The 72,089-nt window shown below is 42.0% G+C and overlaps 1 pseudogene; it reads left to right on the top strand.

The window, feature by feature from the left end:
• The first annotated feature begins 18,875 nt into the window (after positions 1–18,875).
• On the top strand, positions 18,876–70,111 carry LOC120998314 (annotated as a pseudogene).
• The last annotated feature ends 1,978 nt before the right edge of the window (positions 70,112–72,089 follow it).

Raw genomic sequence — 72,089 nt, 5'->3', positions numbered from 1 at the left:
CAGAGGACAGTATACTGTATATATACTACAGAGGACAGTATACTGTATATACACTACAGAGGACAGTATACTGTATATATACACTACAGAGGACAGTATACTGTATATATACTACAGAGGACAGTATACTGTATATACACTACAGGGGACAGTATACTGTATATACACTACAGAGGACAGTATACTGTATATATACTACAGAGGACAGTATACTGTATATACACTACAGAGGACAGTATACTGTATATATACTATAGAGGACAGTATACTGTATATATACTACAGAGGACAGTATACTGTATATATACACACTATAGAGGACAGTATACTGTCTATATACTACAGAGGACAGTACACTGTATATATACTACAGAGGACAGTATACTGTATATATACACACTATAGAGGACAGTATACTGTATATATACACTACAGAGGACAGTATACTGTATACACTACAGAGGACAGTATACTGTATATACACTACAGAGGACAGTATACTGTATATACACTACAGAGGACAGTATACTGTATATATACTACAGAGGACAGTATACTGTATATATACACACTATAGAGGACAGTATACTGTCTATATACTACAGAGGACAGTATACTGTCTATATACTACAGAGGACAGTACACTGTATATATACTACAGAGAACAGTATACTGTATATATACACACTATAGAGGACAGTATACTGTATATATACACTACAGAGGACAGTATACTGTATACACTACAGAGGACAGTATACTGTATATACACTACAGAGGACAGTATACTGTATATACACTACAGAGGACAGTATACTGTATATATACTACAGAGGACAGTATACTGTATATACACTACAGAGGACAGTATACTGTATATATACTACAGAGGACAGTATACTGTATATACACTACAGAGGACAGTATACTGTATATATATACTACAGAGGACAGTATACTGTATATATACACTACAGAGGACAGTATACTGTATATATACACTACAGAGGACAGTATACTGTATATATACACTACAGAGGACAGTATACTGTACATATACTACAGAGGACAGTATACTGTATATATACACTACAGAGGACAGTATACTGTATATACACTACAGAGGACAGTATACTGTATATATACACACTACAGAGGACAGTATACTGTATATATACTACAGAGGACAGTATACTGTATATATACTACAGAGGACAGTATACTGTATATATACTACAGAGGACAGTATACTGTATATATACACTACAGAGGACAGTATACTGTATATATACACTACAGAGGACAGTATACTGTGTGTATATATATATACACTACAGAGGACAGCATACTGTATATATACTACAGAGGACAGTATACTGTATATATACACACTATAGAGGACAGTATACTGTATATATACTACAGAGGACAGTATACTGTATATACACTACAGAGGACAGTATACTGTATATATACTACAGAGGACAGTATACTGTATATATACTACAGAGGACAGTATACTGTATATACACTACAGAGGACAGTATACTGTATATATACACTACAGAGGACAGTATACTGTATATATACACTACAGAGGACAGTATACTGTATATATACTACAGAGGACAGTATACTGTATATATACTACAGAGGACAGTATACTGTATATATACACTACAGAGGACAGTATACTGTATATATACACTACAGAGGACAGTATACTGTATATATACACTACAGAGGACAGTATACTGTGTGTATATATATATACACTACAGAGGACAGCATACTGTATATATACTACAGAGGACAGTATACTGTATATATACACACTATAGAGGACAGTATACTGTATATATACTACAGAGGACAGTATACTGTATATACACTACAGAGGACAGTATACTGTATATATACTACAGAGGACAGTATACTGTATATATACTACAGAGGACAGTATACTGTATATACACTACAGAGGACAGTATACTGTATATATACACACTATAGAGGACAGTATACTGTATATATACTACAGAGGACAGTATACTGTATATATACACACTATAGAGGACAGTATACTGTCTATATACTACAGAGGACAGTACACTGTATATATACTACAGAGGACAGTATACTGTATATATACACACTATAGAGGACAGTATACTGTATATATACACTACAGAGGACAGTATACTGTATACACTACAGAGGACAGTATACTGTATATACACTACAGAGGACAGTATACTGTATATACACTACAGAGGACAGTATACTGTATATATACTACAGAGGACAGTATACTGTATATATACACACTATAGAGGACAGTATACTGTCTATATACTACAGAGGACAGTACACTGTATATATACTACAGAGGACAGTATACTGTATATATACACACTATAGAGGACAGTATACTGTATATATACACTACAGAGGACAGTATACTGTATACACTACAGAGGACAGTATACTGTATATACACTACAGAGGACAGTATACTGTATATACACTACAGAGGACAGTATACTGTATATATACTACAGAGGACAGTATACTGTATATACACTACAGAGGACAGTATACTGTATATATACTACAGAGGACAGTATACTGTATATACACTACAGAGGACAGTATACTGTATATATATACTACAGAGGACAGTATACTGTATATACACTACAGAGGACAGTATACTGTATATATACACTACAGAGGACAGTATACTGTATATATACACTACAGAGGACAGTATACTGTACATATACTACAGAGGACAGTATACTGTATATATACACTACAGAGGACAGTATACTGTATATACACTACAGAGAACAGTATACTGTATATATACACTACAGAGGACAGTATACTGTATATATACACTACAGAGGACAGTATACTGTATATATACACTACAGAGGACAGTATACTGTATATATACACTACAGAGGACAGTATACTGTGTATATATATATACACTACAGAGGACAGCATACTGTATATATACTACAGAGGACAGTATACTGTATATATACACACTATAGAGGACAGTATACTGTATATATACTACAGAGGACAGTATACTGTATATACACTACAGAGGACAGTATACTGTATATATACTACAGAGGACAGTATACTGTATATACACTACAGAGGACAGTACACTGTATATACACTACAGAGGACAGTATACTGTATATATACTACAGAGGACAGTATACTGTATATATACACTACAGAGGACAGTATACTGTATATACACTACAGAGGACAGTATACTGTATATATACACTACAGAGGACAGTATACTGTATATATACACTACAGAGGACAGTATACTGTATATATACACACTACAGAGGACAGTATACTGTGTATATACTACAGAGGACAGTATACTGTATATACACTACAGAGGGCAGTATACTGTATATACACTACAGAGGACAGTATACTGTATATACACTACAGAGGACAGTATACTGTATATACACTACAGAGGACAGTATACTGTATATATACACTACAGAGGGCAGTATACTGTATATATACACTACAGAGGGCAGTATACTGTATATATACACTACAGAGGACAGTATACTGTATATACACTACAGAGGACAGTATACTGTATATACACTACAGAGGACAGTATACTGTATATACACTACAGAGGACAGTATACTGTATATATACACTACAGAGGACAGTATACTGTATATATACTACAGAGGACAGTATACTGTATATATACTACAGAGGACAGTATACAGTATATATACACTACAGAGGACAGTATACTGTATATATATACTACAGAGGACAGTATACTGTATATACACTACAGAGGACAGTATACTGTATATATACTACAGAGGACAGTATACTGTATATATACACTACAGAGGACAGTATACTGTATATACACTACAGAGGACAGTATACTGTATATATACACTACAGAGGACAGTATACTGTACATATACTACAGAGGACAGTATACTGTATATATACACTACAGAGGACAGTATACTGTATATACACTACAGAGAACAGTATACTGTATATATACACTACAGAGGACAGTATACTGTATATATACACTACAGAGGACAGTATACTGTATATATACACTACAGAGGACAGTATACTGTATATATACACTACAGAGGACAGTATACTGCATATACACTACAGAGGACAGTATACTGTATATATATATATACTACAGAGGACAGTATACGGTATATATACACTACAGAGGACAGTATACTGTATATATACTACAGAGGACAGTATACTGTATATACACTACAGAGGACAGTATACTGTATATATACTACAGAGGACAGTATACTGTATATATACACACTATAGAGGATAGTATACTGTCTATATACTACAGAGGACAGTACACTGTATATATACTACAGAGGACAGTATACTGTATATATACACACTATAGAGGACAGTATACTGTATATATACACTACAGAGGACAGTATACTGTATATACACTACAGAGGACAGTATACTGTATATACACTACAGAGGACAGTATACTGTATATATACTACAGAGGACAGTATACTGTATATACACTACAGAGGACAGTATACTGTATATATACACTACAGAGGACAGTATACTGTATATATACTACAGAGGATAGTATACTGTATATATACACTACAGAGGACAGTATACTGTATATATACTACAGAGGACAGTATACTGTATATATACTACAGAGGACAGTATACTGTATACACTACAGAGGACAATGTACTGTATATATACACTACAGAGGACAGTATACTGTATATATACACTACAGAGGACAGTATACTGTATATACACTACAGAGGACAGTATACTGTATATATACACTACAGAGGACAGTATACTGTATATACACTACAGAGGACAGTATACTGTATATACACTACAGAGGACAGTATACTGTATATACACTACAGAGGACAGTATACTGTATATATATATATATATACACACTACAGAGGACAGTATACTGTATATATACACTACAGAGGACAGTATACTGTATATATACTACAGAGGACAGTATACTGTATATATACACTACAGAGTACAGTATACTGTGTATATATATACTACAGAGGACAGTATACTGTATATATATACTACAGAGGACAGTATACTGTATATACACTACAGAGGACAGTATACTGTATATATACACACTACAGAGGACAGTATACTGTATATATACACTACAGAGGACAGTATACTGCATATACACACTACAGAGGACAGTATACTGTATATATACTACAGAGGACAGTATACTGTATATATACATACTACAGAGGACAGTATACTGTATATATACACTACAGAGGACAGTATACTGTATATATACTACAGAGGACAGTATACTGTATATATACACTACAGAGGACAGTATACTGTATATATACACTACAGAGGACAGTATACTGTATATATATACTACAGAGGACAGTATACTGTATATACAGTGGGGGAAATAATTATTTGACCCCTCACTGATTTTGTAAGTTTGTCCAATGACAAAGAAATGAAAAGTCTCAGAACAGTATCATTTCAATGGTAGGTTTATTGTAACAGTGGCAGATAGCACATCAAAAGGAAAATCGAAAAAAAAACTTTAAATAAAAGATAGCAACTGATTTGCATTTCATTGAGTGAAATAAGTATTTGAACCCCTACCAACCATTAAGAGTTCTGGCTCCCACAGAGTGGTTAGACACTTCTACTCAATTAGTCACCCTCATTAAGGACACCTGTCTTAACTAGTCACCTGTATAAAAGACACCTGTCCACAGAATCAATCAATCAAGCAGACTCCAAACTCTCCAACATGGGAAAGACCAAAGAGCTGTCCAAGGATGTCAGAGACAAAATTGTAGACCTGCACAAGGCTGGAATGGGCTACAAAACCATTAGCAAGAAGCTGGGAGAGAAGGTGACAACTGTTGGTGCGATTGTTCGAAAATGGAAGGAGCACAAAATGACCATCAATCGACCTCGCTCTGGGGCTCCACGCAAGATCTCACCTCGTGGGGTGTCAATGGTTCTGAGAAAGGTGAAAAAGCATCCTAGAACTACACGGGAGGAGTTAGTTAATGACCTCAAATTAGCAGGGACCACAGTCACCAAGAAAACCATTGGAAACACATTACACCGCAATGGATTAAAATCCTGCAGGGCTCGCAAGGTCCCCCTGCTCAGGAAGGCACATGTGCAGGCCCGTCTGAAGTTTGCCAATGAACACCTGAATGATTCAGAGAGTGACTGGGAGAAGGTGCTGTGGTCTGATGAGACCAAAATAGAGCTCTTTGGCATTAACTCAACTCGCTGTGTTTGGAGGAAGAAAAATGCTGCCTATGACCCCCAAAACACCGTCCCCACCGTCAAGCATGGGGGTGGAAACATTTTGCTTTGGGGGTGTTTTTCTGCTAAGGGCACAGGACAACTTATTCGCATAAACGGGAAAATGGACGGAGCCATGTATCGTGAAATCCTGAGCGACAACCTCCTTCCCTCTGCCAGGAAACTGAAAATGGGTCGTGGATGGGTGTTCCAGCACGACAATGACCCAAAACATACAGCAAAGGCAACAAAGGAGTGGCTCAAGAAGAAGCACATTAAGGTCATGGAGTGGCCTAGTCAGTCTCCGGACCTTAATCCAATCGAAAACCTATGGAGGGAGCTCAAGCTCAGAGTTGCACAGAGACAGCCTCGAAACCTTAGGGATTTAGAGATGATCTGCAAAGAGGAGTGGACCAACATTCCTCCTAAAATGTGCGCAAACTTGGTCATCAATTACAAGAAACGTTTGACCTCTGTGCTTGCAAACAAGGGTTTTTCCACCAAGTATTAAGTCTTTTTTTGTTAGAGGGTTCAAATACTTATTTCACTCAATGAAATGCAAATCAGTTGCTATCTTTTATTTAAAGTTATTTTTTCGATTTTCCTTTTGATGTGCTATCTGCCACTGTTACAATAAACCTACCATTGAAATGATACTGTTCTGAGACTTTTCATTTCTTTGTCATTGGACAAACTTACAAAATCAGTGAGGGGTCAAATAATTATTTCCCCCACTGTATACACTACAGAGGACAGTATACTGTATATATACACTACAGAGGACAGTATACTGTCTATACACTACACAGGACAGTATACTGTATATATATATACTACAGAGGACAGTATACTGTATATATACACACTATAGAGGACAGTATACTGTCTATACACTACAGAGGACAGTATACTGTATATATACTACAGAGGACAGTATACTGTATATATACACACTATAGAGGACAATATACTGTCTATACACTATAGAGGACAGTATACTGTATATATACACACTATAGAGGACAGTATGCTGTCTATACACTACAGAGGACAGTATACTGTATATATATATACTACAGAGGACAGTATACTGTATATATACACACTATAGAGGACAGTATACTGTCTATATACTACAGAGGACAGTACACTGTATATACACTACAGAGGACAGTATACTGTATATATATACACTACAGAGGACAGTATACTGTCTATACACTACAGAGGACAGTATACTGTCTATACACTACAGAGGACAGTATACTGTATATATATATATATACTACAGAGGACAGTATACTGTATATATACACACTATAGAGGACAGTATACTGTCTATATACTACAGAGGACAGTACACTGTATATATACTACAGAGGACAGTATACTGTATATATACACACTATAGAGGACAGTATACTGTATATATACACTACAGAGGACAGTATACTGTATATACTACAGAGGACAGTATACTGTATATACACTACAGAGGACAGTATACTGTATATACACTACAGAGGACAGTATACTGTATATACACTACAGAGGACAGTATACTGTATATATATACTACAGAGGACAGTATACTGTATATACACTACAGAGGACAGTATACTGTATATATACACACTACAGAGGACAGTATACTGTATATATACACTACAGAGGACAGTATACTGTATATATACACTACAGAGGACAGTATACTGTATATATACACTACAGAGGACTGTATATATACACTACAGAGGACAGTATACTGTATATATACACTACAGAGGACAGTATACTGTATATATACACTACAGAGGACAGTATACTGTATATATACACACTATAGAGGACAGTATACTGTCTATACACTACACAGGACAGTATACTGTATATATATACTACAGAGGACAGTATACTGTATATATACACACTATAGAGGACAGTATACTGTCTATACACTACAGAGGACAGTACACTGTATATATACTACAGAGGACAGTATACTGTATATATACTACAGAGGACAGTATACTGTATATATACACACTACAGAGGACAGTATACTGTATATATACTACAGAGGACAGTATACTGTATATATACACTACAGAGGACAGTATACTGTATATATACACTACAGAGGACAGTATACTGTATATACACTACAGAGGACAGTATACTGTATATATACACTACAGAGGACAGTATACTGTATATATACTACAGAGGACAGTATACTGTGTATATATACTACAGAGGACAGTATACTGTATATATACTACAGAGGACAATATACTGTATATATACTACAGAGGACAGTATACTGTATATATACACACTACAGAGGACAGTATACTGTATATATACACACTACAGAGGACAGTATACTGTATATACACTACAGAGGACAGTATACTGTATATATATACTACAGAGGACAGTATACTGTATATATACACTACAGAGGACAGTATACTGTATATATACACTACAGAGGACAGTACACTGTATATATATACTACAGAGGACAGTATACTGTATATACACACTACAGAGGACAGTATACTGTATATATACACTACAGAGGACAGTATACTGTATATATACACTACAGAGGACAGTATACTGTATATATATACTACAGAGGACAATATACTGTATATATACACTACAGAGGACAGTATACTGTATATATATATATATATACTACAGAGGACAGTATACTGTATATATATACACTACAGAGGACAGTATACTGTATATATACACTACAGAGGACAGTATACTGTATATATACACACTATAGAGGACAGTATGCTGTCTATACACTACAGAGGACAGTATACTGTGTATATACACTACAGAGGACAGTATACTGTGTATATACACTACAGAGGACAGTATACTGTATATATACACACTATAGAGGACAGTATGCTGTCTATACACTACAGAGGACAGTATACTGTATATATACACACTATAGAGGACAGTATACTGTCTATACACTACAGAGGACAGTATACTGTGTATATACACTACAGAGGACAGTATACTGTGTATATACACTACAGAGGACAGTATACTGTATATATACACACTATAGAGGACAGTATGCTGTCTATACACTACAGAGGACAGTATACTGTATATATATATATACTACAGAGGACAGTATACTGTATATATATACACTACAGAGGACAGTATACTGTATATATACACTACAGAGGACAGTATACTGTATATATACACACTATAGAGGACAGTATGCTGTCTATACACTACAGAGGACAGTATACTGTGTATATACACTACAGAGGACAGTATACTGTGTATATACACTACAGAGGACAGTATACTGTATATATACACACTATAGAGGACAGTATGCTGTCTATACACTACAGAGGACAGTATACTGTATATATACACACTATAGAGGACAGTATACTGTCTATACACTACAGAGGACAGTATACTGTGTATATACACTACAGAGGACAGTATACTGTGTATATACACTACAGAGGACAGTATACTGTATATATACACACTATAGAGGACAGTATGCTGTCTATACACTACAGAGGACAGTATACTGTATATATATACACTATAGAGGACAGTATACTGTATATATACACACTATAGAGGACAGTATACTGTCTATATACTACAGAGGACAGTACACTGTATATACACTACAGAGGACAGTATACTGTATATATATATACACTACAGAGGACAGTATACTATATATATATATATATACACTCCAGAGGACAGTATACTGTATATACACTCCAGAGGACAGTATACTGTATATATACACTCCAGAGGACAGTATACTGTATATATACACTACAGAGGACAGTATACTGTATATATACACTACAGAGGACAGTATACTGTATATATACACTACAGAGGACAGTATACTGTATATACACTACAGAGGACAGTATACTGTATATATACACTACAGAGGACAGTATACTGTATATATACACTACAGAGGACAGTATACTGTATATATACACTACAGAGGACAGTATACTGTATATATACACTACAGAGGACAGTATACTGTATATATACACTACAGAGGACAGTATACTGTATATATATACTACAGAGGACAGTATACTGTATATATATACACTACAGAGGACAGTATACTGTATATACACTACAGAGGACAGTATACTGTATATACACTACAGAGGACAGTATACTGTATATACACTACAGAGGACAGTACACTGTATATATACACTACAGAGGACAGTATACTGTATATACACTACAGAGGACAGTATACTGTATATACACTACAGAGGACAGTATACTGTATATACACTACAGAGGACAGTATACTGTATATATACACTACAGAGGACAGTATACTGTATATACACTACAGAGGACAGTATACTGTATATATATACTACAGAGGACAGTATACTGTATATATATACTACAGAGGACAGTATACTGTATATATATACTACAGAGGACAGTATACTGTATATATACACACTATAGAGGACAGTATACTGTCTATACACTACAGAGGACAGTATACTGTCTATACACTACAGAGGACAGTATACTGTATATATACACTACAGAGGACAGTATACTGTATATATATATATATATATATATACACTACAGAGGACAGTATACTGTCTATACACTACAGAGGACAGTATACTGTATATATACTACATAGGACAGTATACTGTATATACACTACAGAGGACAGTATACTGTCTATACACTACAGAGGACAGTATACTGTATATATATATACTACAGAGGACAGTATACTGTATATATTCACACTATAGAGGACAGTATACTGTCTATATACTACAGAGGACAGTACACTGTATATATACTACAGAGGACAGTACACTGTATATATACTACAGAGGACAGTATACTGTATATATACACACTATAGAGGACAGTATACTGTCTATACACTACAGAGGACAGTATACTGTATATATATATACTACAGAGGACAGTATACTGTATATACACTACAGAGGACAGTATACTGTATATATACACACTACAGAGGACAGTATACTGTATATATACACACTACAGAGGACAGTATACTGTATATATACACTACAGAGGACAGTATACTGTATATATACACTACAGAGGACAGTATACTGTATATATACACTACAGAGGACAGTATACTGTGTATATACTACAGAGGACAGTATACTGTATATATACACACTATAGAGGACAGTATATTGTCTATACACTACAGAGGACAGTATACTGTATATATATACACTACAGAGGACAGTATACTGTATATATACACTACAGAGGACAGTATACTGTATATATACACTACAGAGGACAGTACACTGTATATATACTACAGAGGACAGTATACTGTATATATACACACTATAGAGGACAGTATACTGTCTATACACTACAGAGGACAGTATACTGTATATATATATACACTACAGAGGACAGTATACTGTATATACACTACAGAGGACAGTATACTGTATATATACACTACAGAGGATAGTATACTGTATATATACACTACAGAGGACAGTATACTGTATATACACTACAGGGGACAGTATACTGTATATATACACTACAGAGGACAGTATACTGTATATATACACTACAGAGGACAGTATACTGTATATATACACTACAGAGGACAGTATACTGTATATACACTATAGAGGACAGTATACTGTCTATACACTACAGAGGACAGTATACTGTATATATATACTACAGAGGACAGTATACTGTATATATACACACTATAGAGGACAGTATACTGTCTATACACTACAGAGGACAGTACACTGTATATATACTACAGAGGACAGTATACTGTATATATACACACTATAGAGGACAGTATACTGTCTATACACTACAGAGGACAGTACACTGTATATACACTACAGAGGACAGTATACTGTATATATACTACAGAGGACAGTATACTGTATATATACTACAGAGGACAGTATACTGTATATATACTACAGAGGACAGTATACTGTATATATACACTACAGAGGACAGTATACTGTATATATACACTACAGAGGACAGTATACTGTATATATATACAGAGGACAGTATACTGTATATACACTACAGAGGACAGTATACTGTATATACACTACAGAGGACAGTATACTGTATATACACTACAGAGGACAGTATACTGTATATACACTACAGAGGACAGTATACTGTGTATATATACTACAGAGGACAGTATACTGTGTATATATACTACAGAGGACAGTATACTGTGTATATATACTACAGAGGACAGTATACTGTATATATACTACAGAGCACAGTATACTGTATATATACACTAGAGGACAGTATACTGTGTATATATATATATATATTCTACAGAGGACAGTACACTGTATATATACTACAGAGGACAGTACACTGTATATATACTACAGAGGACAGTATACTGTATATATACACTACAGAGGACAGTATACTGTATATATACACTACAGAGGACAGTATACTGTATATATACACTACAGAGGACAGTATACTGTATATATACACTACAGAGGACAGTATACTGTATATATACACTAGAGGACAGTATACTGTGTATATATACTACAGATGACAGTATACTGTATATACACTACAGAGGACAGTATACTGTATATACACTACAGAGGACAGTATACTGTATATATACTACAGAGGACAGTATACTGTATATACACTACAGAGGACAGTATACTGTATATACACTACAGAGGACAGTATACTGTATATATACACTACAGAGGACAGTATACTGTATATATACCACAGAGGACAGTATACTGTATATACACTACAGAGGACAGTATACTGTATATATACTACAGAGGACAGTATACTGTATATACACTACAGAGGACAGTATACTGTATATACACTACAGAGGACAGTATACTGTATATATACTACAGAGGACAGTATACTGTATATATACTACAGAGGACAGTATACTGTATACACACTACAGAGGGCAGTATACTGTATATACACTACAGAGGACAGTATACTGTATATATACACTACAGAGGACAGTATACTGTATATATACCACAGAGGACAGTATACTGTATATACACTACAGAGGACAGTACACTGTATATACACTACAGAGGACAGTATACTGTATATACACTACAGAGGACAGTATACTGTATATACACTACAGAGGACAGTATACTGTATATATACTACAGAGGACAGTATACTGTATATATACTACAGAGGACAGTATACTGTATACACACTACAGAGGGCAGTATACTGTATATACACTACAGAGGACAGTATACTGTATACACACTATAGAGGACAGTATACTGTATATATACACACTATAGAGGACAGTATACTGTATATACACTACAGAGGACAGTATACTGTATATACACTACAGAGGACAGTATACTGTATATACACTACAGAGGACAGTATACTGTATACACACTATAGAGGACAGTATACTGTATATATACACACTATAGAGGACAGTATACTGTATATATACACACTATAGAGGACAGTATACTGTATATATACAGGGAGTGCAGAATTATTAGGAAAGTTGTATTTTTGAGGATTAATTTTATTATTGAACAACCATGTTCTCAATGAACCCAAAAAACTCATTAATAGTAGTTTTTAGTTTGTTTTTAGTTTTAGCTATTTTAGGGGGATATCTGTTTGTGCAGGTGACTATTACTGTGCATAATTATTAGGCAACTTAACAAAAAACAAAAATATACCCATTTCAATTATTTATTTTTACCAGTGAAACCAATATAACATCTCAACATTCACAAATATACATTTCTGACATTCAAAAATAAAACAAAAACAAATCAGTGACCAATATAGCCACCTTTCTTGGCAAGGACACTCAAAAGCCTGCCATCCATGGATTCTGTCAGTGTTTTGATCTGTTCACCATCAACATTGCGTGCAGCAGCAACCACAGCCTCCCAGACACTGTTCAGAGAGGTGTACCGTTTTCCCTCCTTGTAAATCTCACATTTGATGATGGACCACAGGTTCTCAATGGGGTTCAGATCAGGTGAACAAGGAGGCCATGTCATTAGATTTTCTTCTTTTATACCCTTTCTTGCCAGCCACGCTGTGGAGTACTTGGACGCGTGTGATGGAGCATTGTCCTGCATGAAAATCATGTTTTTCTTGAAGGATGCAGACTTCTTCCTGTACCACTGCTTGAAGAAGGTGTCTTCCAGAAACTGGCAGTAGGACTGGGAGTTGAGCTCGACTTCATCCTCAACCCGAAAAGGCCCCACAAGCTCATCTTTGATGATACCAGCCCAAACCAGTACTCCACCTCCACCTTGCTGGCGTCTGAGTCGAACTGGAGCTCTCTGCCCTTTACCAATCCAGCCACGGGCCTATCAAGACTCACTCTCATTTCATCAGTCCATAAAACCTCAGAAAAATCAGTCTTGAGATATTTCTTGGCCCAGTCTTGACGTTTCAGCTTGTGTGTCTTGTTCAGTGGTGGTCGTCTTTCAGCCTTTCTTACCTTGGCCATGTCTCTGAGTATTGCACACCTTGTGCTTTTGGGCACTCCAGTGATGTTGCAGCTCTGAAATATGGCCAAACAGGTGGCAAGTGGCATCTTGGCAGCTGCACGCTTGACTTTTCTCAGTTCATGGGCAGTTATTTTGCGCCTCGGTTTTTCCACACGCTTCTTGCGACCCTGTTGACTATTTTGAATGAAACGCTTGATTGTTCGATGATCACGCTTCAGAAGCTTTGCAATTTTAAGAGTGCTGCATCCCTCTGCAAGATATCTCACTATTTTTGACTTTTCTGAGCCTGTCAAGTCCTTCTTTTGACCCATTTTGCCAAAGGAAAGGAAGTTGCCTAATAATTATGCACACCTGATATAGGGTGTTGATGTCATTAGACCACACCCCTTCTCATTACAGAGATGCACATCACCTAATATGCTTAATTGGTAGTAGGCTTTCGAGCCTATACAGCTTGGAGTAAGACAACATGCATAAAGAGGATGATGTGGTCAAAATACTCATTTGCCTAATAATTCTGCACGCAGTGTACACTATAGAGGACAGTATACTATATATATACACTATAGAGGACAGTATACTATATATATACACTATAGAGGACAGTATACTGTATATATGCACTATAGAGGACAGTATACTGTATATATGCACTATAGAGGACAGTATACTGTATATATACACTATAGAGGACAGTATACTGTATATATACACACTATAGAGGACAGTATACTGTATATATACACTACAGAGGACAGTATACTGTATATATACTATAGAGGACAGTATACTGTATATATACACACTACAGAGGACAGTATACTGTATATATACACTATAGAGGACAGTATACTGTATATATACACTATAGAGGACAGTATACTGTATATATACACTATAGAGGACAGTATACTGTATATATACACTATAGAGGACAGTATACTGTATATATACACTATAGAGGACAGTATACTGTATATATACACTATAGAGGACAGTATACTGTATATATACACTATAGAGGACAGTATACTGTATATATACACTACAGAGGACAGTATACTGTATATATACTACTACAGAAGGATCTGGGTAGATTGGAGGATTGGGCAGATAAGTGGCAGATGAGGTTTAACACTCACAAATGTAAGGTTAAGCACATGGGAAGGAATAATGCAAGTGACATAACACCAGGAGCCGCACAGCGATCAGGCCACGTGTCAGAGACGCCACCGCTGCGACCAAAGCGGAAAAGTCCATGAGACGGATATAGACACATCAGGGGGCGTCGTGTATACACTGAGCCCATCGCCAGGATACCCCCCAGTGTCCGATAGGTGCAGGATATAGTGTGTGTGTGTGTGTGTGTGTGTATATGTGTATATATATATATAGTCCTCTGTAGTGTATATAGACAGTATACTGTCCTCTGTAGAGTATATAGACAGTATACTGTCCTCTGTAGAGTATATATACAGTATACTGTCCTCTGTAGTATATACAGTATACTGTCCTCTGTAGTATATATACAGTATACTGTCCTCTGTAGTATATATACAGTATACTGTCCTCTGTAGTGTATATATACAGTATACTGTCCTCTGTAGTGTATATACAGTATAGTGTCCTCTGTCGTATATATACAGTATACTGTCCTCTGTAGTATATATATATATATATACAGTATACTGTCCTCTGCAGTGTATATACAGTATACTGTCCTCTGTAGTGTATATACAGTATACTGTCCTCTGTAGTGTGTATACAGTATACTGTCCTCTGTAGTGTGTATACAGTATACTGTCCTCTGTAGTGTATATATACAGTATACTGTCCTCTGTAGTGTATATACAGTTTACTGTCCTCTGTAGTGTATATATACAGTATACTGTCCTCTGTAGTGTATATACAGTATACTGTCCTCTGTAGTGTATATATACAGTATACTGTCCTCTGTAGTATATATACAGTATACTGTCCTCTGTAGTGTATATACAGTATACTGTCCTCTGTAGTGTATATACAGTATACTGTCCTCTGTAGTGTATATACAGTATACTGTCCTCTGTAGTGTATATACAGTATACTGTCCTCTGTAGTATATATATATACAGAATACTCTCCTCTGTAGTATATATATATATATATATATACAGTATACTGTCCTTTGTAGTATATATATATATACAGTATACTGTCCTCTGTAGTATATACAGTATACTGTCCTCTGTAGTATATATACAGTATACTGTCCTCTGTAGTATATATACAGTATACTGTCCTCTGTAGTGTATATATACAGTATACTGTCCTCTGTAGTGTATATACAGTATAGTGTCCTCTGTAGTATATATACAGTATACTGTCCTCTGTAGTATATATATATATATATATATACAGTATACTGTCCTCTGCAGTGTATATACAGTATACTGTCCTCTGTAGTGTATATACAGTATACTGTCCTCTGTAGTGTGTATACAGTATACTGTCCTCTGTAGTGTGTATACAGTATACTGTCCTCTGTAGTGTATATATACAGTATACTGTCCTCTGTAGTGTATATACAGTTTACTGTCCTCTGTAGTGTATATATACAGTATACTGTCCTCTGTAGTGTATATACAGTATACTGTCCTCTGTAGTGTATATATACAGTATACTGTCCTCTGTAGTATATATACAGTATACTGTCCTCTGTAGTGTATATACAGTATACTGTCCTCTGTAGTGTATATACAGTATACTGTCCTCTGTAGTGTATATACAGTATACTGTCCTCTGTAGTGTATATACAGTATACTGTCCTCTGTAGTATATATATATACAGAATACTCTCCTCTGTAGTATATATATATATATATACAGTATACTGTCCTTTGTAGTATATATATATATACAGTATACTGTCCTCTGTAGTATATACAGTATACTGTCCTCTTCAGTGTAAATTACTTTACACAGTTTAGTGTCATCTGCGAAAATTGATACTTTACTATGCAAGCCTTCTACAAGATCATTAATAAATATATTGAAGAGAATAGGGCCCAATACTGACCCCTGAGGTACCCCACTAGTGACAGTGACCCCTCCAGTACTGACCCCTGAGGTACCCCACTAGTGACAGTGACCCCTCCAGTACTGACCCCTGAGGTACCCCACTAGTGACAGTGACCCCTCCAGTACTGACCCCTGAGGTACCCCACTAGTGACGGTGACCCCTCCAGTACTGACCCCTGAGGTACCCCACTAGTGACAGTGACCCAAACTTAGTGTGTACCGTTAATAACTTTCCTCTGTTTTCTATTACTCAGCCAGTTACCTACCCCACATACAGACGTTTTCTCCCAGTCCGAGCATTCTCATTTTATATACTAACCTTTCATGTGGTACAGTGTCAGATGCTTTGGAGAAGTCCAGATAAACGATATCGGGGGGCGCTCTCGTCCCTCTGTGGGGGTTCAGTCCTGATGTCGGGGGGGGGGGGGGGGCTCTCCTCCCTCTATGGGGGTTCAGTCCTGATATGGGGGGTCTCGTCCCTCTATGGGGGTTCAGCCCTAATATTAGGGTCACTCTTGTCCCTCTATGGGGGTCACACTTTCCAAGGATTTTTCTTTTCCATTAGAAGCAGAAAACTGAAGGGTCAGAAATTCTTTTGGAAACCATAAAATGTCCTGTGAATCTGTTGCTCACGAACTGCTGCCGGCTGCCCATAGACTTCCAGGCTGCTGACTGCCACACCCCAATCATCCAGACACTCAGAGGGCAGCGGGGTGAACTCCACCCTAATCCACCCGCAGGTTTCTGCTCTCCGTTCAGCGCTCAGTATTGTATTCAGTCTGTGTGTTATCTCCTATAGGTTCTGACTCCAGGAGGAGAAGTCCCCCCGAGAGATGTCCCCGTCCTCTGTATTCCCAGGACTGTCCAGAGGAGAAGCTCCCAGAGAACCATCAGGTAGATGGAGCTGAAGTCTCCCCAGAATCTGACCAGAAAGGGACTGAACCAAAGACCATTTTACATTTCTCTTCTTCAGGATGAAAATCTGATGGATATTAAGGCTGAGGTTAAAGATGAAGCAGAAGAGGAGACGGATTTATGGGGCGATCAGCAGGGTAAGAAGGGGGGCGTCCTTTACTCACTGCGCCTGCGCCGAATACTGAACGGGATGGTGCAGGCGCGAGATACAGGGCCGACAGGACGGGAGACTAAGGCTGCCTGGCCCTGTCAATCAAGTGCGGCGGGGTGCGTCCAGAGGTGGGAGTACGGAGCTTCTAGTAGCAGTGGCAATGCCCCTCCCCCCCGCTCATAGAGGCTAATTAGCATATTATACCAATTAGATTTCTGGCGTAATGGGGGCATAGATACAAGTAGGAATAGGCTAGTTAGGTTCATCGCTAATGTCAGCTAGTTTAATAGGGTTAATTCTGATGACAGAAACCCTTTAAGCTATTATAAATATTGACGATAGCGAATTAATCCGTCTTAAAGCTAAATGACCTTTGATGATGTCACCGCAGGTCCTGGTCTAGTAACAGATCTTTCTAGCCCAAATCTATAATTCATAAGAATAATAAAGACGCACCTGATAAGACGCACCTAGGTTTTTGAGGAGGAAAAGAAGAAAAAAATATTTTGATCCAAAAGCTGTGCTTTTAGTAGGTTTTGAACTATGGGGGGATCTGTGGATGACGCACTGTTATGGAAGGATCTGTGGATGATGCACTGTTATGGGGGGATCTGTGGATGACGCACTGTTATAGGGGGATCTGTGGATGACGCACTGTTATGGGGGGATCTGTGGATGACGCACTGTTATGGGGGGATCTGTGGATGACGCCCTGTTATGGGGGGATCTGTGGATGACGCCCTGTTATGGGGGGATCTGTGGATGACGCCCTGTTATGGGGGGATCTGTGGATGACGCACTGTTATGGGGGGATCTGTGGATGACGCACTGTTATTGGGGAATCTGTGGATGACGCACTGTCATGGGGGTGATCTGTGGATGACGCACTGTCATGGGGGTGATCTGTGGATGACGCACTGTCATGGGGGTGATCTGTGGATGACGCACTGTCATGGGGGTGATCTGTGGATGACGCACTGTCATGGGGGTGATCTGTGGATGACGCACTGTCATGGGGGTGATCTGTGGATGACGCACTGTCATGGGGGTGATCTGTGGATGACGCACTGTCATGGGGGTGATCTGTGGATGACGCACTGTCATGGGGGTGATCTGTGGATGACGCACTGTCATGGGGGGATCTGTGGATGACGCACTGTTATGGGGGGATCTGTGGATGACGCACTGTTATGGGGGGATCTGTGGATGACGCACTGTTATGGGGGGGATCTGTGGATGACGCACTGTTATGGGGGGGATCTTTGGATGACGCACTGTTATGGGGGATCTGTGGATGACGCACTGTTATGGGGGGATCTGTGGATGACGCACTGTTATGGGGGAATCTGTGGATGACGCACTGTTATGGGGGGATCTGTGGATGACAATTATGTCATCTACAGATCCCCCATCAGATGCATCAGTGTGGAGGGAGGAGGCGGAGACACTCATGGCGGGGCCCGGTGCAGTGACTCTACTCTAATACACCGGGCCCCGCAGCTGTTAAGTACATTAAATCCGAATGGGTCTGCAATTACTGTAGTACCGTATGTATAGCATTAAGACGGCGCAGACCGGCAGCTCCCTCCTCATGCTCCGCCTGCCTCTTTATTCTTAAAGTGAGATAGGCGGGCAGGCGGCGCATGACCGAGGGAGCTGCCGGTCTGTGCCGTCTTAATGCTATACATACGGTACTACAGTAAGTACAGTACAGTAATTGCAGACCCATTCGGATTTAATGTACTTAACAGCTGCGGGGCCCGGTGTATTAGAGTAGAATCACTGCACCGGGCCCCGCCATGAGTGTCCCCGCCTCCTCCCTCCACACTGATACTAAGCTGGCCGCACTGTGCAGCATAGCGGCCAGCGAAGTATCTGCTTTATAAGACGCACTGCCGGGGGGGTGTTTGTCTTATAAAGCGAAATATACGGTAATCTATCCAGCATCTATCTATTAGCTAAAGGACCTTTGATGAGCCCCTTTCCCCTTCCAGCTCCCGCCCAAAGCTGATGTCACCACAGGTCCTGGCATTTAATAGATAAATATTTTATCTATCTATATACAGTGAGGAACAGAAGTAGTTGAACACCCTGCAATTTTGCAAGTTCTCCCACTTAGAAATCATGGAGGGTCTGACATTCACATTGTAGGTGCATTCCCATCTGAGAGACAGAATAAAAAAAAATATTCTGGAAATCCCATTGTATGATTTATATAGAATGTCTTTGTCTTGCTGCTGAACAGAAGTATCTGAACACCTGAGAAACAGCAAGAATTCTGTCTCTCAAAGACCTGTTACTGTGCCTTTAAAAAGTCCACCTCTACTCTACTCATTAATCTAACATAGTCGCACCTGTCTGAGCTCTTTAAAGACCCCTGTCCACCCCACAGTAAGTCAGCAGCCAACTACTACCATGGGCAAGCCCAAAGAGATGTCAAAAGACACCAGAGACCAAATTGTGGACCTCCAAAAGGCTGGAAAGGGCTACGGGGCAATGGCCAAGCAGCTTGGTGAAAATAGATCAACTGTTGGAGCAATTGTTAGAAAATGGAAGAGGCTCAAGACAACTGTCAGTCTCCCTCAGACTGGGGCTCCATGCAAGATCTAACCTCGTGGGGTATCACTGATGATAAGAAAGGTGAGGAATCAGCCCAGAACTACAAGGGAGGAGCTGGTCAATGACATGAAGATTCAAAGGACACAGGCGCGCTCGTTCACAGGATCGGAAGGTAAGCGAGTGGATCTCCAGCCTGCCAGCGACGATCGTTCGCTGGCAGGCTGGAGATGCGATTTTTTTTAACCCCTAACAGGTATATTAGACGCTGTTTTGATAACAGCGTTTAATATACCTGCTACCTGGTCCTCTGGTGGTCCCTTTTGCTTGGATCAACCACCAGAGGACACAGGCAGCTCAGTAATAAGTAGCATCAAACACCACTACACTACACTACACCCCCCCTGTCACTTATTAACCCCTTATTAACCCTTGATCACCCCATATAGACTCCCTGATCACCCCCCTGTCATTGATCACCCCCCTGTAAGGCTCCATTCAGACATTTTTTTGGCCCAAGTTAGCGGAAATTGTTTTTGTTTTTTATATATATTTTTTTCTTACAAAGTCTCATATTCCACTAACTTGTGTCAAAAAATAAAATCTCACATGAACTCATCATACCCCTCACGGAATCCAAATGCGTAAATTTTTTTAGACATTTATATTCCAGACTTCTTCTCACGCTTTAGGGCCCCTAAAATGCCAGGGCAGTATAAATACCCCACATGTGACCCCATTTCGGAAAGTAGACACCCCAAGGTATTCGCTGAGGGGCATATTGAGTCCATGAAAGATTGATATTTTTGTCCCAAGTTAGCGGAAAGGGAGACTTTGTGAGAAAAAATAAATAAAAAATCAATTTCCGCTAACTTGTGGCAAAAAAAATAAAAAATTCTATGAACTCGCCATGCCCCTCATTGAATACCTTGGGGTGTCTTCTTTCCAAAATGGGGTCACATGTGGGGTATTTATACTGCCCTGGCATTTTAGGGGCCCTAAAACGTGAGAAGAAGTCTGGGATTCAAATGTCTAAAAATGCCCTCCTAAAAGGAATGTGGGCCCCTTTGCGCATCTAGGCTGCAAAAAAGTGTCACACATCTGGTATCGCCGTACTCAGGAGAAGTTGGGGAATGTGTTTTGGGGTGTCATTTTACATATACCCATGCTGGGTGAGATAAATATCTCGGCAAAAGACAACTTTTCCCATTTTTTTATACAAAGTTGAGAGAGAAATATCTCGGTCAAATGCCAACTTTGTATAAAAAAATGGGAAAAGTTGTCTTTTGCCGAGATATTTCTCTCACCCAGCATGGGTATATGTAAAATGACACCCCAAAACACATTGCCCAACTTCTCCTGAGTACGGCAATACCACATGTGTGGCACTTTTTTGCAGCCTAGGTGGGCAAAGGGGCCCACATTCCAAAGAGCACCTTTAGGCCTCTTTCACACGGGCGTTGCGGAAAAATGTGCGGGTGCGTTGCGGGAACATGTGCGATTTTTCCGCGCGAGTGCAAAACATTGTAATGCGTTTTGCACTCGCGTGAGAAAAATCGTGCGTGTTTGGTACCCAAACCTGAACTTCTTCACAGAAGTTCGGGCTTGGGATCGGTGTTCTGTGGATTGTATTATTTTCCCTTATAACATGGTTATAAGGGAAAATAATAGCATTCTGAATACAGAACGCATAGTAAAACAGCGCTGGAGGGGTTAAAAAAAAACCCTCCATTTTACTTTGCATTCTGTATTCAGAATGTTATTATTTTCCCTTATAACCATGTTATAAGGGAAAATAATAATGATCGGGTCTCCATCCCGATCGTCTCCTAGCAACCGTGCGTGAAAATCGCACCGCATCCGCACTTGCTTGCGGATACTTGCGATTTTCACGCAACCCCATTCATTTCTAGCAGAGGAGCATGCTGCGATTTTCACGCAACGCAAAAGTGATGCGTGAAAATCACCACTCGTGTGCACAGCCCCATAGAAATGAATGGGTCGGTATTCAGTGCGGGTGCAATGCGTTCACCTCCCGCATCGCATCCGCGCGGAATACTCGCCCGTGTGAAAGGGGCCTTAGGATTTCACCGGCCATTTTTTACACATTTTGATTTCAAACTACTTACCACACATTAGGGCCCCTAGAATGCCAGGGCAGTATAACTACCCCACAAGTGACCCCATTTTGGAAAGAAGACACCCCAAGGTATTCCGTGAGGGGCATGGCGAGTTCCTAGAATTTTTTATTTTTTGTTACAAGTTAGCGGAAAATGATGATTTTTTTTTCTTACCAAGTCTCATATTCCACTAACTTGTGACAAAAAAATAAAAACTTCCATGAACTCACTATGCCCATCACGCAATACCTTGGGGTGTCTTCTTTCCAAAATGGGGTCACTTGTGGGGTAGTTATACTTCCCTGGCATTTTAGGGGCCCAAATGCGTGCGAAGTAGTTTGAAATCAAAATCTTTGGAATGTGGGCCCCTTTGCCCACCTAGGCTGTCATTTTACATATACCCATGCTGGGTGAGAGAAATATCTCGGCAAAAGACAACTTTTCCCATTTTTTTTATACAAAGTTGGCATTTGACCAAGATATTTATCTCACCCAGCATGGGTATATGTAAAATGACACCCCAAAACACATTGGGGGCCCCTAGAATGCCAGGGCAGTATAACTACCCCACATGTGACCCCATTTTGGAAAGAAGACACCCCAAGGTATTTCGTGATGAGCATAGTGAGTTCATGGAAGTTTTTATTTTTTGTCACAAGTTAGTGGAATATGAGACTTTGTAAAAAAAAAAAAGAAATCATCATTTTCCGCTAACTTGTGACAAAAAATAAAAAGTTCTATGAACTCACTATGCCCATCAGCGAATACCTTAGGGTGTCTACTTTCAGAAATGGGGTCATTTGTGGGTTTTTTCTACTGTCTGGCCATTGTAGAACCTCAGGAAACATGACAGGTGCTCAGAAAGTCAGAGCTGCTTCAAAAAGCGGAAATTCACATTTTTGTACCATAGTTTGTAAACGCTATAACTTTTACCCAAACCATTTTTTTTTACCCTAAATTTAGAGAAAAATTTATATATGGATGTCGTTTTTTTTGCAAAATTTTACAACTGAAAGTGAAAAATTAGATTTTTTTGCAAAAAAATCTTTAAATTTCGATTAATAACAAAAAAAGTAAAAATGTCAGCAGCAATGAAATACCACCAAATGAAATCTCTATTAGTGAGAAGAAAAGGAGGTAAAATTCATTTGGGTGGTAAGTTGCATGACCGAGCAATAAACGGTGAAAGTAGTGTAGGTCAGAAGTGTAAAAAGTGGCCTGGTCATTAAGGGGGTTTAAGCTAGGGGAGCTAAAGTGGTTAATAAATATGTCCCATTGAGCATTTTTGTAAATATATCTTATTAAAAATTTCCCAGCGTTCCCCCTAAAATTTGTTGCCTCCTACCTCATTGTATATGTTTGGTATCCCATGGATACGGCCACCTCTTGGCCGCCGCATCCATGGGCCGCGCTTGCGCAGACGAAGTAGCTGCATCCAGTACCCGGCCTCTTCATGTTATCGGGAACGAGCACGGCTCCAGGCGGCCGCGCATGCGCTAATGTTTATTCCTTTGTCCGCGTCTAAAACAGCTGCGCATGCGCGGCTCAATTTTAGGAGCGGTGCAAAAGAATATATATCTGCGCATGCGCGGCCGTCCGAAGACTTCTAAAACTACAGAGGAGTGTGAGGACGTGCCAGAGAAGGATCAGAGGACCGGAGGCAAGTTCAAGAGAGGTGAGTATTATTTTTAAAATATTATATGCACCACCAAATCCACCAACAATATAATAATATATGATAATAAAGGGAATCAACAGGAATAGAGGAACTCCATTGTGGCATCTAGGCACATAGGGGGAAGACAAATATGGAGTGGATGGAACAAAGGGGCCACATTTATAGAATTGAGTGACGATTCCCCAGCAGGGGGGAGGGGCTTCACAGACACTGCAGGCTGCTGATGACTCATACAATTCACATGAACCAGGAAGCAAGGACTGAGCTCTGAGTGATGTCATAAGGAGGCATGGCCGGCCTTCACTCAAACTGCCTAAGCCCGCCCAGCCTTAGCAGCAGGAAACCAGGAAGTGAACGGCAGAGCTGGCTGCAGGTGAGGGTGAAGTAGCAAGATGGGAATACCCCTTCAGGACCCGGCCATTTTTATCAAATCTGACTATTGTCACTTTCTGTGGTGATAACTTTAAAACGCTTTTACTTATCCAGGCCATTCTGAGACTGTTTTCTCATCACATATTGTACTTCATGACACTGGTAAAATTGAGTAAAAAAAATAGATTTTTATTTATTAAAAAATGTTGAAAAATGAACATATTTCCAAATTTCATATTTCTCTATTTTTATAATAGATAGTATTAACTCCAAAAATAGTTATTACTTTACATTCCCCATATGTCTACTTCATGTTTGGATTATTTTGGGAATGCCATTTTATTTTTTGGGGACGTTAGAAGTTTAGAAGCAAATCTTGACATTTTTCAGAAAATCTCTAAAACCCACTTTTTCAGGACCAGTTCAGGTCTGAAGTCACTTTGTGAGGCTTATATAATAGAAACCACCCAAAAATTACAACCCATTTTACAAACTACACCCCTCAAGGTATTCAAAACTGATTTTACAAACTTCGTTAACCCTTTAGGTGTTCCACAAGAATTAATGGAAAATAAAGATAAAATTTCACTTTTAGGGCACATTTTCCATTTGAATCAATTTTTTCAAGTTACAAAGCTAGGGTTAAGAGCAAAATAAAACTCAATATTTATGGCCCTGATTCTGTAGTTTACAGAAACACCCCATATGTGGTCGTCAACTGCTGTACAGGCACATGGCAGGGCGCAGAAGGAAAGGAACGCCATACGGTTTTTGGAAGGCAGGTTTTGCTGGACTGGTTTATTTACACCATGTACCATTTGAAGCCCCCCTGATGCAACCCTAGAGTAGAAACTCCCAAAACGTGACCCAATTTGGAAAGTGGCAATACCTAATATGTATACTTTTTTTTATTTATTTAAGTTTTACACAATAATATCATTTTTGAAACAAAAAAAAAATCATGTTTTAGTGTCTCCATATTCTGGGAGCCATATTTTTTATTTATTTTTTTATTTAGGCGATTGTCTTAGGTAGGGGCTCTTTTTTTGTGGCATGAGGTAACTGTTAGATTGGTACTATTTTGGTGGGCATGCGCCTTTTTGATCGCTTTGTGTTGTACTTTTAGTGATAAAAGGTGACAAAAAAATAGTTTATTTAGGCTTTTTTTTTTTTTTTACGGTGTTCATCTGAGGGGTTAGGTCATGTGATATGTTTATAGAGCTGGTCGATACAGACGCAGCAATATCTAATATGTCTACTTTTCTTTTTTTTCCCTATTTTTATTTTTTTTACAAATTTTGGGGAAAATGACGTGTGGTTTGTGTCTTTTTTTGTTTTTGTTTTTTTTTTACTTGAAACTTTAATTTTTTTGGGGGGGAACTTTTTTATTTTTTCACTTTTTAATTTTTTTGTTCCACTTTGGGACTTCAACTTTTGGGGGTCTGATCCCCTTTACAATGCATTCCAATACTTCTGTATATGATACAGTGTGTATTACTCATACAGCTTCCTGCCTGTGAGATCCAGGGGGCTGAATCTCACAGGCTCTTCACCGGAAGGCAGTGCGCTGCCTTCCATGCCATCGGGTCACCGCCACAGGGTCCTCTCCCCTCCCCCTCATTGGTGGCAGTGGCCACAGGGTCCCCTCCCCTCCTCCTCATTGGTGGTGCAGTGGCATCTTCTGATTGGAGCCCCAGCAGTGTGATCCCGGGGCTCCGATCGGTTACCATGGCAGTCAGGACGCTACTGAAGCCGTCCATGATAACCTCCCTGCTGCTGTGTGTACTATGCACAGGGCACCAGGGAGTGTGTGAAGTCCTAGTCACTCTAAGGCCCCTTTCACACGGGCGAGTATTCCGCGCGGGTGCAATGCATGAGGTGAACGCATTGCACCCGCACTGAATCCGGACCCATTCACTTCAATGGGGCTGTGCACATAAGATGTTTTTCACGCATCACTTGTGCGTTGCGTGAAAATCGCAGCATGTTCTATATTCAGCGTTTTTCATTCCAAGCAGGCCCCATAGAAATGAATGGGGCTGCGTGAAAATCACAAGCAAGTGCGAATGCGGTGCAATTTTCACGCATGTTGCATTGCATTGCACTCGCACGGGAAAAACTGAACAACTGAACTCGATCGCAGTCAAAACTAACTGAAATGCCGTGCCTACTTGCGCGGGTTTGCCGCAATGCAACCTGAACGCATCCGGCCCTCACCTGCGATGCCCGTGTGAGAGAGGCCTAATAGAGATCTATCAGGGTGCATAGGACAAGGGATGGAAAGATCCCAGGTTCTACCCCTAAGGGGGCTAATAGTTATTAAATAAAAAGTATAAAAAAAAACTAAATATGAAGAATAAATCACCCCTTTTCCCAAATTTACATATAAAAAATAAACATATCTCCACATCCGAAAAGTCCAAACTATTAAAATATAAAAAAATGCCCTATGCAGTGAACGCCATAACAGAAAAAAAAATAATAAAAAACTCACGATTAGCCATTTTTTTTAAATGCGGAATGCATGTGGCTTTTTTGGTGTTTTATTTTTTCGTGTGGTATCGAATGGTATACAGTATCGCAATACTTTTTTATGATATCGAAACCAAATCAAAATGGTATATCGGAACAAACCTAATATATATATTCAAATAGACCATATTTTGTAGAATCTGGGATTATAACCAAACCCGTACATAAGTAGATTAGTGTGCCAGGCATCGTTACATTTATAGATGACATTACTTCTACACTATAAAGGCCGGAGACATGTAGTAATGGCTGTTATTCCTCAGGTAGGTGTCATCAGATGCCGGGTGTTATAGATGACATTACTACTACACTATAAAGCATGGAGACATGTAGTAATGGCTGTTATACCTCAGGTAGGTGACATCAGATGCCGGGTGTTATAGATGACATTACTTCTACACTATAAAGGCTGGAGACATGTAGTAATGGCTGTTATATCTCAGGTAGGTGTCATCAGATGCTGGGTGTTATAGATGACATTACTACTACACTATAAAGGCTGGAGACATGTAGTAATGGCTGTTATACCTCAGATAGGTCTCATCAGATGTCGGGTGTTATAGATGACATTACTTCTACACTATAAAGGCTGGAGACATGTAGTAATGGCTGCTATTCCTCGGGTAGGTGTCATCAGATGCCTGGTGTTATAGATGACATTACTATATATAGGGATCACACTTTCCAAGGAATTTTCTTTTCCATTAGAAGCAGAAAACTGAAGGGTCAGAAATTCCCCTGGAAACCATAGAAAGGCTGGGGAATCTGTGGCTCACGAACTGCTGCTGGCTGCCCATAGACATCCAGGCTGCTGACTGCCACACCCCAGTCATCAGGACACTCGGAGGGCCGCGGGGTGAACTCCACCCTAATCCACCCACAGGTTCCTGCTCTCCTCTGCCGCAATTCAGCGCTCAGTATTGTATTCAGTCTGTGTGTTATCTCCTATAGGTTCTGATTCCAGGAGGAGAAGTCCCCCCGAGAGATGTCCCCGTCCTCTGTATTGCCAGGACTGTCCAGAGGAGAAGCTCCCAGAGAACCATCAGGTAGATGGAGCTGAAGTCTCCCCAGAATCTGACCAGAAAGGGATTGAACCAAAGACCATTTTACATTTCTCTTCTTTAGGATGAAAATCTGATGGATATTAAGGCTGAGGTTAAAGATGAAGAAGAAGAGGAGACGGATTTATGGGGCGATCAGCAGGGTATGGAGGGGGGCTGTCATGGGTCACCTGGATACCACTCCCATCATCTCATCATCACATGTAATAATCTCTTCTGTCCCTGTGTGTTTCCTACAAATGGACTCATAGAAAGAAATCCCCCCGAGAGATGTCCCCGTCCTCTGTATTCCCAGGAATGTCCAGAGGAGAAGCTCCCAGATAACCATCAGGTAGATGGAGCTGAGCCCTATAGACATCTATATAGGGGGGTCCTGCAGTCATAGAGGGGTCATAGATGGTGGGGGTCTCTTATGTGGATCTGTTAGATTTCCCACCTGTCTGCTATATTGTCCTGAATTGTTACAGATGACAAATCAGGGGGAAGATCTGACTGATATTAAAGTGGAGGATGAAGAAGAGCAGATGATGGGCGATCCCCCGTGTAAGATTGAGGTGGAGGAGGACATTCCAGTCCATGTGACCACAGGTAAGGAATAATGAATGGAGGAAGGGAATTAGGAGGTTTCTTCAGGTGAGGCTCCACCTTAGAGCTGCAGTAAAGGAGCACTCCGGGCAGTGACCCAGCTTTGAGTCTTTAAATGGCAGGCTAATAGTTTTATACTAGTAAAGGCTCCGGAGACATGTAGTAATGGCTGTTATACCTCAGGTAGGTATCATCAGATGCCGGGTGTTATAGATGACATTACTACTACACTATAAAGGCTGGAGACATGTAGTAATGGTTGTTATTATGAATGATCAGATTGTCACATTTTTTATGTTATACCCAAAAACTTAAAGGCTATGGACACCTTTGGGGGCATATTGTACTTGAGCTAAAAATCTTTTTTTTTCAATTGGTTTATTAAAAATATGGAGTCCTTTTCTCTGTACAGAGCGGAGATGCTCTACTGGCAGGATATGAGTTTTCTCTCTGCTCCGTCAGGCAGGGAGGTGACAGGCTCCTTATCTCTGACATTATAGACACTCATTATCGATCAGTTCTTATCTTACTGATAGCCTCTAAGGCCTGTATTACACCAACAGATTTTCTGACCATTCATTGGTCAGATGGCCTATTACACACACAGATCTTTTGTTATACACACCAACTATTGGTCTCATTGGACAGATATTGGTCAGATAATCTGTTGGTGTAATACAGGCCTTAGTAATTTAGAGCTCAGGATTATTAGATGACCAGCACAAGTACCAGTCACACAGCTAGAAAAACAATGAACCCTTTGACAGAACGGCTCAATATTTTTACTAAAATGATTTTAGACCCAAATGAGTAAAATGCAATCATAAAATAATGTTCCCCATACATAGTCTTTAAATGTATTTTATTGGGATTTTATGTGATCGACCAACACAAAGTCCAAGTCTGTGTGAGGTTTCTCTGCAGAAGCGTCTGTGAACAGCAATTTTTAAGTCTTGTCACAGACCAGACTAAACCCTTCCATTGTAGCTCTGGCTAGATGTTTAGGGTTGTTGTCCTGCTGGAATGTGAACCTCCGCACCAGTCTAAAGTCTTCTGCAGCCTCTACCATATTTTCCTCCAGGATTGCCCTGTATTTAGCTCCTTCCATCTTCCCATCAACTCTGACCAGCTTTCCTGTCCCTGCTGAAAAGAAGCCCCCCCACAGCATGATGCTGCCACCACCATGTTTTACGGTGGGTATGGTGGGTTCAAGGTGATGTGCAGTGGTAGTTTTCTGTACATCATAGCATATTGCATTTGTGCCAAAAAGTTCCACTTTGGTCTCCTCTGACCAGAGCACCTTCTTCCACGTGTTTGCTGTGTCCCCTACATGCATTGTGGCAAACTGCAAACAAGATTTCTTACGGCTTTCATCTTGCCACTCTTCCATAAAGGGCAGATTGGTGGAGTACACAACTAATAGGTGTCCTGTAGACAGATTCTCCCACCGGAGCTGTGGATTTCTGCAGTGTGACCATGGTCCTCCTGGCTGCTTCTCTAATTAGTGCTCTCCTTGCCTTAGCTGCGCGCGCTGGCACAAAAACACATTGGGCTGCAGGGGGTGTTAACTTTGAAATACAGGCACTTTGAGGTTTCTGATCCCTGCGGTCACAGACCGCAGGGATCAGAAACTTGCATAAGCGCTACAAACCGCAGGTCTGAATTGACCTGCGGTTTGTAGCGATCGGCAATGCCGGGGTCTCAGGACCCCCCTAGGCATTGTCGCAGGGTGCCTGCTGAATGATTTTAACAGGCACCCCGTTCCAATCACTGCCGGTCGTGCCGCAGTGATCAAAACTACACAGGACGTACGGGTACGCCCTGTGTCCTTAAGGGGTTAAGCAACGTACCCGAGGCGGGTTGACTTGATGTTTGGAATTGGGCCAGGTTAGAGGCCACCGAAGAGAGTCTTGGTGAGGCACCGGAGAGACAGCCTCTGCTTCTCCGGACTGCTGGTAGAGGAGAAAGATGGCGCATGCCACGTCCGGGAAGGCAGCGGTACGGCTGAATCCCCCACATCAGGGTGTTTGAGAGGTCTGCGCTGCTTCTCCGTGGTATGCGCAGTGGTGAGGGCTCATTATTCCCGGTGTCTGGGGAAGGAGGAGATGCCTCCGGTTCATGCTGTGGTGGGGAGAATGATCCCTGAGAGCCTGCTTGCGGATCCTCAAATCACGGATGCCGCCCGTGTGCCTTCTGCAATTTACGGAACAGGCGGCCCATTATAGAAATGCCGATAGTTGTCCGCAAAACTAATAAGAATAAGACATGATCTATAATTTTCACGGGGCCACGGAATGGAGCAACGGATTCGGACAGCACACAGAGTGCTGTCCACATCTTTTGCGGCCTGCTGAAGTGAATGGGTCTGCACCCGAGCCGCAAAAAAAATGCGGCTTGGATGCGGCACCAAACCACGTGCATGTGAATGCGCCCTAAGGCTACTTTCACATCTGCGTTTTTTCTGGATCTGGCAGGGTTTTGCAAAAACACTTCCGTTAGGATAATACAACTGTCTGCATCCGTAATGAACGGATCCGGTTCTATTATCTTTAAAATAACCAAGATGGATCCGGCGCCAAAACCATTGTAAGTCAATGGGTGCCGGATCCGTTTTCTCAGACACATTATCCCATGACACACACACAACCACTGTATGCAGCGTTTTTCTGTCCGCCATGGGAACGCAACCAAATGGAACGGAATGTAATCTGGTGACTCCGTTCTGTTCAGTTTTGTCCCTATTGACAATGAAGGGACAGAACTGAAGTGTTTTCCTCCGGTATTGAGATCCTACGACATATCTCAATACCGGAAAGGAAAAATGCTGATGTGAAAGTAGCCTTAATCTTGCACCACAGAGGACACTACATTCCTAGTCCAATAACTTGCACTTAATGCAATGTCCAGTACGTGGGCTGCACAACCTGCCCTTTGAAGGGCTCATGCACACAAACACATATTTTTAGTTCGCATCTGATCAGCATTTTTTGTGGGTCGGATGCGGACCCGTTCACTTCAGTGGGGCTGTAAAAGATGCGGACAGCAAACCATGTGTCCACATCCATATGTCTGTTCCGTGGCCCTGCAAAATAGAACATGTCCTATTCTTCCCCGCATTACGCACAAGGATAGGACTATTCTATAGAGGGCAGGACCTTCAGTTCTGAGAAATGCGGAACGCATAGAGCGGTATCCATGTTCTGCAAATCCGCAGTTTGCGGCCTGCAAAAATGCCAATGGTCGTGTTCATGAGCCCTAAAAGAGAGGACACGGAAGCATTTGTCACCAGCAAAAATTATGTTAACCCCTCCTCGGCCTCCAAACATTTCATACAACATCACACGAACAACACAGATGGTTTAGAGGTATGGGAACTGAAAAAGTTAAATGATGGGGAGGGGGATTCAGAAAAGAAGATGACTGAACGAGAGGCGTACTAAAAACTAGATATCCAGAAGGATGGAATGACTGATAACATCCCCCTATTGCTAATAGTGATGAGCGAAGCGAACTGCGGATCCTAGATCCAAAGTCGCTTCCCTCAAAACGTCGGATTAAAGGGGTTGTCCAAGTTATATTTGTCCTCAGGATAGGTCATCAATATCAGATCGGCTGGGGTCCGAAACCCGGCCGATCAGCTGTTTGAAGATAAGGCAGGCGTCCCGTGCCAGCGCCTCCTCCTCTTCACTCTTTACCTTCTAGCTGTTGCATCTGCAGCGGTGAGCAGGTGTAATTACAGCCAAGCCGTCCCATTCATTTCTATGGGACGGATCGCTCCTATACAAGTGTACAGTAATGAGCCGTCCTATAGAAATGAATGGGACGGCTTTGGTGTAATTACACCTGCTCACCGCTGCAGATGCAACGGCTAGAAGGTAAATAGTGAAGAGGAGGAGGCGCTGGCACGGGGCGCACGCCTTCTCTTCAAACAGCTGATCGTCCGGGTGTCGGACCCCAGTCGATCTGATATTGATGACCTATCCTGAGGACAAATATAACTTGGACAACCCCTTTAATGCTGTACAGAGATCCGTCTCTCTACAGCATTAAAATGTACGGCCTCCGATAAGGCGAAGTCAGTTATTTGCAAAGTCTCGCAAGAGTTCATGGAATAACTGCGGCATTTGAAGTGTAAAACGACTTTAAAACTTGGATCCAAACTCTGCTTCAGATCCGAGGTACCAGTCAGAACCATAGGAGCACAGTGTAATTCTACTAGACTCCAATGCATACATGCCCCAACATGAGCCCTCGCACAGCTCCGTGCATATAATAATTGTATTATAAATGAATCATAAGTAATGGTAAGAATATGCTGATGCAAAGAAAAAAGTTTTTTTTTTCCAAAATGTTTCATTCCCCCCTCCCCCAGTATTAAAATACAAGAAAAATGATACACATTTGATATTATTATAATCGTAGTGACCCGGTGAATGGTCAGTTTTACCTTATAGCAAATGTTGTAAAATTAAAACCCATAAAACTTTGTTGGAAATTTTTATTTTATTTTTTATAATTCCACCCCACCATTTGGAAATTATTTCTCCGCTTCCCACTACATTGTATGCAACCGTACATGGTTCCATTAAAAAGTACATCTTGTCCTGCAACAAAAAAGCTTGCATATAGCTATGTGAATGGAAAAATAAGAGTTATGGATTTGGGAAGGCTGGGAGTAAAAAAACGAAAATTGAAAATTGCCAGAACATTAAAGGATTAATGTCCCAGGATTGAGGGGGTGGGTGGTTACTGAGTGCAGACCAGAATCTGGGACTTCGGAACACATTCTGTGTCATACTCCAGGCTGAATCGATCATCTAGTACATGATTTATCCGCACACTGTAGCAAGAAAAAAAGTGACCTCCTTGCGCAAATTCGCTCCATTGATTTAGGCTAAATCTGCAAGCAGATCCTCAATATGCAAACTCAGAAACTCAGGAGACGTTCAAGAGTCGGCCTTAAATTTCTACAGCAAATACATTGCAGAGAAAGGGAAGGATGTATTCCTCACATTACTGATGGATCCACTTCTGGCACAAAAAATGTATTTTATATTGTATGTGTCTCTCCAGCCTAAGGCCAGATTCACATGAGATTATTACGGACATATTATCCATCTGTATTGTGCACATGTATCCCGACCACAGGTTCAGCTGACATCAACTCACAGCATCATAGATACATGTGCACGTAACATAGATGGATATGTCTGTTACATGTGAATCCAGCCTCATTGGAATGTGATACATTTATCAAAAAGTTTTAACAATAAATCATAAAATCTAATCTTAATCTTAACAGAAAATCCCTGTGAGAAGCCTGAAGGAAACATCATCATGTTATCTCTAGATTATAAAGAAGATGAAGATACCAGGCAGCGCTCTTCAGAAGAAAACTTCATTACCTGTACTGTACATCCAGGACTTCACAATGCAGAGCCATCAAATAATTCCCCCAAGAATGAGGACCTTTCTAATGACCAATCACAGATTATCAACCGAAGTCCCAATCTATCATATAATCATCCTAAACATGAGGATTCTTCTACTGATCAATCACAGATTATTACTCCAAATATAAGGCAGAAACGGGGTAAAATATTTAATTGTGAGGAACGTGGAAAACAGTTCAGATGTAAGTCAGAGCTTTCTGTACACAAAAATCAACACAAAGGAGAGAAGCCGTATTCATGTTCTGAATGTGGAAAATGTTTCATAGAAAAAAAAGGTCTTGCTAAACATCTCAGAATTCACACAGGAGAGAAGCCGTATTCATGTTCAGAATGTGGGAAATGCTTTAACCGAAAAGCAAGCCTTGATCTACATAAAAGAATTCACAAAGGGGAGAAGCCATATTCATGTTCAGAGTGTGGTAAATGTTTTACAGATAAATCATATCTGCCTGCACATCAGAGAATTCACACGGGAGAGAAGCAACATTCATGTTCAGAATGTGGGAAATGCTTTAACCGAAAATCAAGCCTTAATCTACATAAAAGAATTCACACAGGAGAGAAACCATATTCATGTTCAGAGTGTGGTAAATGTTTTATAGGTAGATCAAATCTGCTTGTCCATCAGAGAATTCACATAGGAGAGAAGGCACATTCATGTTCAGAATGTGGGAAATGCTTTAACCAGAGGTCAAGCCTTGATGTACATAAAAGAATTCACACAGGAGAGAAACCATATTCATGTTCAGAGTGTGGTAAATGTTTTATAGGTAGATCAAATCTGCTTGTCCATCAGAGAATTCACATAGGAGAGAAGCCATTTTCATGTTCAGAATGTGGAAAATGCTTTGCCAGGAAATGCAGTCTTTATCGACATAAGAGAATTCACACAGGAGAGAAGCCATATTCATGTTCAGAATGTTTGAAATGTTTTAACCGAAAAGAAAGCCTTGATCAACATAAAATAATTCACACAGGAGAGAAGCCGAAGCCATATTCATGTTCTGAATGTGGAAAACGTTTCATAGAAAAAAAAGGTCTTGCTAAACATTTCAGAATTCACACAGGAGAGAAGCCATATTTATGTTCAGAGTGTGGTAAATATTTTACAGATAAATCATATCTGCTTGCACATCAGAGAATTCACACAGGAAAGAAGCAACATTCATGTTCAGAATGTGGGAAATGCTTTGCCAGGAAATGCAGTCTTTATCAACATAAGAGAATTCACACAGGAGAGAAGCCATATTTATGTTCAGAGTGTGGTAAATATTTTACAGATAAATCATATCTGCTTGCACATCAGAGAATTCACACAGGAGAGAAGCAACATTCATGTTCAGAATGTGGGAAATGCTTTAACAGGAAATCAAGCCTTGAGCTACATAAAAGAATTCACACAGGAGAGAAGCCATATTCATGTTCAGAATGTGGGAAATGTTTTACAGATAGAACATATTTGCTTGCACATCAAAGAATTCACATTGGAGAGAAGCCACATTCATGTTCAGAATGTGGGAAATGCTTTAATAGGAAATCAAGCCTTGAGCTACATAAAAGAATTCACACAGGAGAGAAGCCATATTCATGTTCAGAGTGTGGTAAATGTTTTACAGCTAGATTATCTCTGGTTGTACATGAGAGAATTCACACAGGAGAGAAGCCATATTCATGTTCAGAATGTGGGAAATATTTCAGAGAAAAAAGACATCTTACTACACACCAGAGAAGTCACACAGGAGAGAAACCATTTTCATGTTCAGAATGTGGGAAATATTTCAGAGAAAAAAGACATCTTACTTCACACCAGAGAAGTCACACAGGAGAGAAACCATTTTCATGTTCAGAATGTGGGAAATGCTTTACCCATAAATCAAGCCTTGATCAACATAAAAGAATTCACACAGGAGAGAAGCCATATTCATGTTCTGAATGTGGAAAATGTTTTATAGAAAAAAAAGGTCTTACTAAACATCTCAGAATTCATACAGGAGAGAAGCCGTATTCATGTTCAGAATGTGAAAAATGTTTCATGGAAAAAAAAGATCTTACTAAACATCTCAGAATTCACACAGGAGAGAAACCATTTTCATGTTCAGAATGTGGGAAATGCTTTACCAAGAAATTAAGTCTTGATCGACATAAGAGACTCCACACAGAAGAGAAGACATGTTGATGTTTTGTGTAAGAATAATGTTTTACAAATAAATTAGTCTTTCAAACTTGGAGACATGTGTGTTCATTTTACCTCATTGTGCCAATATTGTATGCGAGTGAGCAACAGAACTCCTACTCACAAGTCGCTGATAAACCTTTTGTTTCTTTTTACTTCATTCCAATATAAAATGGTACATCATGAGGGACGCTGAGACAGACATCGTTCACACCTCCTCCCCTCCATGTGACGTTTCGGGAGAACACGCCTCCTTACTCATGCGTGCAGGTAGAGGGGGAGGTGGGATTTTTATAGCACCAACAGCTGATGCATATATACAAACCACATTGTTTTATACAAAATGCATCGCCATAAATAACCCTAACACATGAAAGTGATCAATCATATAAATGCACTAAAGCTACATATTTCATTTAACCCTTTAGGTATTAAAGACTGGAGTTTCACTATCCAAAAGGTCTCACTTTGTAACAATCTCCTACTGTTATCCTCCTCATGGACTCCACTTTTTACCACCTCCAGAATCTGACACCTGATGGGCCCGATCATAAAAATGTTGGGCGACCATAGTTTTACCTTGTTTTTTCACCTCCACTGTATCCATCTTACTCTCTCTTCTGAGTTCCTTCCTAAGGCTGGACTTATGCTCATTGATTCTGATCCATATAGCCCGAGATGTTTGCCCAACATATCTTACCACATGGGCATTTCAAGCAGTATATGACATTACATGTCTCGTACGTTGCAAAATCCTTAATTTGTATCCTGTCTCCCTATGTGGGGTGCACTACAGCGTAATCTTTAATTATAGCATTACAGTTCCCACAGCTCAGACAGGGAAAAGTACCCCTCCTCTGAGTTGCAAGGAAACTCTGTCTTTCCATTTTTTTTAGGGTGTATGTCACTTCTAATCAGCATGTTATTCAGAGGCAAAAAGGGGGTTATCAACAAACATTCTCCCAAATTTTTGATCATGTCTTAGTACCCCCCAATATTTCAGAATAACCTTTTTTATTAGTTTAGAATGTCGATCATATTTGGAAACATACACACATTGTTTCTTTTGCTTATCCCTTTTTTTAACCTGTCTGATGTCCTGTTTTTTTTTTTTTTTTACCAACCACAATTCCAATTTCCATCACCTCTTTCTTATTATAACTAGAGTTGAGCAGACACCTGGATGTTCGGGTTCGGCCGAACTTTAGAAAAAAGTTCAAGTTCGGGACCCGAACCCGAACCGAACTTGACCCCGAACCCCATTGAAGTCAATGGGGACCTGAGCACTAAAATGGCTGTAAAAATGTCATGGTGAGGGCTGCAAATGGCGTCAAAATGTGGTTAAGAGCATGGCAAGTGCTCTGCAAACAAATGTGGATAGGGAAATGACTTAAAATAACATAAAATACGTAAAAATTATAATCTTGATCTAGGAGGACCAGGTCCATATGGAGAAGGAGGTTGAGGTGGAGGAGGAGGAGGTAGCCTACACTGCTTTTTGGTTTTAAATTTATTTTTATTTTTTTAAATTGGGGTACTCCCCAAAACATTGGGAAATATAGACTTCCAGTCATGCTAAACACACGTTCAGACAATACACCGGCTGCAGGGCAGGCCAGCACCTCCAAGGCGTAAAGGGCAAGCTCAGGCCATTTGCCCAATTTGGAGACCCAGAAGTTGCAGGGGCTGACCCCTGTCAGTTAGTTCGTGTAGGCGTGTGCATACTTGCTGCCCCACCCACCATGTCGCACGTCCCCGTGATGTTCACGATCCAATTTGATATCTGCTCTATCAACTTTCGATGTTCTTTTATGCGCCTACCATGGTGATTACGGGTGGCGGGGAATCGGGGTTCCAGGCCGGAGAGGGAGCGTGAGAAAAAGAGACCAAATTTATGTGGGGATCTGTGGATGACGCACTGTTATGGGGGGGATCTGTGGATGATGCACTGTTATGGGGGGGGATCTGTGGATGACGCACTGTTATGGGGGGATCTGTGGATGACGCACTGTTATGGGGGGGATCTGTGGATGACGCACTGTTATGGGGGGGATCTGTGGATGACGCACTGTTATGGGGGGGATCTGTGGATGACGCACTGTTATGGGGGGATCTGTGGATGACGCACTGTTATGGGGGGATCTGTGGATGACGCACTGTTATGGGGGGATCTGTGGATGACGCACTGTTATGGGGGGGATCTGTGGATGACACTTATGTCATCCACAGATCCCCATAAGTGTCATCTACAGATCCCCCATCAGATGCATCAGTGTGGAGGGAGGAGGCGGAGACGATCATGGCGGGGCCCGGTGCAGTGACTCTACTCTAATACACTGGGCCCTGCAGCTGTTAAGTACATTCAATCCGAATGGGTCCGCAATTACTGGACTGTACTTAAGGTACTACAGTATGTATAGCATTAAGACTGCGCAGGGCGGCAGCTCCCTCCTCATGTGCCGCCTGCCACAGCTCCCTCCTCCTCATGCGCGGCCTGCCTGTTCATTCATAAAGTGAGATAGGCTTGCAGGCGGTGCATGAGGAGGGAGCTGGGTCAGGCGGCGCATGAAGAGGGAGCTGCGGCAGGCGGCGCATGAGGAGGGAGCTGGGGCAGGCGGTGCATGACCGAGGGAGCTGCCGGTCTGCGGCGTCTTAATGCTATACATACGGTACTACAGTAAGTACAGTACAGTAATTGCAGACCCATTCGGATTGAATGTACTTAACAGCCATTAGTGTCCCCGCCTCCTCCCTCCACACTGATACTTCGCTGGCCGCGCTGTGCAGCATAGCGCCAGCGAAGTATCCGCTTTATAAGACGCACGGCCATTTCCCCCCCACTTTTGGGGGGGGAAAAGTGCGTCTTATGAAGCGAAAAATACGGTAATCTATCCAGCATCTATCTATCTATTAGCTAAAGGACCTTTGAGCCCCTTTCCCCTCCCAGCTCCCGCCCAAAGCTGATGTCACCACAGGTCCTGGCATTTAATAGATAAATATTTTATCCATCTATCTATATATAGTGAGGAACAGAAGGATTTGAACACCCTGCAATTTTGCAAGTTCTCCCACTTAGAAATCATGGAGGGTCTGACATTCACATTGTAGGAGCATTCCCATCTGAGAGACAGAATAAAAAAAAATATTCAGGAAATCCCATTGTATGATTTTTAAAGAATGTCTTTGTCTTGCACTGCTGAACAGAAGTATCTGAACACCTGAGAAACAGCAAGAATTCTGTCTCTCAAAGACCTGTTACTGCGCCTTTAAAAAGTCCACCTCTACTCCACTCATTAATCTAACATAGTCGCACCTGTCTGAGCTCTTTAAAGACCCCTGTGCACCCCAGTCAGTCAGTCAGACGCCAACTACTACCATGGGCAAGACCAAAGAGCGGTCAAAATATACCAGAGACCAAATTGTGGACCTCCACAAGGCTGGAAAGGGCTACGGGGCAATTGCCAAGCACCTTGGTGAAAGTAGATCAACTGTTGGAGCAATTGTTAGAAAATGGAAGAGGCTCAAGACAACTGTCAGTCTCCCTCGGACTGGGGCTCCATGCAAGATCTAACCTCGTGGGGTATCACTGATGATAAGAAAGGTGAGGAATCAGCCCAGAACTACAAGGGAGGAGCTGGTCAATGACATGAAGAATGCTGGGGCCACAGTTTCAAAGGACACTGTCGGTAGAACACTACGCCGTCATGGTTTCAGATCATGCATTGCACGGAAGGATCCCCGGAACAACTCAACTCGATCGCAGTCAAAACTGACTGAAATTCCGTGCCTAGTTTGCCGCAATGCAACCTGAATGCATCCGGCCCTCACCTGCGATGCCCGTGTGAAAGAGGCCTAATAGAGATCTATGAGGGTGCATAGGACAAGGGATGGAAAGATCCAAGGTTATACCCCTAAGGGGGCTAATAGTTATTAAATAAAAAGTATAAAAAAAAAAATATGAAGAATAAATCACCCCTTTTCCCTATTTTACATATATCAATAAATAAATAAACATATCACATATCGCCACATCCAAAAAGTCCAAACTATTAAAATATAATAAAAATGCCCTATGCAGTGAACGCCGTAACAGAAAAAATAATAATAAAAAAACCTCCTGATTCGCCATTTTTTCTAAATGCGGAATGCACGTGGCTTTTTTGGTGTTTTTTATATTTTTCGCGTGGTATCGAATGGTATAGAGTATCGCAATACTTTTTTATGATCTAGAAACCAAATCAAAATGGTATATCGGACCAAACCTAATATATATATATTCAAATAGACCATATTTTGTAGAATCTGGGATTATAACCAAACCCGTACATGAGTAGATTAGTGTGCCAGGCATCGTTACATTTATAGATGACATTACTTCTACACTATAAAGGCCGGAGACATGTAGTAATGGCTGTTATACCTCAGGTAGGTGTCATCAGATGCCGGGTGTTATAGATGACATTACTTCTACACTATAAAGGCCGGAGACATGTAGTAATGGCTGTTATACCTCAGGTAGGTCTCATCAGATGCCGGGTGTTATAGATGACATTACTTCTACACTATAAAGGCCGGAGACATGTAGTAATGGCTGTTATACCTCAGGTAGGTGTCATCAGATGCCGGGTGTTATAGATGACATTACTTCTACACTATAAAGGCTGTAGCACTCTCCTGTCTTCAATTCAGTGGAATTTATTTCACCAGCAAAGAAAATGCGTTGTTTCGACCGTAAAGGTCTTTCTCAAGCAAGGTTGCTTGAGAAAGACCTTTACGGTCGAAACGTCGCATTTTTTTTGCTGGTGAAATAAATTCCACTGAATTGAAGACAGGAGAGTGCTGCGGTTTCTTCTATATGACGCATCCAAGGGGGAACTTCTGACTGGCTCCCAACACGGCTGGCACCACCACAAGATAAGACTTTAATTTTTTGTTGTGCTGCTATACGCATTTTTTCCTACACTATAAAGGCTGGAGACATGTAGTAATGACTGTTATACCTCAGGTAGGTGTCATCAGATGACAGGTGTTATAGATGACATTACTACTACACTATAAAGGCTGGAGACATGAAGTAATGGCTGTTATACCTCAGGTAGGTGTCATCAGATGCCGGGTGTTATAGATGACATTACTATATATGGGGGTCACACTTTCCAAGGATTTTTATTTTCCGTTAGAAGCAGAAAACTGAAGGGTCAGAAATTCCCCTGGAAACCATAGAAAGGCTGGTGAATCTGTGTCTCACGAACTGCTGTTGGCTGCCCATAGACATCCAGGCTGCTGACTGCCAGACCCCAGTCATCAGGACACTCGGAGGGCAGCGGGGTGAACTCTACCCTAATCCACCCGCAGGTGCTCAGTATTGTATTCAGTCTGTGTGTTATCTCCTATAGGTTCTGACTCCAGGAGGAGAAGTCCCCCCGAGAGATGTCCCCGTCCTCTGTATTCCCAGGACTGTCCAGATGAGAAGCTCCCAGAGAACCATCAGGTAGATGGAGCTGAAGTCTCCCCAGAATCTGACCAGAAAGGGACTGAACCGAAGATCATTTTACATTTCTCTTGTTTAGGATGAAAATCTGATGGATATTAAGGCTGAGGTTAAAGATGAAGAAGAAGAGGAGACGGATTTATGGGGCGATCAGCAGGGTAAGGAGGGGGGCTGTCATGGGTCACCTGGATACTACTCCCATCATCTTATCATCACATGTAGTAATCTCTCCTGCCCCTGTGTTTCCTACAGATGGACTCATAGAAGGAAATCCCCCCGAGAGATGTCCCCGTCCTCTGTATTCCCAGGACTGTCCAGAGGAGAAGTTCCCAGAGAACCATCAGGTAGATGGAGCTGAGCCCTATACACATCTATAAAGGGGGGTCCTGCAGTCATAGAGGGGTCATAGATTGTGGGGGTCTCTTATGTGGATCTGTTAGATTTCCCACCTGTCTGCTGTATTGTACTGAATTGTTACAGATGACAAATCAGGGGGAAGATCTGACTGATATTAAATTGGAGAATGGAGAAGAGCTGATGATGGGCGATCCCCCGTGTAAGAGTGAGGTGGAGGAGGACATTCCAGTCCATATGACCACAGGTATGGAATAATGAATGGAGGAAGGAGAATTGGGAGGTTTCTTCTCGTGAGGCTCCACCTTAGAGCTGCAGTAAAGGAGCACTCCGGGCAGTGACCCAGCTTTGAGTCTTGAAATAGCAGTCTAATGGTTTTATACTAGCAAAGGCATCGGAGACATGTAGTAATGGCTGTTATACCTCAGGTAGGTGTCATCAGATGCCGGGTGTTATAGATGACATTACTTCTACACTATAAAGGCTGGAGACATGTAGTAATGGCTGTTATACCTCAGGTAGGTGTCATCAGATGCCGGGTGTTATAGGTGACATTACTACTACGCTATAAAGGCTGGAGACTTGTAGTAATGGCTGTTATTATGAATGAAACTTAAAGGCTATGGACACCTTTGGGGGATATTGTACTTGTGCTAAAAATCTTTTTTTTTTCCGATTGGTTTATCAAAAATATGGAGTCCTTTTCTCTGTACAGAGCTGAGATGCTCTACTGGCAGGATCTGATTTTTCTCTCTGCTCCATCAGGCAGGGAGGTGACTGGCTCCTTATCTGTGACATTATAGACCCTCATTATAGATCAGTTCTTATCTTGCTGATAGCCTCTACGTCCTGCCTGTATTACACCAACAGATTTTCTGACCATTCATTGGTCAGATGGCCTATTACACACACAGATCTTTTGTTATACACACCAACTATTGGTCTCATTGGACAGATATTGGTCAGATAATCTGTTGGTGTAATACAGGCCTTAGTAATTTAGAGCTCAGGATTATTAGATGACCAGCACAAGTACCAGTCACACAGCTAGAAAAACAGTTAACCCTTTGTGACAGAACGGCTCAGTATTTTTACTAAAGACCAATTGAAAAAATAATTTTTAGCCCCAAATGAGTAAAATGCAATCATAAAAATAATGTTCCCCATACATAGTCTTTAAATGTATTTTATTGGGATTTTATGTGATCGACCAACACAATTCTCAAGTCTTGTCACAGACAAGACTAAACCCTTCCATTGTAGCTCTGGCTGGATGTTTAGGGTTGTTGTAGGATATGATATGTATTAGGGCTGCACGATATATCGCAAAAATAATCGAATCGCGATAATCGGCAAATGCGATTTTGACCGACCCGAAAATGCCGCAATTATATATGAAGGGGCCCCTATTGATAAAAAGTCCTCTGTCCTATTGATAACAGGTCCAGCCTCTGTACTTACTTTCACGATGAATGCACTGCAGCGACGAGCGGGAGCGAGCGAGGCGGCCGGCCGGCACTTAGTCACGCTCCTGCTTCCTGAATTAAGTGGGAGGAGCGTGACAGTGACGGCAGTCACGCGCCGGCCGGCTCGCTAGCTGCCGCACTCTGCAGTGCATTCATAGTGAAAGTACAGAGGCTGGCCATTTTATGAATAGGAGAGTTATGTGCGCAGTTTAGGACACATGAAGGGACACATAGGGCCATGAGGGGGACCAGCATAAGATGCTATATGTGTGTCTTATGCTGGCCCCCCTCGTGACCCCATGTGTCATAGCACACATCCCCCATAACAGTGTCCTCCGCAGGTCCCCCATAACAGTGTCCTCCGCAGGTCCCCCATAACAGTGTCCTCCGCAGGTCCCCCATAACAGTGTCCTCCGCAGGTCCCCCACATAACGGCGTCCTCCGCAGATCCCCCACATAACGGCGTCCTCCGCAGATCCCCCACATAACGGCGTCCTCCGCAGATCCCCCACATAACGGCGTCCTCCGCAGATCCCCCACATAACGGCGTCCTCCGCAGATCCCCCACATAACGGCGTCCTCCGCAGATCCCCCACATAACGGCGTCCTCCGCAGATCCCCCACAACTATGTCATACCCAGCCGCGGCTCATATGGGAAAATCCAAGCAAATAGACCTCTAGCACAATTCCCTTAAAATATTGCATCGCATATCGTTATGGCAATTTTTAGGGCCCTAATCGCAATCGCTGTTTAAAATCGCTGAGTTGAAGTTTAAAAGGGGAGTTATACCCTGTGGTTTATATACTTCATGGGTTACCTGAAATGCTCTTATTTTGTTGTAGAGCTAAGACCAAGAGGATAGTGTTCCTCAAGAAACCTGCCCCCGCATGGCTTACACCATTGTATAAGCAGTGAGTGGATAAGGTTATGGAGGAAGAATCCCCATCTCTCAGTGAGAACATTAGACGTGATTAGGATGGAAGTATCTACTTCTTTTAAAGCTTTTGAGAAGAATCTTCCACATTATCTGGGAAGTTGGCAGCTTCTATTACTGTATCCGACTCTGCCTCCTCTGATGAGGAACTCCACTTCCTCTTCTGACTATGAACTATTCTTCAGAAGACAAGGACAAGGGCGGACTGGGAACTTAAAGTGGCCCTGGAAAAAAAAACTAAGTGGCCCCATGTTGTAGGCAGGTCCAAATGAACAGAAGATGGGACAACACGAGTAGACGGGATCAACAATACCATAGTGCAAAATACCTTCCCAGCAGAACCAAATAACACAATGTAGCACAATATACTGCACCAAAAGAGGTCCCTCTGTGGTGGCCATCAATAGCTACCATCTTCTGCCCTCCTCCTTCAGTCATCTATGGAGCAGGGGGCTTAGGAGGTGGGGTGCGGGCCATAGCAGATGAATTCAGGAGGCCATGTGCGGTCGCTGGCTGGGTACCCGAGTACCTGATTCTCACAGCATTAATTACTGTTGAGACCTCATTAGGTACCCGGTCAGCAGCAGAGAGGAGAACTTGAGTGGCCCCCTGGGGCATCGGCCCACCGGGAAATTTCCCTGTAGGGTCTATGGCTAATCTGCCCCTGGACAGGGATACTCTGATGATAACGGGGATTTCTTTGTAGGAGCCAGTCAAACTTAAAAAAAAGTCTAATCAACAAAGACGCAGGATCACCGGGCCTGAGAAAAAGGGGCTCTCTGCTTTTTTCCCCAGGCTTGTGAAAACATTTTGGCAAGCTGTTAGAGGAGAAGCATAGTAAAGCATGGTTACCACCTTCAGTCCCTGCCCCAGAAAGATTCAAAATCTCAGATTTACATGCAAATTCAGAAAGAGCTTCTGCAGTAAACTAGGTCTTTTCTCTATTGGAAAGTTCTGAAAACCTATGGTTACTTTTATATGATTATAAACCTCAGGGAGACGAATCCGTACCTGGTATGTAAGGAAATTCAGGACGGAGTCCATCCAATCCACAATCATCGTTTCAAGGACTGTGATTGGCACAATAGTTATGAAAGATGCTTAGTATTGCGTGCCGATTCTCCATTTTCAATATCGTGCCCTATGAATGGTTCTCATAAGTGTGGACACAATATCTGCAAAACTTGCAGGTTTTTAGAAGTGGTGCATCTTTTTAAGACAATAGTTTTTTATTGGGTTTTTGAAGTAATCAAAACATTACACAAAGTCCGTAAAACATCTTAGTAGTATTGTACATCGCTTAATATACATCAAGTACATGTGCGAAAGTTTTTCTACATTAATGAGATACCAATAATAGTAGTTCTATTTACGATTTATAAACTACAACCAACTTGTTTCATGGAAGAGAAACGTAAAAGAATAAAACCTTCAAACTAGGAATTCTCAGCGATCTCGAGTTGTTGGAAAATATCAAGAGCTTCATTGGCTAGGTATTACTGCATAAGTAGACGTTAGCCAAGATCTCCAAGAGGTCTCAAAGCGTGAATAAGTATGGTTCATATAGGCAATCATTTTTTCGTATGCACAAGAAGTATTTACCAAGTCAACCACCTCTCCTAATCGGGGGACTGTTGAGGGTTTCCAGTACCTCGTTATGACTAGCTTGGTGGACAACGGAATGTGAGCCATAACTATGCGTGCTTTAATCGGGAAGTTTGATGTGTCATGAAATAATAAAGCCAATTCTGGGGATGGACTGGTCTGGACTCCAGTGAGAGAGTAAAGCTATCGTCCCAGATATTTTGGAGCTTGGGGCATGACCAGACGGTGTGTAGGAGGGATCCTCTCTACCCGCAGCCTTTCCAACATAGGTCGGAAGTGCCCGGGTAAATATGGCTCAATCTATCCAGGTTGAGATACCATCTGAGCATCGTCTTGATAGCGGATTCATAGTGAGAGACACAGGTAATTGATGCGGAAATGAAAGAGAGTGAGGATGTCCAGCTAAGATCTGAAAATGTTTTACCTAATTCCTTTTCCCATGAGATGAAGGGGGTTGACTTGGTAAATTTGTGTTTGGATTCAAGCATATCATAAATATGCCTTAAGCTATTCGGCGAGGGGCCTTTTGTTATTCCAAAGATCTAGAATCTCTTTGCATGTCACTACCATAAGGGAGTCGCTGTTTTGAAAAATGTCTCATTCTAAGATACATGTAAAAATCCTCGAGGTATTTGGTATTGTTCATGTTAAGAGAATTGCTTAAGTTGGGAGGAATCAAAAAGTTGTGATACCTGAGCGAGACCCCTATTTACCCAGTTAGCAACCAGTTAGAAAGTAAGTGTCTCCAATGGAGCATATGAGTGGAGGGAAAGCTTGATGTGGAAGGTTCTCCGCAGTGATGTCGAAATGCGAAGAAAGCTCGGGAGGACTTTAAGTGGGAGTGTATGATCAAGAGTGGCAATGAGCTGAGCCTCTAAATTATGGCCTGGAGAAACAACTGATTCTATGTGGAGCCAGTGTTGTTGCAAATCTCCTTTCCACCATTCTTTCATAAAGCTCATGTGGGTTGCAAGGTTGTAATCCTATATGTTAGGGAGCCCTGGACCGCCCGCCTTTCTATGCTTCGTCAGTAGTTTAAGTGCAATCCAAGGTCTCTTGGGAGTTCAAATGAACTTATTTAATAATCTGTTAATGCAATTAAAAAAGGCCTGCGGTATCAGGGTAGGAACTGTTCTGAACTTGTATAATATCTTAGGGAGAGTTAACATCTGGAAGGTCGCTATGCGGCCCACCCAGGATATTTCTTGCTTGCTGTATTGGGCGAGATCTGTTTCCACCTCTTTTAGTAATGGAAGGTAATTGGCACAATATAGTTGTTTGGTTGTTTTGGTGACCTTTGTGCTTAGATATTGGACCTGTTCAATTTGCCAGTCTAGGTTGAAACTGGATTGTAATTTTAACAGGGAAGAGGTCTTTATATTAATGGGGAGGGCTTGGGATTTCTGCTCATTGACTTTGTAATAGGAGCGTTCTCCAAATTGGCGAATAATCTCTATTACTGTAGGTAATGATTGATCTGGGGAGCTGAGAGTGAGTATGACATTGTCTGCACATAGAGAGAGTTTATGGGTTCTTCCGCCTATGTCTATCCCTTTTATTTGGTCGGAGAGGCGGATAGCTTGTGCTAGAGGTTCGATGGACATGATAAATATGAGGGGGAAAAGGGGGCAACCCTGTCGATTTAGTAATTGTAAATGAGGAGGACAAGGTATCATTTACATATACACGGGCCGAGGAGTTGCTATATAAGGCTTTCACTGCCCCCAGGAAAGGGCCACAGAGTCCCACTATCTGGAGCACAGAGAATGCGAAAGACCAATTAATGCGGTCAAATGCCTTTTCGGCATAAAGGGTCACCAAGACCGCTTCCAGACCTGACCCCTCGATGTAGCCTACAATATTCATGACTTTTCTAGTCTTCCCTATAATTTGTCTACCTTGGATGAAGCCTGATTGGTCAGTAAATCAAGGACGGTAGAATGGGTGCTAAGCGGTTAGCCAGGGCTTTAGCATACATTTTTATTTAATAGTTAATAGTCCGTGAAACTATCAGCTATGCCTTGTGGATCCATGACTTTAGAGCCGTCTAAAGGTGACTTTGAATAAGGGATTCTGGATTTGGTTCTTTGGGATTTTACTCGTTGAGCCAACAGTTTACCAGCTTTGTTATTTTGCGAGTAATATCTAGCTTTGACTTTTTGTAAGTTCCGCTCATATCTATATAGAAGGCAGTCTTTACCTCCTTAAGGACCGGGCTCATTTTCACCTTAAGGACTCGGCCATTTTTTGCAAATCTGACCAGTGTCACTTTATGTGTGATAACTTTAAAACACTTTGACTTATCCAGGCCATTCTGAGATTGTTTTTTCATCACATATTGTACTTCATAACACTTGTTAAATAAAAAAATACCAAATTTACCAAAAATCTGAAAAAATTTGCATATTTCCAAGTTTCAATTTCTCTACTTCTATAATACATAGTAATACCTACAAAAATAGTTATTACTTTACATTCCCCATATGTCTACTTCATGTTTGGATCATTTTAGGAATGACATTTTATTTTTTGGGGACGTTAGAAGGCTTAGAAGTTTAGAAGTTGAAATTTTCAAAAACCCACTTTCGAAGGACCAGTTCAGGTCTGAAGTCATTTTGTGAGGCTTACATAATAGAAACCACTTAAAAATTACCCCATTCTAGAAACTACACCCCTCAAGTTACTCAAAACTGATTTTACTAACTTTGTTAACCCTTTAGGTGTTCCACAAGAGTTATTGGCAAATGGAGATAAAATTTCAGAATTACATTTTTTTGCCAAATTTTCTTTTTTAATCCATTTTTTCCAGTAACAAAGCAAGGGTTAACAGCCAAACAAAACTCAGTATTTATTGCCCTGATTCTGTCGTTTTCAGAAACGCCCCATATGTGGCCGTAAATTACTGTACGGGCACACGGTAGGGCGTAGAGGGAAAGGTGCGCAGTGTGGTTTTTGGAAGGCAGATTTTGCTGGACTGGTTTATTTACACCATGTCCCATTTGAAGCCCCCCTGATGGTACTCCTAGAGTAGAAACTCCATAAAAGTGACCCCATTTTGGAAACTACGGGATAAGGTGGCAGTTTTGTTGGGACTATTTTTAGGGTACATATGGTTTTTGGTTGCTCTATATTACATTTTTGTGAGGCAAGGTTACCAAAAATAGAAATTCTAAAATTTCATCTCCATTTGCCATAAACTGTTGAGGTACACCTAAAGGGTTAATAAAGTTTGTAAAATTAGTTTTGAATACCTTGAGGGGTGTAGTTTCTTAGATTGGGTCACTTTTATGGAGTTTCTACTCTAGGGCTGCATCAGGGGGGCTTTAAATGGGACATGGTGCAAAAAAAAAGGCCATCAAAATCTGCCTTCCAGAAACCATATGGCGTTCCTTTCCTTATGCGTCCTGCCGTGTGCCCGTACAGCAGTTTACGACCACATATGGGGTGTTTCTGTAAACTGCAGAATAGGGGTAATAAATATTAAGTTTTGTTTGGCTGTTGACCCTTGCTTTGCTACTGGAAAAAACGGTTTAAAATCGAAAATTTGCCACTTTTTTTTTATTTTTTTTTATTTACCGTGTTCATCTGAGGGGTTAGGTCATGGGGTATTTTTATAGAGCAGATTCTTACGGACACGGCGATACCTAATATGTCTACTTTTTTATTTATTTTAGCTTTACAAAATAATATTTTTGAAAAAAACATTTTTTTGTTTTAGTGTCTCAAGTCTGAGATTATTATTATTATTATTATTATTATTATTATTATTATAATAATAATAATAATTATATATTTTTTTGATTGTCAGTGGCTAAATGGAATTAAAATTGGGGAAGGGTATTATAAAATTTAGTACTCCATGGAAGTGTGGTACTCCCTGAAGCAACCAATAATGCAGAGGCCCGGATGATCGGGGCACGTGTCACACTGAGTCGTGGTGTCCTTCCGTATCCTCCTTCTGTTACACACTCTGCACTTTTTTGGGGACCGGTACCTTGCACAAGGACAGGGGTGATGCCGTTACCGTGAATTGTGGACAGTACAAGGACATCCTTCTTGGAGGTCTCACCCCTGGGGATAGGTACCTGGAGGGGGTAGGTAGGGAGGCCGCGTTGATTTTTCCGCACAGTCCCACAAGCGGACGTGGATCTGGCGGCGAGGGACTGAACAAGGGGATACTAGTATAAAAGTTATCCACGTACAGGTGGTAACCCTTATCTAGCAGTGGGTGCATAAGGTCCCACACAAGTTTCCAGCTAACGCCCAGAGTGGGGGGACATTCTGGGGGTTGAATACGGGAATCTTGCCCCTCGTACACACGAAACTTGTAAGTGTACCCTGAGGCACTCTCACAAAGTTTGTACAGCTTCACGCCATACCTCGCCCGCTAAGAGGGAATATACTGGCGGAAAATGAGTCTCCCCTTGAAAGCAATGAGAGACTCATCAACCGCGACCTCCCTTCCAGGCACATAGGCCTCCAAAAATTTGGCCCCAACGTGATCGATGACCGGCCTGATTTTGTACAGGCGGTCATAGGCAGGATCACCTCGGGGGGAGGGGGGGGGGACATGCTGCATTATCTGAATAATGCAGGCATTTCCGGATGGCCTCAAACCGGGAGCATGTCATAGCTCTACTGTACCGTAAAGTGGGGTCTGGTAGAGGACGTCCCCACTCCAGTAATGCCTGACACTGGGTTTTTCGACTAGGCCCATGTGCAGCAAGAGGCCCCAAAACGTCCTCACCTTGGCTGCACTGACCGGAGTCCAACCATCGGCCCTAGCCAAAAAGTAGCCCAGGTGTTGAGCAATGAACTGTTGGGCGTACAGGTTCGTTTGCTCCACCATCAGATTCTTAAAAAAAAACTAAGTCATATTCAGTGAAGCCCACTGTGGGAATCTGGATTCCTGCTTGGCCAACAAAATCAGGAATCACAGGCTCAAAATGCTCTGGGGTACACCAGACAAGTTCACCGGTAGGGGGCTCAGGTGGACTTATCTGTTGGGCCGGAAAACTAGTATGAGCCCCAGAGCTGCTCGTACTAGTGTGGGCCACAGTGTCCCTGGCGTGGCGGTCCCCTTGCTCCGCCGCCTTGGGGGCTCATCATCATTGCTAGATGATGAGGAGGACGCGGATGACAAGAGGAAAGTGGGGTCATCCTCGTCCTCACTGGGACTCTCTGATTCGGAGGCAAGCAGGGCGTATGTCTCCTCGGCCAGGAACGTCCGGCGGGCAATAGGGGAGTGTGTGTGTGAGTGTGCATGCGTGGAAAACTTTATTCAGTGTGTGTGGGGGACGAGTGTTCACGTACTTACCCTAAGCCTAACAGAAAAAAAAAAAAAAAAAAATTTGAAAGTCCCAAAAAGTGTAAAAATATAAAAAAATTCAAACGTGCTGATCAACGTTGGGGTGGGCAAAAAAAAATAATAAATGCGCCCCAAAAAATGTGTGTGTGGGGGCGGGGGGGCAAGCTGCAGCACCCCTGGGGGTCTAGGGTCACACAGCTGAGTGCTGTGGACCCCAGACACCCGATCCGGTGTTACAACACAATAAAAAAACTATTTTATTTCCCCCCCCCCAACTCTCCCTCACTATTCCTGCCTAATCTACCTCTCCCAAAAACACAGATTTGTGCCTGATGGCACAAAACAACTTGCAATACAGCCGAGCTCCTCTCTCTCTCCTGCTCCACGGATCTCCTCTCTCTCCTGCCCACCTGGCCAGCCGACCAATCGGAAGCGATCCTGAGAGGTGGCGTGACCGCCACCTCTCCGGATCGCAGGACGGTGATAGGTAATGTGATAATACACCACCAATCACCGTCCTATTCCGGGTTATCGGGTTACCAGAGACCCGAATAACCCGGAAACGCAGCAAACCGCAGGTCTGAATTGACCTGCGGTTTGCTGCGATCGCCAACACGGGGCGGGGGGGGGGTGTTACAGGACCCCCTTCTTGGCATTGTACTAAGGTGCCTGCTCAATGATTGTACTAAGGTGCCCAGTTCCGATCACCGCCCGGACATCAAGTACCAGGACATCAGGGCGTACCTGATAGGTTAAATTGGAGCCTGAGGTCTCTCGGGTTGTTTGAGTATAGGGGGGTAATCTTATTTCTCCTCTCAAGATCTTCTATTTTGGTCAGCAGCTCTGAGATCTTTTTATCCCTGCCTTTTTTAGCCGCAGAACCCAATTTAATAAAATTCCTCTCATAAGTGCTTTATGGGCCGACCATAACGAAAAGGGGGATGACACTGACCCAATATTATGTCGGAAATACTCCTGCCATGCAGCTTCTATATCCGCTCTGTATAATGTGCCACTAGAAAGGTGTTGTTACGCCAGAGAGAGTGGTGGGTGGAGGAATTAGGTCTCTTGCAGTGATAGAGTAAATGCTGCGTGATCTGACCATTTTATCACTCCTATGGAGGTTTCTAAAACTTTCGGAAGTAATGATCTGGCGAGCAGAAACAGATCTATGCGGGAGTAGTTCCGATGGACAACAGAGAAGAAGGTGTAGTCCCTCTCCTGTGGGGGCTGTATGCGCCAAATATCATAGAATTTATCCAAAGAGATCCATCATTGGAGGGATTAAAGTTTATGCCTGGAGGAAGCTGAGGAATCTAGGTCTGGATCGGGAGTTAAATTGAAATCTTCACAGAGCAGAAGTTGACCCTGTCTGACTTTATCAATTTTCCTGAGGAGCTTGTTCAGAAAGCTAATTTGATGGGAATTAGGGGCAATAACGCCACCACAGTGTAATGGACATTATTAATGAGGCATACCTGTATGATGTATCTGCCTGCCTCATCTACAATTTTTGAGATAGGGGTGAATGCGAGTGTATCTCTGAAAGCTAAAAGAACTGCCCTCCGTTTTTTGGTAAAGTCTGATTGATTGAATAATTATCAGAAATTTGGGGTGGCGAATTCAGTAACTTTTTCTTACGTTACTATATGAGTTTCTTGGGCACAAAGTATGTCGCATTTGAAGTCTAGGTCCTCCTTCCACATAAAGGATCTTTTCGGAGGGCTTTTAAGGCCCTTTACATTTAGTGATACAATCTTAATAACCATTGTACATACAAGAGAAGTTAAACATTACATTAACCAGGTTGTCCAGGGTAGGAGACTTGGCCCTAGTGATGTCGGGAGCAACTCTTTGGTATCTTTGGAGAACATCCAGTAGCTGAGAAAAGGTGGGAGAAAACTGAAAAACATAAAAAGACAACAATATAACAGAAAACAGAGAAATCTGTTGACTTCTGGATGTAGCAGCTATATACACCCAAGTAGAACGGATAGGCAGGCTTCAATGTTTGGTGCCTCTTCCAGACTCCACCAAGCGCCATTCCTCGGAAAGATGGTGGGGGTCTGGAGGTTTCTCTTTCTGGTAGTCAGTAACTTCAATATTCCAAGAAGATAGGAGAGATCTGCCAGCGTCCACTGAACTGATGGTATGCCAGGAGCCATCTTTGTTTATTAATAGCTTAACTAGGAACCCCCCAGCGATATGCGATTTTATGATCTCTTAACCCCAACATGACAGGGGCCAGTTGGCGATGTTGTTTTAATGTGGCAGCCAAAAGATCAGCGAATAGCTTGATGGTATGGTAAGGGCCGGCAGGGTACCCTTTTTTCTGGACGCCTCTAGTAGCTGTTCCTTTATGTGAAAATAATGAATCCTTGCCAGCACGTCTCTCGGGATAGAGGCTGGGAGATGGCTGGGTCTTGGAACCCTGTGGGCCCTATCAATAACCAGGTCTTGAGCTGTGAGAGTCAGTATGAGGGCCTGAAATAACAAGCAGAGATATTGTTTGAGGTCTTCATTAGGGATATCCTCAGGGATTCCTCTAAACTTTATATTGTTTCTGCGGGATATGTCTTCCAAATCATTGAGCTTAGCCTTTATTTTCTCTAGCTCTTATGACATTTCAGTATGTGCATCCAATTGATTGTTATGGGAGGACGTAAACCCTCCCATTTTATTTTCTATATGGTACACCCTGGGAAGAAGGCCTTGGATGGTGGCCTGAATAGGGGAGATCAAAGCTTGTAGATCAGCGTGTAGGGATTTGCTGACTTCAATTAACATCTCTTTAAAGGGGCTGTCCGAGTTATGGAAAAAAATATATAATATAGCACTGTAAATCTGATGGTCAGTGATATATAACTAATGTGGGGGTCAGCTCCATAGTAGTAGGCACAGCAGTCAGACAGTGACACAATGGCACAGTTCACACAGGGGTTTGCCTGTTTTCTTTATTCTCATCCACAAACAAAATATAAAGCCTTTACATTCAGGCAAAGATGCAAAATAAATTCCTGCTCGGCTGAGCACTAACTAAACATAAAATTACCCTTTCTATACGGGGGCAGGGGCGTTGCTAGAGTCTGAAGAGATCCGGGGCACGAGCCCACACGAAGCCCCACCCCATGAAGCCACGCCCTCATCACCACCGGGGGGGGGGGTTTCACAGTAGTTATTAACCCCTTTCAGCAGTCCCCCCTTCAGTGAATGGGGGACTGCTGAATGGGGTTAATAACTACAGTGAAGGGCCTAGCCGTCTGGGCAACCCCACAGATCCCCCATAAGTGTCGTCACCCACAGATCCCCCATAAGTGTCGTCACCCCACAGATCCCCCATAAGTGTCGTCACCCACAGATCCCCCATAAGTGTCGTCACCCACAGATCCCCCATAAGTGTCGTCACCCACAGATCCCCCATAAGTGTCGTCACCCACAGATCCCCCACAGGGTTGGCCTTAGGTGTTCAGGCGCCCTGTGCGAGCTAACCTTGTGGCGCCCACCCCCCCCCCTACACCTGGTCGCATAAGCACACACAAAGAGGAAAAAAATCATTGTAACAATCACAAGACAGTGATGGCTCTCTGATTTCTGAAAATGTAGCAGTGTTACCTGCAATCCTATGTAAAACCACAGATGACACTAGTGCTGATAATGTGGTAGTGTTACCTGCAGTCCTATGTAAAACCACAGATGACACTAGTGCTGATAATGTGGTAGTGTTACCTGCAATCCTATGTAAAACCACAGATAACACTAGTGCTGATAATGTGGTAGTGTTACCTGCAGTCCTATGTAAAACCACAGATGACACTAGTGCTGATAATGTGGTAGTGTTACCTGCAGTCCTATGTAAAACCACAGATAACACTAGTGCTGATAATGTGGTAGTGTTACCTGCAATCCTATGTAAAACCACAGATAACACTAGAGCTGATAATGTGGTAGTGTTACCTGCAGTCCTATGTAAAACCACAGATAACACTAGAGCTGATAATGTGGTAGTGTTACCTGCAGTCCTATGTAAAACCACAGATCACACTAGTGCTGATAATGTGGTAGTGTTACCTGCAATCCTATGTAAAACCACAGATAACACTAGAGCTGATAATGTGGTAGTGTTACCTGCAGTCCTATGTAAAACCACAGATAACACTAGAGCTGATAATGTGGTAGTGTTACCTGCAGTCCTATGTAAAACCACAGATAACACTAGTGCTGATAATGTGGTAGTGTTACCTGCAATCCTATGTAAAACCACAGATAACACTAGTGCTGATAATGTGGTAGTGTTACCTGCAGTCCTATGTAAAACCACAGATGACACTAGTGCTGATAATGTGGTAGTGTTACCTGCAATCCTATGTAAAACCACAGATAACACTAGAGCTGATAATGTGGTAGTGTTACCTGCAGTCCTATGTAAAACCACAGATAACACTAGTGCTGATAATGTGGTAGTGTTACCTGCAATCCTATGTAAAACCACAGATAACACTAGTGCTGATAATGTGGTAGTGTTACCTGCAGTCCTATGTAAAACCACAGATAACACTAGAGCTGATAATGTGGTAGTGTTACCTGCAGTCCTATGTAAAACCACAGATAACACTAGAGCTGATAATGTGGTAGTGTTACCTGCAGTCCTATGTAAAACCACAGATCACACTAGTGCTGATAATGTGGTAGTGTTACCTGCAATCCTATGTAAAACCACAGATAACACTAGTGCTGATAATGTGGTAGTGTTACCTGCAGTCCTATGTAAAACCACAGATGACACTAGTGCTGATAATGTGGTAGTGTTACCTGCAGTCCTATGTAAAACCACAGATAACACTAGAGCTGATAATGTGGTAGTGTTACCTGCAGTCCTATGTAAAACCACAGATAACACTAGTGCCGATAATGTTGTAGTGTTACCTGCAATCCTATGTAAAACCACAGATAACACTAGTGCTGATAATGTGGTAGTGTTACCTGCAGTCCTATGTAAAACCACAGATAACACTAGAGCTGATAATGTGGTAGTGTTACCTGCAGTCCTATGTAAAACCACAGATAACACTAGTGCCGATAATGTTGTAGTGTTACCTTCAGTCCTATGTAAAACCACAGATAACACTAGAGCTGATAATGTGGTAGTGTTACCTGCAGTCCTATGTAAAACCACAGATAACACTAGTGCTGATAATGTGGTAGTGTTACCTGCAGTCCTATGTAAAACCACAGATAACACTAGTGTAGATGATGTGGTAGTGTTACCTGCAATCCTATGTAAAACCACAGATAACACTAATGCTGATAATGTGGTAGTGTTACCTGCAGTCCTATGTAAAACCACAGATAACACTAGTGCTGATAATGTGGTAGTGTTACCTGCAGTCCTATGTAAAACCACAGATAACACTAGTGCTGATAATGTGGTAGTGTTACCTGCAGTCCTATGTAAAACCACAGATAACACTAGTGTAGATCATGTGGTAGTGTTACCTGCAATCCTATGTAAAACCACAGATAACACTAGTGCTGATAATGTGGTAGTGTTACCTGCAGTCCTATGTAAAACCACAGATAACACTAGTGTAGATCATGTGGTAGTGTTACCTGCAATCCTATGTAAAACCACAGATAACACTAGTGTAGATCATGTGGTAGTGTTACCTGCAGTCCTATGTAAAACCACAGATAACACTAGTGCTGATAATGTGGTAGTGTTACCTGCAGTCCTATGTAAAACCACAGATAACACTAGTGCTGATAATGTGGTAGTGTTACCTGCAGTCCTATGTAAAACCACAGATGACACTAGTGCTGATAATGTGGTAGTGTTACCTGCAGTCCTATGTAAAACCACAGATAACACTAGAGCTGATAATGTGGTAGTGTTACCTGCAATCCTATGTAAAACCACAGATAACACTAGTGCTGATAATGTGGTAGTGTTACCTGCAGTCCTATGTAAAACCACAGATAACACTAGTGCTGATAATGTGGTAGTGTTACCTGCAGTCCTATGTAAAACCACAGATGACACTAGTGCTGATAATGTGGTAGTGTTACCTGCAGTCCTATGTAAAACCACAGATAACACTAGTGTAGATCATGTGGTAGTGTTACCTGCAGTCCTATGTGAAACCACAGATAACACTAGTGTAGATCATGTGGTAGAGTTACCTTCGTCCTTAGTGTGCCTTCCTGAGTCTATCGCACGGACTCCATGATGGCGGCGCTGCCTCCTCTTCCATCTTCTTCCTCCGCACAGAACGTCCTGATGCAGCTGCGTCAAGACATAGGAACAGTGGGCATGGTGATGGTGACACACAGGGACAGACACACACACACACACACAGGGACGGACACACACATACATATGATAAATATGATCACATCACAGTTCCTGCCTCTCTGCTTTGGTAAAGCTGGGCTATGCCAGGCTTTAGCAGAGTGGGCACAGGACAGTGGACACAGAGCACAATATGTATGCAAGCACAGCTGAGCGAGTGCAGGTCAAGGGCCCGCATACACATTGCTCCTTATGCCTGTCATACCCCCCCCCCCCCATTTTGGGGGGCATTAGGGGTTGGATGATGCGGAGTGTGCACATAGCCACCAATCATATCCCCCACCCCCTCCTAAAGGTAACTGATGTGCTGGGGGAGAGGAATATGATTGGTGGCTATGTGCACACTCAACATCAGCAGCAAAGAGTTAAAGTCCAACCCTTAATGGCCCCCCCTGAGTCCTCTCTGAGACCCCCCCTCACCCATTGCACACTTTTCCCACTCCAGCACCCCCCCCAGTCACCATGGCATTGGCAAATTTCTCCCTGTCCCGACCCCTCCAGATGGGCAGCATCAGCACATCTCTGTCCCGTCCCCCCCAGTCACCATGGCATTGGTTACGCATTGTCCCCCATTACGTGCCAGTAATAAGCCCCCCATTACGTGCCAGTAATAAGCCCCCCATTACGTGCCAGTAATAAGCCCCCCATTACGTGCCAGTAATAAGCCCCCCATTACGTGCCAGTAATAAGCCCCCCCATTACGTGCCAGTAATAAGCCCCCCCATTACGTGCCAGTAATAAGCCCCCCATTACGTGCCAGTAATAAGCCCCCCATTACGTGCCAGTAATAAGCCCCCCATTACGTGCCAGTAATAAGCCCCCCATTACGTGCCAGTAATAAGCCCCCCCATTACGTGCCAGTAATAAGCCCCCCCATTACGTGCCAGTAATAAGCCCCCCCATTACGTGCCAGTAATAAGCCCCCCATTACGTGTCAGTATTAAGCCCCCCCATCATGTGCCAGTATTAGGTCCCCCCATCATGTGCCAGTATTAAGCCCCCCCATCATGTGCCAGTATTAGGGCCCCCCATCATGTGCCATTATTAAGTAAGTCCCCCCCCCCATCATGTGCCATTATTAAGTAAGTCCCCCCCCCCATCATATGCCATTATTAAGTAAGTCGTCCCCCCCCCCCCATCATGTGCCATTATTAAGTCCCCCCCCCATCATGTGCCATTATTAAGTAAGTCCCCCCCCCATCATGTGCCATTATTAAGTAAGTCCCCCCCCAATCATGTGCCATTATTAAGTCCCCCCCCATCATGTGCCATTATTAAGTAAGTCCCCCCCATCATGTGCCATTATTAAGTAAGTCCCCCCCATCATGTGCCATTATTAAGTAAGTCCCCCCCTCCCCAGTATCACTATTGTAAAAAAAAAAAAAATAACACTTATACTTACCTCAGTGTCAGCGATGCGATGCAGACTCTTCTGGCCTGTGTCCCACGCTGTATGGCTCAGGCGGCGCGATGACGTCATCGCGCCGCCTGCGCCAGCCTCTGATAGGCTGCCGGCCTAGTGCCTGCAGCCTATCAGAGCAAGGGGAAGGGACACGCCTCTCCCTCCCCTGCACCGCCGCTGGCACAGGCAGATTACAATGGAGATGAGCGCAATGGAAATGCTCATCTCCCTGTGCCCGGCGGCGGCTCACTTGGGGGGGGGGGGGGGCGCATTTTAGTTGGGGGGGCACAGCATGATGGCGACGCCACTGGCACTGCAGAATAAAGATTTGCGTCACGGCGGGCTGTCGGCCGCCCGGCGCCCCTGTTGCTATGGCGCCCTGTGTGGCCGCACAGCCCGCACACCCCATAGGCCGGCCATTCCCCCATAAGTGTCGTCACAGATCCCCTCCCCGCCCAGTGCCACCTCCTAGCTAATTTATTCACTTAACTTGTCTCTGTGTATTCTCAGGCGCACTGGCAGAGGCAACGTCGAACGAGGTGCGCTGGAAGACGGCGCATGTGCACTTCGCTCGACGATGCCTCTGCCAGTGCAAGATTACACAGAGGCAAGTGAAGTGAATAAATTAGCTAGGAGGCGGCGCCGTGGGCATTCGGGGCACTGGACAAAACATCCGGGGCTCCAGCCCCGAATGTTTTGACCTAACGACGCCCCTGACGGGCGGCCTACTACCAGCCACACGACACAATTCAAAATAAACTCTGTGTCCTTTTTGTTGTTTGCACAGACTTCAGCAGCAATGGTGAAAGCCAGTCAGTTCAACCAGTCCCCACCCAGACATGCTCATAGTGCAAACCTTCATAGCCCAGAAATGAGCTGAGCTCCATCACCTGGCTCAGAGCTCTATATGAAACCTGTTCTGGACAGGAAGGGAATGAGGAGCCCCGCTACCAACCTGCATCCTCATTCCATTAAAATCCAGGCCCGACAACACCATGTATGTTTTGCTAAGGCAGACCATCTTTTCCTGGATTTCTGATATCTCACCCAGGTTTCCTAGTTGATATCCACCTCCTGTAGCGTAGTACATGGTATATGAAAGAAACCTAGGTGAAATATAACTATTCTCTACTACTTTTCCAGTCACTCTCTCACACTAAGCTAAGCAAGTTTTAAGCAAAAAAATATCTATTTCCTCATTTCCCTGGTTCTCTTCTGGCCCATTGTTTACTTGCAACAACAACCATCTGTGCCCCTCCCCCTGTAGTGCTAAGAGAGTGAATACAAGTACTGCCCTGAGTGATGTCTGCCGGCTGGGAGACTCAGCAGCATATTGTATGTGTAGGACTACAAGTCCCAGCTGTACAATGACACTGCTGATACACACAGGATCTCCCCCCTACCTGCAATGCTCTGCAGAACTTCTCTATCAGCTCCTGTGCCCAGCATTTGTCTCCTCACTGCCTGCAGCTACACAGTAAACACTTGTCTGTGCAGCTGAAGGGGTTAAAAATCCTGGGAGAGAGCAATAAGCAGCAGCCGGCAGTGCAGGGGGGCGTGGCCAGCACAGTGAAGTCTCGTGTACAGATCTCTCGGGCTTGTGCACGAACATTATCAGAGCAGGGAGAGAAGCTGACATCATAGTTCATGTGACCCTCAGTGAAATCTGAGAAACCAGCCACTGGAGATAAAGGGAGTTAATTGGAAAGCTGTTACATTTGCCTAGTTAGAAAGATAGAACAAAAAAATATCTCGGACAACCCCTTTAACCCCTTAAGGACACAGCCTTATTTCACCTTGAGGACCAGGCCATTTTTTTGCAAATCTGACCAGTGTCACTTTATGTGGTGATAACTTTAAAACGCTTTTACTTATCCAGGCCATTCTGAGATTGTTTTCTCGTCACATATTGTACTTCATAACACTGGTAAAATGGAGTAAAAAAGAAATCATTTTTATTTATACAAAAATACCAAATTTTCCAAAATGTTGGAAAAATTAGCAAATTTCCAAGTTTCAATTTCTCTACTTCTATAATACACAGTAATACCTCCAAATATAGTTATTAGTTTACATTCCCCATATGTCTACTTCATGTTTGGATCATTTTGGGAATTTAATTTTTTTGCCAAATTTTCCATTTTAATCCATTTTTTTCCACTAACAAAGCAAGGGTTAACAGCCAAACAAAACTATATTTATTGCCCTGACTCTGCGGTTTACAGAAACACCCAACATGTGGTCGTACACCACTGTACGGCCCCACATCAGGGCGTAGAGGGAAAGGAGCGCTGTGTGGTTTTTGGAAGGCAGATTTTGCTGGACTGGTTTATTTGACACCATGTCCCATTTGAAGCCTCCTGATGCACCCCTAGAGTAGAAACTCCAAAAACGTGACCCCATTTTGGAAACTACAGGATAAGTTGGCAGGTTTTTTTGGTACTATTTTAGGGTACATATGATTTCTGGTTGCTCTATATTACACTTTTTGCGAAGTAAAGTAACAAAAAATAGAAATTCAGAAATTTCATCTCCATTTACCATTGACTCTTGTGGAACACTTAAAGGGTTAACAAAGTTTGTAAAAATCAGTTTTGAATACCTTGAGGGGTGTAGTTTCTTAAATGGGGTCACTTTTCGGAGTTTCTACTCTAGGGGTGCATCAGGGGGGCTTCAAATGAGGCATGGTGTCAAAAAACAAGTCCAGCAAAATCTGCCTTCCAAAATCCATATGGCATTCCTTTCCTTCTGCGCCCGGCCGTGTGCCCGTACAGCAGTTTACGACCACATGTAGGGTGTTTCTGTAAACTACAGAATCAGGGCAATAAATATTGAGTTTTGTTTGGCTGTCAACCCTTGCTTTATTACGGGAATAAATGAATTAAAATGGAAAATTTGCCAAAAATACCTGTTTTGGCACCGTCTTTATTTTTTTTATTATTTACAACGTTTATCTGACAGATTAGATCATGTGCTTTCAATTTTGTCATAGTTTTTTATTTTTTATGGCATTCACCGTGCAGGGAATGTAACATGACCGTTTTATAGATCAGGTCGTTATGGACGCGGTGATATATAACATGTGTAGGGATTTTTTTTTTTTTTTTTTTTTATTTTTTTAATCGGGGATAAATGTTTTTTTTTTTTTTTTTTTTTACCCAGACCCACTTGGTTCTTGAAGATCCAGTGGGTCTGATGTCTGTATAATACAGTACAGTACACTATATAGTGTACTGCACTGTATTTCACTTACACTTTGTCTGAACAGATCTCTGCCTTTAGCACAGATCTGTTCAGCACCATGGACAGCAGGATGCCTGAGAAGGTGTCCTGTTGCCATGGGAAACTTCCCCGTCTGCCACAACTGAGCAGACGGGGAAGGGAGAGGGGGGGCTCCCTCCCTCCATGACCCCATCCTGTCCGGAGGCTGCAAAGGCACAGCAGCCCCCCGATGGGAGAGGTAGGGAGCTCCCTCCACTTCCATACAGCGGTCCCTACGGCCCGCAGCATGGAAGGGGTTAAAACGTCTCACATCTGCACAGATGTCAGCCGTTTGAATCCGAGTGTCAGCAATGAGCTTACACTGATTCAACCGCTCGGTCATCCTGAGAATAAAGGGGGGACGGGCGGAAGATCGCGCAGCCGTCCGCAATCCCCCCCCCCCCCGCTGCGCCTGCAGGCACAAAAACACAGAGGGCTGCAGGGGGTGTTAACCTTGAAATACAGGCACTTTGAGGTTTCTGATCCCTGCGGTCACAGACCGCAGGGATCAGAAACTTGCATAAGCGCTACAAACCGCAGGTCTGAATTGACCTGCGGTTTGTAGCGATCGGCAATGCGGGGGTCACAGGACCCCCCTAGGCATTGTCGCAGGGTGCCTGCTGAATGATTTTAACAGGCACCCCGTTCCGATCACTGCCGTTCGTGCCGCAGTGATCAAAACTACACAGGACGTACGGGTACGCCCTGTGTCCTTAAGTACCGGGACATCAGAGCGTACCTGTACGCCCTGTGTCCTTAAGGGGTTAAGCAAGGTACCCGAGGCGGGTTGACTTGATGTTTGGAATTGGGCCAGGTTAGGGGCCACCGAAGAGAGTCTTGGTGAGTCAGTATATTCACTCACCGCTCTGGAGGCACCGGAGAGACGGACTCTGCTTCTCCGGACTGCTGGTAGAGGACAAAGATGGCGCATGCCACGTCCGGGAAGGCAGCGGTACGGCTGAATCCCCCACATCAGGGTGTTTGAGAGGTCTGCGCTGCTTCTCCCTGGTATGCGCAGTGGTGAGGGCTCATTATTCCCGGTGTCTGGGGAAGGAGGAGATGCCTCCGGTGCATGCTGTGGCGGGGAGAATGATCCCTGAGAGCCTGCTTGCGGATCCTCAAAACACGGATGCCGCCCGTGTGCCTTCTGCAATTTACAGAACAGACGGCCCATTATAGAAATGCCGATAGTTGTCCGCAAAACGAACAAGAATAAGATATGATCTATAATTTTCACGGGGCCACGGAATGGAGCAACGGATCCGGACAGCACACAGAGTGCTGTCCACATCTTTTGCGGCCTGCTGATGTGAATGGGTCTGCACCCGAGCCGCAAAAAATGCGGCTTGGATGCGGAACCAAACCACGTGCATGTGAATGCGCCCTAAGGCTACTTTCACACCTGCGGTTTTTCTGGATCTGGCAGGGTTCTGCAAAAACACTTCCGTTAGGATAATACAACTGTCTGCATCCGTAATGAACGGATCCGGTTCTATTATCTTTAAAATAACCAAGATGGATCCGGCGCCAAAACCATTGTAAGTCAATGGGTGCCGGATCCGTTTTCTCAGACACATTATCCCATGACACACACAACCACTGTATGCAGCGTTTTTCTGTCCGCCATGGGAACGCAACCAAATGGAACGGAATGTAATCTGGTGACTTCGTTCTGTTCAGTTTTGTCCCTATTGACAATGAAGGGACAGAACTGAAGTGTTTTCCTCCGGTATTGAGATCCTACGACATATCTCAATACCGGAAAGGAAAAATGCTGATGTGAAAGTAGCCTTAATCTTGCACCACAGAGGACACTACATTCCTAGTCCAATAACTTGCACTTAATGCAATGTCCAGTACGTGGGCTGCACAACCTGCCCTTTGAAGGGCTCATGAACACAAACACATATCTTTAGTTCGCATCTGATCAGCATTTTTTGTGGGTCGGATGCGGACCCGTTCACTTCAGTGGGGCTGTAAAAGATGCGGACAGCACACCATGTGTCCACATCCATATGTCTGTTCCGTGGCCCTGCAAAAAAAATAGAACATGTCCTATTCTTCCCCGCATTACGCACAAGGATAGGACTATTCTATAGAGGGCAGGACCTTCAGTTCTGCTAAATGCGGAACGCATAGAGCGGTATCCATGTTCTGCAAATCCGCAGTTTGCGGCCTGCAAAAATGCCAATAGTCGTGTGCATGAGCCCTAAAAGAGATGACACGGAAGCATTTGTCACCAGCAAAAATGCAGTTAACCCCTCCTCGGCCTCCAAACATTTCATACAACATCACACAAACAACACAGATGGTTTAGAGGTATGGGAACTGAAAAAGTTAAATGATGGGAGGGGGATTCAGAAAAGAAGATGACTGAACGAGAGGCGTACTGAAAACTAGATATCCAGAAGGATGGAATGACTGATAACATCCCACTATTGCTAATAGTGATGAGCGAAGCGAACAGCGGATCCTAGATCCAAAGTCGCTTCCCTCAAAACGTCGGATTAAAGGGGTTGTCCAAGTTATATTTGTCCTCAGGATAGGTCATCAATATCAGATCGGCTGGGGTCCGACACCCGGACGATCAGCTGTTTGAAGAGAAGGTGCGTCCCGTGCCAGCGCCTCCTCCTTCTCTTCACTGTTTACCTTCTAGCTGTTGTATCTGCAGCGGTGAGCAGGTGTAATTACAGCCAAGCCGTCCCATTCATTTCTATGGGATGGATCGTTACTGTACAAGTGTACAGTAATGAGCCGTCCTATAGAAATGAATGGGACGGCTTTGGTGTAATTACACCTGCTCACCGCTGCAGATGCAACGGCTAGAAGGTAAATAGTGAAGAGGAGGAGGCGCTGGCACGGGGCGCACGCCTTCTCTTCAAACAGCTGATCGTCCGGGTGTCGGACCCCAGCCGATCTGATATTGATGACCTATCCTGAGGACAAATATAACTTGGACAACCCCTTTAATGCTGTACAGAGATCCGTCTCTCTACAGCATTAAAATGTACGGCCTCCGATAAGGCGAAGTCAGTTATTTGCAAAGTCTCGCAAGAGTTCATGGAATAACTGCGGCATTTGAAGTGAAAAACGACTTTAAAACTTGGATCCAAACTCTGCTTCAGATCGGAGGTACCAGTCAGAACCATAGGAGCACAGTGTAATTGTACTAGACTCCAATGCATACATGCCCCAACATGAGCCCTCGCACAGCTCCGTGCATATAATAATTGTATTATAAATGAATCATAAGTAATGTAAGAATATGCTGATGCAAAGAAAAAGTTTTTTTTTTCCAAAATGTTTCATCCCCCCCCCCCTCCCCCAGTATTAAAATACAAGAAAAACCTATACACATTTGATATCATTATAATCGTAGTGACCCGGTGAATGGAAGTAACAGGTCAGTTTTACCTTAAAGGAAATGTTGTAAAATTAAAACCCATAAAACTTTGTTGGAAATTTTTATTTTATTTTTTATAATTCCACCCCACCATTTGGAAATTATTTCTCCGCTTCCCACTACATTGTATGCAACCGTAAATGGTTCCATTAAAAAGTACAACTTGTCCCGCAACAAAAAAGCTTGCAATAGCTATGTGAATGGGAAAATAAGAGTTATGGATTTGGGAAGGCTGGGAGTAAAAAAAAGAAAATTGAAAATTGCCAGAACATTAAAGGGTTAATGTCCCAGAATTGAGGGGGGTGGGGTGGTTACTGAGTGCAGACCAGAATCTGGGACTTCGGAACACATTCTGTGTCATACTCCAGGCTGAATCGATCATCTAGTAGATGATTTATCCGCACACTGTAGAAAGAAAAAATGTGACCTCCTTGCGCAAATTCACTCCATTGATTTAGGCTAAATCTGCAAGCAGATCCTCAATATGCAAACTCAGAAACTCAGGAGACGTTCAAGAGTCGGCCTTAAATTTCTACAGCAAATACATTGCAGAGAAAGGGAAGGATGTATTCCTCACATTCCTGATGGATCCACTTCTGGCACAAAAAATGTATTTTTATATTGTATGTGTCTCTCCAGCCTAAGGCCAGATTCACATGAGCTTATTACGGAAATATTATACATCTGTATTGTGCACATGTGTCCCCACCACAGGTTCAGCTGACATCAACTCACAGCATCATAGATACAAGTGCACGTAACATAGATGGATATGTCTGTTACATGTGAATCCAGCCTTATTGGAATGGGATAAATTTATCAAAAAGTTTTAACAATAAATCATAAAATCTATTCTTAATCTTAACAGTAAATCCCTGTGAGAAGCCTGAAGGAAACATCATCATGTTATCTCTAGATTATAAAGAAGATGAAGATACCAGGCAGCGCTCTTCAGAAGAAAACTTCATTACCTGTACTGTACATCCAGGACTTCACAATGCAGAGCCATCAAATAATTCCCCCAAGAATGAGGAACTTTCTAATGACCAATCACAGATTATCAACCCAAGTCCAAATCTATCATATAATCATCCTAAACATGAGGATTCTTCTACTGATCAATCACAGATTATTACTCCAAATATAAGGCAGAAACGGGGTAAAATATTTAATTGTGAGGAATGTGGAAAACAGTTCAGATGTAAGTCAGAGCTTTCTGTACACAAAAATCAACACAAAGGAGAGAAGCCGTATTCATGTTCAGAATGTGGGAAATGTTTTACCAAGAAATCAAGCCTTAATCTACATAAAAGAATTCACACAGGAGAGAAGCCATATTCATGTTCAGAATGTGGGAAATGTTTTACAAATAGATCATATTTGCTTGCACATCAAAGAATTCACATTGGAGAGAAGCCACATTCATGTTCAGAATGTGGGAAATGCTTTAACAGGAAATCAAGCCTTGAGCTACATAAAAGAATTCACACAGGAGAGAAGCCATATTCATGTTCAGAGTGTGGTAAATGTTTTACAGCTAGATTATATCTGGTTGTACATGAGAGAATTCACACAGGAGAGAAGCCATATTCATGTTCAGAATGTGGGAAATATTTCAGAGAAAAAAGACATCTTACTACACACCAGAGAAATCACACAGGAGAGAAACCATTTTCATGTTCAGAATGTGGGAAATATTTCAGAGAAAAAAGACATCTTACTACACACCAGAGAAGTCACACAGGAGAGAAACCATTTTCATGTTCAGAATGTGGGAAATGCTTTACCCATAAATCAAGCCTTGATCAACATAAAATAATTCACACAGGAGAGAAGCCATATTCATGTTCTGAATGTGGAAAATGTTTTATAGAAAAAAAAGGTCTTACTAAACATCTCAGAATTCACACAGGAGAGAAGCCGTATTCATGTTCAGAATGTGAAAAATGTTTCATGGAAAAAAAAGATCTTACTAAACATCTCAGAATTCACACAGGAGAGAAACCATTTTCATGTTCAGAATGTGGGAAATATTTCAGAGAAAAACAACAACTTACTACACACCAGAGAAGTCACACAGGAGAGAAACCATTTTCATGTTCAGAATGTGGGAAATGCTTTACCCATAAATCAAGCTTTGATCAACATAAAAGAATTCACATAGGAGAGAAGCCATATTCATGTTCTGAATGTGGAAAATGTTTTATAGAAGAAAAAGATCTTACTAAACATCTCAGAATTCACACAGGAGAGAAGCCGTATTCATGTTCAGAATGTGAAAAATGTTCATGGAAAAAAAATATCTTACTAAACATCTCAGAATTCACACAGGAGAGAAACCATTTTCATGTTCAGAATGTGGGAAATATTTCAGAGAAAAACAACAACTTACTATACACCAGAGAAGTCACACAGGAGAGAAACCATTTTCATGTTCAGAATGTGGGAAATGCTTTACCCATAAATCAAGCCTTGATCAACATAAAAGAATTCACATAGGAGAGAAGCCATATTCATGTTCTGAATGTGGAAAATGTTTTATAGAAAAAAATGGTCTTACTAAACATCTCAGAATTCACACAGGAGAGAAGCCATATTCATGTTCTGAATGTGGAAAATGTTTTATAGAAAAAAAAGGTCTTACTAAACATCTCAGAATTCACACAGGAGAGAAACCATTTTCATGTTCAGAATGTGGGAAATGCTTTACCAAGAAATTAAGTCTTGATCGACATAAGAGACTCCACACAGAAGAGAAGACATGTTGATGTTTTGTGTAAGAATAATGTTTTACAAATAAATTAGTCTTTCAAACTTGGAGACGTGTGTTCATTTTACCTCATTGTGCCAATATTGTATGCGAGTGAGCAACAGAAATCATGCTTACAAGTCGCTGATAAACCTTTTGTTTCTTTTTACTTCATTCCAATATAAAATGGTACATCATGAGGGACGCTGAGACAGACATCGTTCACACCTCCTCCCCTCCATGTGACGTTTCGGGAGAACACGCCTCCTTACTCATGCATGCAGGTAGAGGGGGAGGTGGGATTTTTATAGCACCAACAACTGATGCATATATACAAACCACATCGTTTTATACAAAATGCATAGCCATAAATAACCCTAACACATGAAAGTGATCAATCATATAAATGCACTAAAGCTACATATTTCATTTAACCCTTTAGGTATTAAAGACTGGAGTTTCACTATCCAAAAGGTCTCCCTTTGTAACAATCTCCTACTGTTATCCTCCCCATGGACTCCACTTTTTACCACCTCCAGAATCTGACACCTGATGGGCCCGATCATAAAAATGTTGGGCGACCGTAGTTTCATCTTGTTTTTTCACCTCCACTGTATCCATCTTACTCTCTCTTCTGAGTTCCTTCCTAAGGCTGGACTTATGCTCATTGATTCTGATCCGTATAGCCCGAGATGTTTGCCCAACATATCTTACCACATGGGCATTTCAAGCAGTATATGACATTACATGTCTCGTACGTTGCAAAATCCTTAATTTGGATCCTGTCTCCCTGTGTGGGGTGAACTACAGCGTAATCTTTAATTATAGCATTACAGTTCCCACAGCTCAGACAGGGAAAAGTACCCCTCCTCTGAGTTGCAAGGAAACTCTGTCTTTCCATTTTTTTTAGGGTGTATGTCACTTCTAATCAGCATGTTATTCAGAGAGGCAAAAAGGGGGTTATCAACAAACATTCTCCCAAATTTTTGATCATGTCTTAGTACCCCACAATATTTCAGAATAACCTTTTTTATTAGTTTAGAATGTCGATCATATTTGGAAACATACACACATTGTTTCTTTTGCTTATCCCTTTTTTTAACCTGTCTGATGTCCTGTTTTTTTTTTTTTTTACCAACCTCAATTCCAATTTCCATCACCTCTTTCTTATTATAACTAGAGTTGAGCAGACACCTGGATGTTCGGGTTCGGCCGAACTTTAGAAAAAAGTCAATGGGGACCTGAGCACTAAAATGGCTGTAAAAATGTCATGGTAAGGGCTAGAGGGCTGCAAATGGCGTCAAAATGTGGTTAAGAGCATGGCAAGTGCTCTGCAAACAAATGTGGATAGGGAAATGACTTAAAATAACATAAAATACGTAAAAATTATAATCTTGATCTAGGAGGACCAGGTCCATATGGAGAAGGAGGTTGAGGAGGCGGTGGAGGAGGAGGAGGTAGCCTACACTGCTTTTTGGTTTTAAATTTATTTTATTTTTTTAAATTGGGGTACTCCCCAAAACATTGGGAAATATAGCCTTCCAGTCGTGCTAAACACACGTTCAGACAATACACCGGCTGCAGGGCAGGCCAGCACCTCCAAGGCGTAAAGGGCAAGCTCAGGCCATTTGCCCAATTTGGAGATCCAGAAGTTGCAGGGGCTGACCCCTGTCAGTTAGTTCGTGTAGGCGTGTGCATACTTACTGCCCCACCCACCATGTCGCACGTCCCCGTGATGTTCACGATCCAATTTGATATCTGCTCTATCAACTTTCGATGTTCTTTTATGCTCCTACCATGGTGATTACGAGTGGCGGGGAATCGGGGTTCCAGGCCGGAGAGGGAGCGTGAGAAAAGAGACCAAATTTAAGGGAGATACATTTATTTAAAAAATTTGAGATCAAGAAAAAAATGTGGGAAAAGTTATTGAGGCGCAAATGTGGGACAAATTACAGAAGCCCAAATGTGGGACAAAAAAGTCAAGCGGAATTGTGGGAAAAGCTATTGAGGCGCAAATGTTGGCCAAAAGAGTATAGCAGAAATGTGG

This window comes from Bufo bufo, chromosome 4 (assembly GCF_905171765.1).
Source record: "Bufo bufo chromosome 4, aBufBuf1.1, whole genome shotgun sequence".
NCBI lineage: Eukaryota > Metazoa > Chordata > Amphibia > Anura > Bufonidae > Bufo > Bufo bufo.
This window is presented reverse-complemented; position numbering and strand designations above follow the sequence as displayed.